The sequence below is a fragment of the Equus caballus genome, chromosome 8, assembly GCF_041296265.1.
Source record: "Equus caballus isolate H_3958 breed thoroughbred chromosome 8, TB-T2T, whole genome shotgun sequence".
Classification (NCBI taxonomy): Eukaryota; Metazoa; Chordata; class Mammalia; order Perissodactyla; family Equidae; genus Equus; species Equus caballus.
Genome location: NC_091691.1, coordinates 53,466,380 through 53,538,468, shown reverse-complemented (window position 1 = coordinate 53,538,468; position 72,089 = coordinate 53,466,380). Strand labels below are relative to the sequence as shown.

Genomic DNA, 72,089 nt, shown 5'->3' with positions numbered 1-72,089 from the left:
GGTACATAGTTGTATATTCTTTGTTGTGGGTCCTTCTAGTTGTGGCATGTGGGACGCTGCCTCAGCACAGTTTGATGAGCAGTGCCATGTGCACGCCCAGGATTCGAACCAACGAAACACTGGGCCGCCTGCAGCGGAGTGTGTGAACTTAACCACTCGGCCACGGGGCCAGCCCCTTGACTACAGGAATTTTTAAAGTGAGCTAGATATTTGTAGTATATATAATGATAAGCCAATATTGAATCTATAAAACAATAGTAATATCTAATTTTAGGGAAGAATAGCTAGAATTAAAATATTAGACACTAATAATGTATGCAATGAGAGGACTGGGATCAGAGTTAAAGCAGTTTAAGGACATGTTACTGTTGGTGAGAGGATGAAAATACTAATTTTGATTACCTTTAGATATGGCTAAGAGTTATTTTTTAAAGATATGGTAATATTGTGATTATGTTTAAATCCTTAATTTTCAGAGATACATACTGGAATAATTTCAAATGAAATGATATGTCTGAGATAGGCTTCAAAATATCTGGAGGTAGGAGGATTGGGGGTATGGGTGCGGGTGTAGATGAAATGAAATTTGCTGTAAGTTAATATATATTGACACTAGGTGAGGGGTACATGGAGGGGGTGGAATTTGTTATATTATCCTTTCTACTTCTGAATATATTTGACATTTTCCATAATAAAATTGTTCTAAATATGTACATACATATGCATATATAATTTCTAATAGTATATATACACACATGCATGCACACACACAAATATATATAAATATAACCAAAGATGTGTGTGGCAGAGACAATGCTAGTATTCAACAAGCCCTGTTTTATTTATACAAGCTCTTTTTAAAATCAAACTAGTTCATTGCATTTATTCAAACATTTATTTAATAAACATTAAAAAATATGTATAGTTTCTACTGTGTGCTAAGAAAATGCTGGGCATTGGATTGAAGGGTGAGTAAGACAGAGGAAACCTTCTGTTGAGGAACTCATAGTTAGTAAGGGAAACAAGCAGATCATTATAATCCAGTGCAGTACGAACAATGACAGAGGTAAACATAGGGATTCTTGGGAGATGGGGGAGGGCACCTAATTCTGTGTGGATCATGGAAAACTTCCAGGAGAGGGGCTGGGTCTTCCTGAAATTGGTCAAGTGAAGAGAGATGTGAGTAGGTCATTCTGGGAAGGAGGAAGAACATGGTTCGAGATATCAGGCTAGGAACATCAGGGAACAACATTTTGTGCAGGGAACTAGATACAGTTCAGTGTTGCAGAATCATGATATGCAAGGCAGGTAGTGGTGAGATACAAAGGTAGACAGTAGGCAGAGGCCAGATCAAACTCATAGGCCATATTTATAACATTGGAACTTTTATCTTATAGGCAATGTGGCATTATCAAAAGTTTTATTTTTTTCTTTGGACAGGAGTGACATAGTTACATGGTTAGTGTTGCATTCTCTACAGATAACTCTGGTAACTATGTGGGAAATCAGTGATTAATCTGGCCCACTACTTGTTTTTGTAAATAAAGTTTTATTGGAACACAGCCATGCCCGCTCATTTACTCACTGTCTATGACTACTTTCACATTCTGAAGGCAGAGCTGAGAAAGAGATGAATATAAATAAGCAAATGAAAATGAAAACATGAGACCAGGAGACCAGTTACAATGCTATTGCAATAGTCCAGGTGAGAGATAATGAAGGTTTGATTAGGGCAGGGATGATAGGAATGGAAGCTAGCTGGTAAATTTAAGAAATATTTAGACAGGAAAAGTCAGCAAGTTAAGGGTCGCTTGTGGACTTCTCATGTAGATGAAAGATGCTGTCACCAATTGAGAGAGAGTGAGAATACAGGAGAATGTTGACATGGGAGGAAAGATGACGAATAAAGCTTTGAATAAAGTGAATCTAAGATCCCCTACCTCAGCCCACCTGTTACCTCATTCATGAGCCTCAGGATCAGGAAGGTCTGAGGTTAGGGATTGGGATAAGGGTGGCTGTTGCAGTGTGGTAATTAAAAAAAAAATCCAATGGTTTGTTTTTTAAGTTATGCCAAAATTTCCCTGATTCAAATATAGCCCCCTCTCATCCTCATCCCATGTAAGTCTCTCCCCGTTAAGACCCCAGGTGACATCTGAAACCTCTAGTCTGTCATTAACAAACTGCTCTACATCTTTGGACTGAATAGTTAGTTCCCCCATCCAAGAAGTAGAAACTGTTTTTGGCCCACGTTCTAGTGTCCTGGCCTTTGGGTGCGTTCCTTGGTCATTGTCCTCCTAGTACCACAGGGATGGTGAGACCCAGGCCATTGCCTTCTGTGTTTGTAAAAAGAGCAAGTGGTATGCAGGAGATCAGGGGGCAAGCTCTGCAGCCAGTCATACTTGGTTTAACCTTTTCACCTTCTTACTTGAGTTTAAATTCTGGCTTTACCATTTACTGGCTGTGTGACCTTTGCAAAACTAGCTAATCTCTCTTTGCCTCATTTTTCTGGTCTTTAGGATGAGAACAATAACTGCATCTACTCAGCATTAAATAAGATAAATTCAGGCAAAGAATTAGCATAGAGCTTGGCATACTCATTCAATGTGCGTTTATTAAATGGCTGCGGTATAGCTAAGACCATGCTGGGCACTGTGAATACTGTGGTAATAAAAGAGGCACAGTTTCTGCCCTTGTGGAGCCAACAGGGTAGCACTAAATAGATAATTAAACAGATATTCAACAGGTAATCACACAAATAACTATGAAATAACAAAGTGAGGAAAGTGATTTAGAGGAAATGAATCTAGGACCCTGATGGAGAATCACTGGTGTGTGTGTGTTGTGGGGTATGTGGCAGTTTGGACTGACTTAGGTAAGATAGACAGGAAAAACCTCTCCAGGGAGTAATATGTAAACTTAGGCTTGGATGAGAGAGAGGCAGCTGTGTGGAAAGGAAGGAATAGCATCTCAGGGGCCAGAACTGCTAGTGAATGCACAAAAAAAGCACTCAAAAGTGTAGTGAGGGTGGTAGAAATTCACAGCCCACACTCTCAGATGGGAAAAGAAGGATTTTTTAAATAGCTAATACTAATTTTTTTTGTTGTCTTGTTGGATAGCAGAAAACTTAATCTAGTAATTTCTGGGCAAATTCAATCAAAATGATTGATAACTTAGTCATTTCAGTAAACTCTGAGTAAAATTCACGATTTTAAATAGCTAATATAGGATTTCTACTTTGTACCTTTCCCATAAGGTTGTGTGTAAACTGAAGGCGGTAGGGTTTCCAATTTGCGAATACCAGTTGTTCTCTGGCAGTTGTCTGTTCTTTACTTGTGGGACTTGATCCTTGATCCATCATCTTAGATGACCATGTCTCGCCATGGCCTCTGGTCCCCCTGGAGCCTTCCTCATTCTAACCTCAAGACCCCTACTGGCTATGTCTATCGATGAATAAGAGGTATAAACTGCAAGAGAGGCAAAAAGTTTATTTTGGGTCTCAAGAATTGCAATTTGGGGAGCAAAGATTCAAGTAGAAACCCAAATAGTGTCCTGCTAGGGAGTAAAAGTCAGGGGCTTTCAGAGGCAAAGAAGGGAGGTTGTATTACAAAGAATTTTAATTGGAGTTGGAGGCAGAGAGCTAGTCTTGGCTTAACATTGATTGACTATTGATTCTATCTTCAAAAAATCCATAGTCCTCAGTCTTTGTGATCAGGATGTCCATTCCCCTGCTGACTTCAACAACTGATTGTAAAACAATTGCTGTTTTGGCTGTTGGGGTGGGGGAAAATCCACTTTCTTCCCTTCTTGTGTTCTTATGGCTTGGATTAATAATAGAATGACACAAGACCAGATTAACAGGGGAAAACCCCTGTTTAATATGTACAGATTAGAGATCATAAAGAAATGATGCTCCGAGAGTGAACAAAGCAGGCAGTATATATATCTTTTACACAAAGAAACATAAATTTGGGAGGAATGACAGGACAAAGAAACTTAGATTTGAGGTACATAGTTAGTGAGGAATTCAAGCAGAGTTTAGGCTTGAGGTAGTAAATTAGCAAGGTTGGTTTATGCAGGTTTCATGGCCCTGAATTGCCTACCTCGGGTGATAAGGATGCAGGGAGAGCACCTTCCACATGGGAGATATTTTTCCTGCTTTCAGGCAGAACAGAGACAGGTAGGTCAGAATTCCCTTTTTGCCTCTCAAGTAAATTTAATTCAAAACAACCAATATGCTACCGTGGGATATTTTGGGGTGGCCTGCCCTAGGCCTCAACATGGCCCAGTCCAAAAGTTTGGCCCAGTCCAAGGTTCAAGACAGCAAGGCAGTTTCCCTGGAAAGGTAGCTCCAACTCCATTTTAAAATTGCTCCACTAAAGTCAATTTTGACATGTTGAAGCTCTCCCAGTGTTAAAAGATAAACTGAGGCATATTAAAAATTTTAAGAGTTTGTTAGAGCAAAAATTGATTTGAATCGGGCGGCAGCCAATCTAGCAGACAGAAAGGAGCTCTGAGGAGCTGTACAAAATGAAAGACTTTTATAGGCAGAAGGGAGCAGGAACAAGGAAGTTATACTAGGCAAAAAATCAGATTGGTTATTACAAGGTTACTTTCCTTTAGAGGACCGCAGGGGTCCATCAGGCAGATTACCTAAATAATGCTGATCAGGCGATTCCTGATTGACTGGTTTAAGATTCCATTTCTGGGAAAGCCTGAAACTGTAATTAAGTCTTGGTTTGGTGATGGGGAACTTATCACAAGCAACTCCATTTTGGGCCTGTTGCCTTGTTCTTAACGCATGTATATGAGAATTCTCTGGGGTTAGGAAGGACCTGGGAGGTGGCCCTCAAGTTCATCTGCCCAGACAACTCACTCCATTATTGGTATTTTATCCCTCCAGCATGAGCCCGGAATTCTTCAAGGGGCTAGAGGCTTTCTGAGATATATATACCCTTGGAAGTCAGGAGAAGCGATACTGGCTAAACACAAGATTGACCTAATGAAAGCCATATTGTAGAAAAGAGACCATATTGTAACTTTGAATGAACTCTGATTAACTAACCCAGCTGGATATGCACCCTCCAGGAGATATACATGCCCTGTAGGTTTCATGGCCCCTCCTAGCAGCAATAAGACAATAACTTTGTTCTTTTGAGTTCCCTAGGAATGTGATGGCCCCTGGACAGAGATTCTATGCTGATATCCATGACAACTGAAAGATCTGGTGTGGCAACTCCCAGGTTGTAACACCAGAGGGTCAACATTCCTAGCCCCTCCCCTATAACCTGCTGGCCTATGTAACTTCTTCAAGATTCTGTGCCCCGCTTGACATGTTTCCTTACAACACTAGTCCACCATCTTCCAATTTGCTAGCTTATCACTTAATAAATGCCCTTTCTCTGCCACCATCTTGCCTCTTGATGATTGACTTTTGTCTTGCAGCAAATAGATTGTGCCCTTTTCATGGTAACAGAAGGTCTTAGGATTTCTCCAAAGTCATCTGGGCTCTCAGTCATTTCCCCTTTGAGACCCCACCTCGCCATGGACTGACAGGGTTGGGAGGCAGTCAAGGTGCACAGTCTCCTTTTTTGGAGGTCCTGCTAAATCTATAGTTTCTTACCTATTTTTGTAAAAAGGAAATCTTGCTCCTGAGCCCAGAGTGAGTTTTCAAACAAAATAAAACAAAGGCAAAATATTTCCTCTGGGGTAGAAAAACTGGCTATGCTTATTCCAGCTTTTCTCACCCCAAATCTGTTTGTCTTCTAAACTTTATCATTTGAGTGCTTGCGGCTGGGACTCAAAAAAACATTTTCCCCTCTGCTCTAGCAATGAATTGAAAGCCTTGGCTTTCAAAACTTTAGTCTCTGCTTTGATTTAATTTTCTTTTTTTTTGAGGGAGATTAGCCACAAGCTAACATCTGCTGCCAATCCTCCTCTTTTTGCTGAGGAAGACTGGCCCTGAGCTAACATCTGTGCCCATCTTCCTCTACTTTACATGTGGGATGCCTACCACAGCATGGCTTGCCAAGCAGTGCCATGTCTGTACCCGGGATCTGAACTGGTGAACCCTGGGCCACCGAAGGGAAAGCGTTTATTTTAAAAGTCAAATGCCAAGAATTTGATTGTTTATTTTCTGAACTCGGTTCAGTATCTTTCTATAGCAATAAGATTCAGCCTAAATGTCTACCATTGTTATGTAAAGTGGTGTAAAAAGGAATTTCTGATTAAGAAAACCATTAATTTTAATTTCCAAATGTTATCATGCTACTTAAGCATTATTAACTTATTCAAAGACCTTTTAACTTGTTTTCTCCTTACATTTATCAGGCAATATCTCAGTATTTTTAACTGTCTCCCCCCTCCCCTGCCCGCCCAGACTCTCCCTTCACTTATAGAAGCCAAGCTGTGTGATTCACAATCTTCTGGCCTCTGTGTCCACCTACCACTCAGGATGACTTCACCAGGGTTCTTTCACTTCCTCCCTGCTGATCGTTCAGCAGTCACTCCAGGGCCACCCTCAAGACCTTGTTGTCATCCATAACGGCTTCACAGCTGAAATCTTAAACTCAGAAATCCTGCCTCCAGTCCTGCCAGCTTTCTTACTTCTTTGCTCTAGTCCTTGCTATTCTTTCAACCTCACGACTCCTAGTCTAGAATGACCTCATATTTTCCTCTTCCCTTAAAGAGTTCCTCATGGCTTAATTTCTTTCCTTCCCCAGCTTGGATCCAATTGGTTTAGTGGCATTTCTTATCTGTTAAAGGAAAAATCCAACAATCATAAATTTTGAAGAGATCTGATTGGCTCTATTCAGCAATTCATAAATTGGTAGCCTTCAATGTACCAGACTGAAAGGAGCTCTGAAGAGCTACAGAAGGCAAGAGATTTTTATAGAACAAAGTGATCAGAAACAAGGAAATTATATTGGGTGACTGCTTAAAGCAGGGTTACTTTGCTTTCCGTATGGAGCAAAGGGAAGTCTTGAAGCCAGGTCAGGTAACTTGGCTGATTGGTTGACCTAGGCCTTTCTTTTCTGGGAGAGCTGAGCACAGAAATGTAGTTAAGTTTTGGTCTGCTGATGTGGGGCTTAGCATGACTGACTCCATCTTGGGCCTAGTTTAGATACTTTAACACATCTGTACCCTGATTTCGTGTGACCTCGCCACCAGACACCTCTACAGATAAATATTTACAGGCCTCAGCTGAGTCTCAGTGTTCTTCTCTCCCTCTTCCTCTTCTCTACACCTCTTCCCTGTGTTTTTTTTTCCCAACTGGACTCTAAAGTACTTGAGAGCATACCTATAGCTTATGCATCTGAATCTCAGTCTCTAACATTGTTCTTAGTTATAATAGGGGATCAATACATGCTTGTTGAATAAACAAATGAAGAAGAGTAAAGCTTATTTTTAAAATAAGCTACAACATTTTATATCTTTTTACTCATTCTTCAATCATTCATATTGGCCAAATACGGTCATTCAAAAGTGTTGAATACAAAATGGGAAGTTATTTTAGACAAAAAATTTTTAAAAATTATGTAAAATTGAGTTAGCATACTTTATAGTTAATTTTAGTTTTCAAAATATTCCATTTTTAGGATATCCTCATCCATATTTCTATTTATTAGAAATATTAGATTATTATAAACTGATTTTTAGATCAACTTTATAGCAGTGTGACTTACATAAAGTAAAATGCACCCATTATAAGTTTTCGATGAGTTTTGATACATGTATACAGTCATTTAACCAGCATTTCAACAAAGATAAAGACATTTACATCATCCCAAAAAGTTCCTTTACGTTCCTCTTTAGTCAACGTCAATCCACCTCCCCAGATCCCCAAGCCCTAGGCAACCACTGATCTGCTTTCTGTCACTATAGGTTCTTTAGCCTTTTCTAGAATTTCATATCAATTGAATCATACAGTATGTACTTTATTGTGTCTGTCTTATTTTGCTCAGCACGTTTTTGAGATTTATTCATGTGTTGCATCTAAATGAAAGAATTTTTGTAGCCATATAGCATTGACTGACTTTAAGATCCTTTTCTCTCTCTGGCTATGATGAATAAAGCTACTGTCAGTTTCATGCCTAAGTTTTTGTGTGGACACAGTTTTCCTTTCTCTTGGGTAACCACCTAGGAGTGGCTTGGATGGTCTTAGAGTAAGTGTATATTTAATGTTATAAGAAACTATCAAACTGTTTTCCAAACTGGTTGTAATATTTTACATTCCCACCAGCAATAAGTGAGAGTTCTAGTTGCTCCATATCTCAACACTTGGCATTGTCAGTCCTTTTAATTTTCCCCATTTTACTGGGTATGTAATGATACCTCACTGTAGCTTAAATTTGTATTTCTCTGAAGACTAATTGTATTGAGAAGGCTTCATGTGCTTACAGGTCATGAGTATTACATTCCTCTTGGGAAGGTTTTGTTTAAACATTTTGGCAAGTTTTAGTTGGGTTGTTGTCTTATTCAGATACAAGAGTTATGAATATGTTTGTCATATATACATATTGTGAATATTTTCTCTAAGTTCATAGGTTATATTTTCATTTTCTTAGTGTTTTTCAGATAGTATAAAAATTTAATTTTGGGGCCTGCCCAGTGACACAGTGGTTAAGTACGCATGTTCTGCTTGGGTGGCCTGGGGTTCACCAGTTCGGATCCTGGCTGCGGACATGGCACTGCATGGCAAGCCATGTTGTGGCAGGCGTCCCACATATAAAGTAGAGGAAGTTGGGCATGGATGTTAGCTCAGGGCCAATCTTCCTCAGAAAAAAGAGGAGGATTGGCAGACTAATCTTCCTCGGGGAAAAACAAATTTAATTTTGATGAAGTCCAATTTATCCATTACTTTCTTTTATGATTCATGCTTTTTGTGTCTTATCTAGGAAATTTTTGCCTATTCTAAGATTGAAGAGAATTTCTCTTATGTTAGAAACTGATTTTTAAAATAGGTTAAAAAGTAACCAATGAGTGAGTATTGCTATGATCTTAGGTACCATTTTCTAAAGAATATTTCTTCTCTGATAAGGAAATCCCTGTGTTGTGTGCCATGAGTCCCAATTCTAAACTGAGCCCTTGAATAGAGATGAAGAGCTTTGAACAACTATTTGAAAAATTAACAAGTATTTCCAAAGGTAGTGATTAAATTTATTCTCAAACATACAGCCCAAATGAGCAGGATATGAGAAGAGCACTCAATTTCTCGATTTGAACTCTATTAAGGCTCTCTTCTTTGTCATTACATTTAAAAAAAAAAAAAAGGTTGTCATTCTTTTTTTCTTTCTCCTTTTGTTTTAAAAAAATCTTTTTTCTTTTTTGGTCTCTCAATTTGCCGCTCTTTATGTCTTTTGTGTCTCTCTCCCTTTATATATACTCTTCTTAGAGAGCTCTCTTTCTATTTCCTGCCTCTTTTCTTTCCCTTCCCATATTCCTTTCCTATCTCCTTTTGCTTCACTCTTCACCTCTTCTCTTTTCTGTCTTTTTTTCCTCATTGATTTTTCTCTTCTGAGGTTGATTTAATGTGGCTCCCATATAAACAGATAGATAGATTTATGCATCGGAATTTACCAAGTAAAATCTTATAGTGTCTATTTACATTTTTGAAGATGTGTTGAATGTTAAGTGAGTTGAATGCTTAATGCTTCTCATTAAAAACTAACCAAGTTGGTTTTAATTTGAATGTTGTCCTCAACTTATGCTCTCTCTTCTGTCATCTAGTAGAATCAACAATTTCTTGGTGTGATTTAGGAGAACATTTTGTACAAAAATGAACATGGATACCTAGTTCTTTGGTAGGAAAAAAAGGTCCTCAAACAAAGTTAGATTTTGTTCAGGAAAATATTCCTTTTGCATAAACATACTACAAAATGTTAACTGTTCTAGTGTTCTTTTTCTTTTTTTTCTTTTTTTTTTTAAAGATTTTATTTTTTCCTTTTTCTCCCCAAAGCCCCCCGGTACATAGTTGTATATTCTTTGTTGTGGGTCCTTCTAGTTGTGGCATGTGGGACACTGCCTCAGCGTGGTTTGATGAGCAGTGTCATGTCCGCGCCCAGGATTCGAACCAACGAAACACTGGGCCGCCTGCAGCGGAGCGCGTGAACCCAACCGCTCGGCCACGGGGCCAGCCCCAAGTGTTCTTTTTCTAATAAGGAAGTTTTGCTGATGTTTCCTTTCAGAAAAGATGGCTATTTCTTATTTCCTTTTAAAGCATCTCGTAGAACTCATAAACTGCTTCATAAAATGCAAAGCTACAGAGACATTGTCCAGTACTCTTTAAGCCTGCAAAATTGTTTAATATTTCTCATTTCTTTTCTTAATGTAGTACAGTCATTATTTTATTTTCCTTCCCTTTATTTCATCTTCTATCTTCATTTTTTTTTTCAATTTATGCCATTTCCTTGTCTATATGTATTTTTACTTCACTCTCTTTAAGTCTTTACCGATTGGATAGCACAAAGATTAGTTTTTCAGTGTCTTCTTCTTCATGCAGTTTTCCTATTTTCATGTCCCTTTATACTACATTTTCTTATTCTTTTTCTTATTTCCACTTTGTTTCACTTCTGTGCCCTTCCTTAGGCCCAATTCAACAACTCCTAGCAACTCTTAGGGGAAGAAGAGTTCTTATCCAACATTTCATTTCTGTAATCATTTGAAACCTATAAGCTAAGACATTTTGGAAACAATTATGGTTTAATGCATCATAATGAAAACCCTTCTTTTCAATCTATTTCAACTGTTCTCAGAGAGGCTAAAATTCTTTTAAATTTTAGTTGGTTTAATAATGCATTTAAAATGAATATGGAGTGGGATGAATCAGGATGTGGCTGGAGCCAAGGTGAGCTGCAAATAATGGAAATGGTGGGAAGATTTTTAGAAAGGGTTTTCAAACTTTTCTATTTGTTAAAGCTCTAAAGACAGAGTAGAATAAATAACTGTTAGAGGGAATGGGTAGGGAATTGGGGAAGTCTGAGCGTTATAGCTCTAATCTGCCTATGGTAATTTCTTTGGAGTCTCCAATTTATTATTTACATGTCACATGAATCACTACCTCATAGTGTATTCATGCTCATTTTTGTATAAAATATTCTCCAAGTCCCCAAGGAAAATAGTTGGCTCTATTAAGTGACCGTTTTTTTTTTCTTTTCTGTGCCTGCCAGCTCATCCAGCATCTTGTTCAAGTATCTGAAGGGGTAGGAGTGCCTAGTTTGATAAGTTGGCTAATTTGATAACCAGAGAAAGAGAGTTGGGGCATCTAGTTCAATTTGTTTACTCTCTTTCTTCCTATCACTGTTCCCATCATTAACTGGAAATGAGGGTGATAGAATGAGGTAGATGGTGGCTATAGATGGCTATCTCAAAGTGCAATTGATTGTTTGAGTAGAGAGTGAGTGGCCCTGAGTGGGGGTGTTTAAACAGAGACAGAGTGAGACTATATTGGGAACTTAAGCCTTGGTTGTAGGGTAAGATTGGACAAATCATCTATCAAAGAGTCTGGCTCTTACAATAGAATAAAAGGGAATGTTTATTTTCCTATGAGGCATTATATTATTAAATTGATGACTTAAATTAAAATATAAAAAATCTAGTAGCATTATAAAAGTTTTTAAATTAAACCAACAGAATAATAACTCCAGTAGTAGTAAAAATTGAAGATAATATTGTTTAATATAAAATTTACTGAGGAAATAAAAAAGTTTATTAAACTGCCTTGGTTTTATTGGGAATAAAATTAATTGCTCTTACTAAAACATAAATAAGCAAAAACTGTAGTAGGAGTATATTGTCCTCTGGCTAGGTAGCAGTGACGTGCTGGGTAGAGAAAGTGAAGAGATGACGGGAGGAAGAAAGACAGAGAAGAGCTGAAGATGGGGCCAAGAAGAGAGTTTTTATTCTGTCCTTGACCTGTTGCTTTGGTTTTTACTGGACCACATTGCCTCTTATTGCCAAAGCAGGCTAATGAAAGGAGCGCTGGGGCCACTTTTAGGCATTCTTTCTCTCTACTATCATCTTGGTCTCTGTCTAGCTTGGAATCTAAGCTTTCCTCCTTATTTAACATTTACAAAGTTGCTCTCTGAGGTTGGAGGAGATACAAGTAATTTCCCTTTTTTTTTAATGTTGATACATCTAATACCTTGCTACTCAAAATACAATCTACAGACTAGCAGCACCTGTAGCATGGACATCACATGGGAGCTTATTAGAAATTCAAGTCTCAGACCCCACCCTGATCTACTGAATCATAATCTGCATTTTAACAAGATCTCCATGGGATTCATATGCACATTAATGTTTGAGAAGTACTTATCTAACATATTTAGTTTGCATTCCTATGGGGTGTCATCTACTCCCAGAGTGTCAGTAATTTCTTGGAATGGGTTTAATTGGGGCTGTGCTCTCTCTTAATTAATCCATTAATCCATCATCACATGTAATCCTCACAAGAAACCTTTGAGATACCTTAATCCTTATATTGCAGGTAAGACAGTTAAGTAACTTATCAAAAGTTACACAGCTAGTAAATGGTGAAGGTGTTCTACTTGGGTCACAAGTCCTTTTTCTTTTTCTACACTATATTGCTTTTTCTTGAACTTAATCATGAGTAATTGTTTATGCATTAAGAGAATAAAACCCATTTTATAAAAAAGGTTGTAGAAGAGAGCACTTTTGAGTGTGCTAAAAGAAAGAGATCTTTCAATCATTCAAAGATTATTTTAAATAGTATTTCACGTTTCTCCTGGTGATAGAGCAAAGAAGAAGGAGTGAAGCATCATTGGTCCCTGGCTTTTGGTGTAACTTGGGGATGTGAGAGGACTGCATCCTGTCATATACACCCTTCATCCTGCTCACCAGCTGACTTGCCTCTTGTTGCTCATGAGGCAGGCCCCATCTGTTTAGGCCTGTGTTGAGCCAGGTGCTGAGAGCAGTACTGATTGTGTTATGTTGAGCCTGCCCATATGCTTCCAAGCAAACTGTAGTTCAAGAGCTGTAAAACTATTTGCATTTTCAATCTATCAGAGGGCTTTGAAGAAAACCAGTGCCAATAAGGTTCTTTGAATGTTTTATATTTGCCAAAAGAGTGTAGAACTTATGGCTACCAACCAAATTATTAGGAAATACTGTATTTTCAGAATAGCTGTATTTTCTAGGGAGAGGTGCAAGTGAAGAAACCCCAGAAAACACTGGAGATGACCCTCATCACCCTTTGTTCTTGGAAAACTCCATTTAGCTGCAAAAATAGAGGATAAAACCCAAAGCAACTGTCATCTGCTTTGAGGCTGGAGGAACCTGTGTCACTTTAGCTCTGGGGTTGAAACCCAGATGGACTTCTTTCAAGCTGGGTAACATCTAGCGTGGGCTGTCCATGTTGCACAAACATATCTTGGGGAAACTAGATAATGCTTTAAAATGAGCAGTGGCTTAGAAGCATGAAGTGAGCATGGGGCATCCTAGTATGTTTAGAGTAGAACTGGGTGTACGTGGGGGCAGTTTTTGGTTGGGTGAAGGCAGGGGAAGCACCAATGTTTCTTGATCCGTCTCAAGGCTGTTCTCACACTCGAAGTGGACTCTGTTGGTTCAACCTTTTATAGAGTGTGAGAGCTTATCGGTGGAGGAGACCTGCCTCACCAAGGTCTCTCTTCTCTGCCCTGGTCAGCCTAAAGTGATGACCTTGAGGGCCTACAAGTTTGGGAGCTTTCAGAGCGGGATGGGCCGCCTGGGAGCAAGCCTGATGGCGGCGCCCTCCTCACGCACTCTGTAGTCACCCTGTCCTTCCCTCTCCCTCGTTTTCTGACGTTAGCAGACGACTGGGACTCCGGAGGAGAGAGGACTCATGGATCCCAAGGACCGATTAACTTGGAGGCCCCACCCTTCTCTTCAGAGCCAGCAAGCCCAACTCGGAGAACTCAGAGCCAGCCTCGAGAGTAAAGCTCTTTGAGTTATTATTATTATTACTATTATTTTAAAGGGCAAACCCATCCTAAATGTCAGTCCAATATCCACGGGGGAGAGCAACAGCAGGTAATTAGAAGCAATTAGCTGTCCCCCTGCGGGGAAGCCGGGCAATTACCTTTTTCTCTCTTCCTCTTCTATCCTTCCTTCTCCCGTGGAAGCGGTTGAAGTGTTTTGCTCCCTAAGCAGTAACGTACGCTGAGCTGGCACAGGAACGAGGGATGAACTGAGCAGGGATTCGGTCTCCTCCTCCCGCCGGCGCGGTGGCCGCCGGCAGAGCAGTGCATTGTGGAGGCTGAGAGCGCCGCGGCGGCTGGAGCTGCGGCCCCAGGAGCCTGAGGTGGGGAGCTGTCCGAGGTGCTGACCGCCCCGACCCGTAGTCGGTCTGCGCCCTGCGCGCCCACCTGCGCCGGACCTCTCCGAGTCCTGGCTTTCCTCCCAGCCTCCGTCTGTCTGTCTGTCTCTCCTTACCTAGGGCGTAGCTGCTGGAGGAAATCATGGTGTTCGCTCCAGGTACACTTGCACCTTGCTTTTTCACCAAGTGTTCAGGCGGGGAGCCGGGAAGAGAAGGGAGACGATAGCGAGAAAAGGCCTTTACCTCACGACCCATCTGCGCGTTTTGGAGTTTAACTGTTTGTGAGCAAGGAGCGGGAGAGGGTCTCTGTGCGGGGTCTTCGCTCCTTTCCCCAGACCCGTCGTCCTATCTGTCCTCTAACAATCTCCAGCCATCGTCCCGTCGCTGTTCTTCTCGCCTGGCTCCTCCATATCCCATCGGAGCTCAAGCACCTTGAGAACTGGGACCTTCGCCAGCAGCACAGGCGCTTAGAGGGCAGGAGGGTGGAGAGATGGGGCAAAGAGTAGTGGGGTTAGGGTTACTTCGGTAGGAATCCTTTTCACTGCCACATCCCCCTCCGTAGAAGTGGCAAAGTGACCCACTTCTTCTCAACCTCCTGAGGGGAGAAGTGAGTGAAGCCCAGGGAGTGGGACGAAGGGCAGAGGAGCGATGCTTCTTAAGGAATTAGATCTGAAACTCTAGTCGGAGGCTGCAGCACAGAGGCTGCTACTGCGGTGCCGCTGGCGTTTGCAGTGTGTTTTTGGAGCTACCAGTGAAGGACTTTGATCTTTTTCTTGCTATCTATGGCTGCAAGTTAGCGAAGAGTCAGATTTGTCTGCGGTTGTCCGGCTTACCAAAGGGTACACGAGTGCGTGTTTCAGGTGAGGTCAGGCGGAGTTAGGGAAAGTGTGGTCATTGTTAAAGCACAAAGCTGTCTCTAGGGGTAGAAACAAAGCCGTTTTTTTTTTCTTTTAAATTCTAGTCTCTGCTTTCACTACATACTGCTGTGGGAAAAAGGGAGTAAGGAAAAGAGTAGAGGGGGCTAGAACTCTATAATTGTGTTGTGGTTCTTTAACTTGAGAGGTTGTTTGTATTTGCTGTGGCCATAAACCTCAAATAGCTGAGGAAGAAAGGTATAATGCATTTTTAAAAGGGAAGAATTGAGTCTGGGCTTCAAAGAATTCAATTAGCAAAACTTGAAAAGAGGAAGTTTCCTGCCCCCCCCCCCCATCAGGATGCTAGCTGGGGAGGCAGGAGTGAGTTTCTGTCAGCTCTAACAGTCACCACAAGCAGTGACTCAGAGGAATGCCTTAGAGGAAAGCCTAGGAACCCTTCTGCTGCCCACCCCAAATAACTCAGTGGGAGAAATTGTTCTGTACAGTGAAGGACATTCAGTCAACACAGGATCTGTGAAGTTGGAAAACAACAGTTCTTTGTTGCATATATTAACTGCTTAACACTTCATAAAGTGCTTTCATGCCGTTACATCATTTGATCCTCAAACTACCCTCTGAGATAAGCAATGTCATCCCTATTTTACACACCCAGGGAAGCTGATTCCAGACAGTCTTGCTATCCTCAGCTGGAGTTTTCTGACCTCAGATTCTGCCTCTTTTTCCTGTACCTCAGAGCTTATCTTCCTGACAAAATGCCTCACCAGTTTCAGGGATGGAGGCTTTTTGGTTCAAGGTCAGATGTAGCCAAGGGGAAGTGTCCTTCCATTTTTGAGGTGGAGGATGGGCTGATGTTGTACTGAGTTAGAGTTGTTGGGTAATGTTAACTCGACATTTTCTAAAACATGATGTGGGTGAAGGATTGTGTAATGAACAGTGGGGAATTTCTGGAGTGGACTGATTTGGCTTAGGCAGCCCACTATTTGTACAGGGCTTTACTTTCCATTTTTTCTTCCAAGTTTTGTGTTAGTTTTTGTTTTTTCCTGTGGGGAAAGTAAGAGTTGTTCATAACTGTCAGAGATGGCATGGACTGACCTGGATAGGATATGTACAGAAACCTGTGGGATAACACTTTTTGGATGATTTCTTCAGTTTTGAGTTTCTTTTGAAAAATCATAAGCATTTTGGGGCAATAAGAACAAAGTGCTAAAAATATGTCAGCTTAGCTTCTCATCTCTGATCATATGTCTTCTAACTCATGTAGTGATATTATTCTAAAAGAAAATCAGGGTGGTGAATTGTTTTTGAACTTTGCCAGATTTTCAGAATTACAACCTCATTTCTAGGGCTGTTGTTCTTCTAAATCTCTATAATCTGGGGATCCAGATGTTTTGTACTAGTCAAGGGAAATACTCCCCCATCCCTTTCTCCAAGCCTACCTAACACTCAGCAAGGGAAGGAACAGGAGAATGTGCTATGATCACTCCAAAATTAATAAAAGTGTTAGACAATCCAAGATGAATATAACAATAAATTAACAGTGAGCTGTTTATAAAATTGGGTCAGTGGGTCTGTGCCCTTCAAAAGTCATTATAGCTTTTTGAATTTTAGCAAAGGGAAACAAGAATCCTGAGGTCTAGTTCTAGTCTTGCCTCTGTGTATCTTTGAATGGTTCACTGCCTTCTTGCTTACCTTAAAGGCAAAGGTGAAACAGAGATTCATGAAGCAAGGTTTCAGAACAGAAGTTCTGAATGAGGGAGTGAGGGAGAAATGGAATGGGACTTTATATATCCCTAATTAGGATTCACTCTTATCATATGGTATAAAATATTCTCGAATTCTCTTGTTTCAGTTAGTCTGCATTGTAAGGAGCAGGACTTAAGTTGGGCGGGGCTTTGGGTGGTTTCTTGGTTTACATAGGGCAGACAAATTCAATTCTATACTTTTCCTCTTTTTTATACCGTTCATAGACTTTGTAATTTAGGAGTGTTTTAATTTTGTGCATATCAATTTTTAAAGCTCTTAAAGGCAAGGGGCCATGACTAGTAATTATTTAAGGATTCAGTTACCCAAAGCCTGTCACTCATTTGCTCTTCCCTCCAAAGAAATTATACAAAATTAATAACAGTAAAATAAGGAATAACATATAAATATATTAATTTCTCTCTAAGTACCATATATCCCTAAATACAAGTTAAACTAAGCTAGGGCACATGGCCGAGGCTAAAGACCAAAATGAGGCCCCTTGCTTCCTTTTCCTAAATCTCTTATCTATTTTCCTCCTTCCTTCTCCTGAACTTGAAGTTGGAATCTTTCTTTCTAGAGCAATGTGAGAAGATTTAGAAGCAGACCACCAGGGCCAAAGGAAAGAGGGTGACATAATCAATATACACAAAAATATTTTGACTCCTGTGCATAATACTAAGCTGACCCAGGTTACTTAGTCTGTGGTTATAGCAAAAGCTTCCATTTGGGAGGCAAAAAAAATGTTCTGGGAGGAGATATGCTCCCAGCGAGAAAGAGAGTATGTTCATAAGTTCAAATGTCTTTTCAATGCCATGGTTTCACTCAAAGAATTCCAGACTCTGAACAATCAGATTAGCAACTTCTCTCTTGAGGAAGAGCTAATAGGGAATGCAGTGTGAGGTGGAAAGTGTGGACAGAAGTTTCCTTATCTCCACTTCCCCCAATGATTAGTATATACTTAAGGGATTAATGCACCTCTCTGTGAATAGAACTAATACATATTTGGCTTGTTTCAATTGCCTTCATGGAAAATTTATTGTCAACAAAAAGATCTTTCTTCTCTTGCACATGAATTAGGCAAGGTATGATAACAAGGATTTCATGGGGGAATAAAAATCATATCATTGTAAGAAATGAAACAGCCAGCTCCTTGACTTCGAAGATTAGTTTGAAAAACATTTAGCAACAATATTTATAGAGAGAGCTATCAAAAATATTTAAGAAAATATTTATTGCAACATAGTTATAGCTTTTATTTATTTATGTAGCCTCTTACCAATTCCTGAGAGGTCAGTGAATAAATAAATTATATAGCAGACTGTCTTAACTGCAAGGTTTACAATCTGCCAACCCAAGTAAATCCTCTTATGTTGACTTAGAGATTTTAAAAATTTTATTAATTTAAAAAATTGCATTCAATTACATTCACTTTTTTGGTGTACAGTTCTATGAGTTTTAACATGTCTAGTTGAGTGCATTGAGTTGTGCAATGACCGCAGAACAGTTTCATTGTACCAAAAAATCTTCTCCTGCTATCCCTTTGTAGTCAAACTCTTTGCCCCACCCTTAGCCTCTGGTGACCACTGATCTGTTTTCCATCCCTATAGATTTATCTTTTCCAGAATGTCGTATAAATGGAAGCATGCGGTATGAAACCATTTGAGACTGGCTTCTTTCATTCAGTGTAATGCCATTAAGATTCATCTGTGTTGTTGCTTGTATCAATAACTCATCCCTTTTCATTGTTGAGTAGTATTACACTGTATGGATGTACCCAATGTTGTTTAGCCCTTTCCTCATTGAAAGATATTTAGATTGCTTTTAGTTTTTGGTAATTATGAATAAAGCTCTGAGAAACATTTCTGTACATGTATGTGTGAACATAAATTTTCATTTGTCTAGGGTAAGTACCTAGGATTGTGGATACTGGCTCTTTTACTAAGTATATGCTTCACTGTTCTCCAGAAAGGTTGTACCATTTTGTGTTACCGATAGCAATGTATGAGAATTCCAGTTGTTCTGTATCCTTGTCCTTCTGATAGATGTATAATGGTATTCATTGTCATTTTAATTTGCATTTCCCTAATGATTTTGATAATTATTTTCAGGAGTTTATTTGCCGTATGTGTATCTTCTTTGGTGAAGTGTGTTAAAATCTTTTTCCCATTTTTGGGGGGGGATGTTTTCTTTTTGTTGAGTTTTGACAGCTCTTTATATATTGTAGGTACAAATCTGTTGTCAGACATGTGATTTGCAAATATTTTCTTCCAATTTGTGGCTTGACTTTTCATTCTTTTAACACTACTTTTTTCAGAGAAAAGTTTTTAATTTTGATGCAGTCTAATTTATCTATTTTTCTTCTGTAGATTTTGCTTTTGATGTCATATCAAAGAACTTTTGCATAATCCAACGTCAGTAAGATTTTCTCTCACATTTCCTTTTAAAAGTTTTATAATTATACATTTAGGTCCAATCATGGCATTGGATATACACCCTCATGATTTCATCTAAATCTAAAGGCTCCATATCCTAATACCACCACATGGGAGGTTAGAACTTCAACACATGAATTTTGGAGGGATGCAAACTGTCAGTCCATAGCAAGTTGATTTTTGGATATGGTTTGAGTTATAGGTCAAGATTCTTTTTTGCCTATGAATGTGCAATTGTTCTAATAGCATTTGTTGGAAAGCTAATATTTCCCCATTGAATTACCTTAGCAACTTATTAAAAATTGGCTATATTTGTGTGGGCCTATTTTTCAACTCCTTATTCTGTTTCACTCATGTGTATGTCTATCCTTCCACTAACAACGATATCTTGATTACTGTAGCTTTAGAGTAAGTCTCAAAATCAAATAGTGGGAATTCTTCAACTTTGTTCTCTTTCAAAATTGTTTTGGCCATTGTAGTTCCTTTGCCTTTCTATGTAAATTTTAGAATCAGCTTGCCTTTATCTACACAAAACCCTGCCAAGATTTTGATTGGAATTCCGTGAAATCTATAGGTCAGTTTGTGGAGAATTAAAGTTCACTATGTTGAGTCTTCAATCTATGAACATGATATGTCTCTTCACTTATTTAGCTCTTAAGTGATTTATTTCATCAGTATTTTGTAGTTTTCAACATACAGATCTTGCATACGTTTTGATAGATTTATACCTAAGTATATCTTTTGAGAGGAGCTACTGTAAATGGCATTTAAAAACAATTAAATTTCCAAACATTCATTGCTAGTATAGAAATATGATTGATTTTTGTATGTTGACCTTGTTTCCTATGATCTTGGTTAACTCTCTTATTTGTTGTAGGAGCTGTTTTGTAGATTTATTAGGAGTTTTTACATAGTCAATCATGTTGTCTGCAAATAGGGACCATTTTGTTTCTTTTCCAGTTTTATGCCTTTTTGCATTGGCTATGGCTTCTAGTACAATACTAAACAGAAGTAGAGAGAGTAGACATTCTTGCCTTGTTTCCAGTCTTAGGGGAAAGCATGCAGTCTTTCCCCATTAGGTATGACATTAGCTGTAGAATATTTTGTAGATGCTCTTTATTAGGCTGAGAGAATTTCTTTCTATTCCTAGTTTGCTGTGAGCTTTTATCATCAATAGATGTTGAATGTTGTCAAGTAGTTTTCTGCTTGTAATTATGTTATCATATGGATTTTCTTCTTTAGACTGTTAATTTGGTGGATTTAGTTATTAGTGCTGTTGAGTTGATTCAAACTCCTAGCAACTCTGTGTACAGCAGAGAGGGACCTTGCCTAGTCTTTTTGTGCCATCTTCTCACCTTCTGGCACTATATCAGATAATGGTATGCTGCTGGTCACAGGATTTTCATGGCCAATTTTTTGGAAATGGGTGACCATATCCTTCTTCCTAGTCTCTCTTAGCCTGGAAGCTCTGCTGAAACCTGTCCACCAGGGTGACCCTGTTGGTATTTGAAATACTGGTGGCATAGCTTTGAGCATCACAACAACATACACAGCCACAATAGTATGACAACCAACAGATGGGTGGTGTGGTTCCCTGACTAGGGAATGAACCCAGGCTGTGGTGGTGAGAGCACCAAATCTTAACCACTAAATCATCAGGGCTAATATGGTGGGTTACACTGATTGATTTTTAAGTGCTGATCCAAACGTACCTTCCTGAGATAACACTCATTTGATCACGATGTATTATTCATTTCATATATGGAAGGATTCAATTTGTTAATATTTTGTTGAAGTTTTTTTGGTCAATGTTCATGAGAGATATTTCTCTGTAGTTTGCTTTTCAAGCTGTCCCTCATGATGAGATGGGAAGTGGTCCCTCTTCTTTTATTTTCTGGAAAAGATGATGTGGCATGGTATAATTTCTTTCTTAAATGTTTAGTAGAATTCATCAGTGAAACCATTTGGGCCTAGAATTTTCTTAGTAAGAAGTTCTTTAGGGGTTGGCCCTGTGGCCGAGTGGTTGGGTTCGCGCGTTCCGCTGCAGGCGGCCCAGTGTTTCGTTGGTTCGGGTCCTGGGCGAGGACATGGCACTGCTCATCGAGCCACGCTGAGGCAGCGTCCCGCGTGCCACAACTGGAGGGACCCACAACGAAGAGTGTGCAACTATGTACAGGGGGGCTTTGGGGAGAAAAGGGAAAAAAATAAAATCTTTAAAAAAAAAAAAAAAAGAAGTTCTTTAAACATGAATTCAATTTGTTTAAGAGATGTAGGACCATTCTGTTTATCTTGGGTAAATTTTGGTAGTTTTTAAAGGAACTGGTACATTTCATCTAACTTATTGAATTTATGTGAACAAATTTGTTTGTAAGATTCTTTTATTATCTGTTTAATATGTATAGGGTCTACAGTGGTATCTCCCTTTTGTTCCTGATAATGGTAATTTGTGTTTTTTATTTATTTTTCGTTGTCAGTTTGGCTACAGGTTTGTTCAAATTTTTGTCTTTTCAAAGAAACATCTTTTTGGTTTCATTGATTTTCTCTATTTTTTTTCCTTTTTTCAATGTCATTGATTTCTGTTCTTTATAATTTCCTTCTTTCTACTTGCTTTAACTTTATTTTGTCCTTCTTTTTCTAGACTTAAGATTAAACTTAGATTGTTTGAGGTCTTTATTTTTCCTAATATGAACATTTAATGCTATGAATTTCCTTCTAAGCATTGCTTTAGTATATCTTACAAAATTTAATGTTGTATTTTCATTTTCGTTCTGTTCAAAATATTTTCCAATTTCACTTGATACCTCCTCTTTTTCCCATGGATTGTTTAGAAGTGTGTTGTTTAGTTTCCAATTATTTGGGAATTGCCTACTTATCTTTCTCTTGTTGATTTCTATTTTACTTCCATTATGGTCAGAGAGGAAACTTTTTATGATTTCAATTGTTTTTAATTTGGCAAGATATGTTTATGAGAAAGAATATGGTCTATCTTGGTAAATGTTTCATGTACACTAAGAAGAATGTGTATTCTGCCTTTTTGGGTGGAGTGCTCTATAAATGTCCTTTGGATGCAGTTTGTTGAGCATGTTGTTCACTTCTTCTCTCTCCTAGCTCATATTTAGCCTACTTGACCTATTGATTACTAGGAGAGGACCGCTGAAGCCTCTAGCAAAACTTGTGGATTTTTCCATTTGGTTTATCACTTTTTCCTTCATGTATTTTGCAGCGCTCTCATTAGGTGCATATCCATTTAAGAGTGTTATGTGTTGATGAATAGACTTTTTATCATTAAGTGGTGTCCCTCTTTATCTCTGGTAATTTTTCCTGCTCTGAAGTCTATTTTGACTGATTATAGCATAGCCACTCCAGCTTTCTTTTATTAGTGTTTGCCTGGTACAGTTGATCATCATTATTAATGGATTCCACATTTGCAAATTTACCTACTCACTAAAATATATTTTAAAATAGATCAATCAAAATCAATACTTGCAACAGTTTCTCTGTCATTCAAGGATGTTCACAGAATGGCAAAATATTTGAGTTGCCTGACATGCATATTCTCAGTTGAGGTTGAACAAGGCAACACTTTGCCTTCTTGTTTCAGCTCTTATACTGTAAACAAGTGTGTGTTTAGTGGTCCATTTAGTTTTTCATACATTTGTGCTTTTTGTTGGTGTTTTCACTGTTTAACATGGCCCTCAAGTATAGTGCTGAGGTGTTGTCTAGTGTTCCTAAACACAAGAAGGTTGTGATGTGCCTTATGGAGGAAATTGTTAGATAAGCTCCATTCGGGTATGAGTTATAGTGCTGTTGGCTATAAGGTCAATGTTAGTGAGTCAATAACGTATATTAAATAAAGCATCTTTAAACAGAAACACACGTAAAACAAGGTTATGTATTGGTCATTTGACAAAAACGTTGTGACCAGAGGCTCGCAGTAACCTAACCTTGTATTTCCTTTAGGAACAATGGTTCCATGTTAGTCAGTTCAGTGTTTGTAGCTACTTTATAGAACAAAACTACTGTGAATAATGAGAATAGGCTACATATCCTTTCCCAACCTTTTACTTTTAAATTAACTTTATCATTATATTCAATGTGGGTTTCTTATAGACAGTATATTGTTGGGTCTTGCTTTTTAATCAAATGCATATAGTTTTAAAGGTGGTTTAAGTTAGCTACTGACTGCCTAGATGTCTTTCTTCTATAGTTACTGTTACTCCATTTTCTAATCCTCCATTATAATTTGTTTATTCATTCATTTATTTACTTTTTTAAAGATTGGCACCTGGGCTAACATCTGTTGCCAATCTCTTTTTCTTCTTATTCTCCTTATTCTCCTCCTCCTCCTCTTTCTTCTTCCTCTTCTCCTCCTTCTCCTTCTCCTTCTTCCCAAAGCCCCTCCAGTATATAGTTGTATATTCTAGTTGAAAGCCCTTCTAGTTGTGCTCTGTTTGACACCACCTCAGCATGGCCTGATAATCAATGCTAGGTCTGCTCCCAGGATCTGAACCCCTGAAACCCTGAGCCACTGAAGTGGTGTGCACAAACTTAACCACTCAGCCATGGGGCTGGCCCTGCCATTATCATTTAAAATTAAATAACATTTCATCATTTGAAATTTTTGTTGTTATAGTTTTAGAAATTTTAGTAAGCATAGATAATCAAAAAGAAAATAAAAATCACAATATTACCCAACAGTAGCCACTGTTAATATTTTATATCTAACTTCTCAGACCTTATCTCTATGAATATATCTCCCACTTTTTTAAAGAAAAGTGTTTCCCTGACACGCATATTACTTTTTGACATGATCGTTTACACAATGTACTGTTGTCATCTTTTCATGCCATTCAGTTGTCTTCTACATATTATTAAAAAAAAAAGACATAGAATAAAAGAAGTCATTATCACCATTTTTGTAGATGATAAAAGTAAGACTCAAGGGGCCGGGCTGGTGCCATAGTGATTAAGTTTGTGTGCTCCACTTTGTGGGCCTGGGGTTTGCAGGTTCAGATTCCAGGCACGGACCTATATACCACTAGTCAAGCCATGCTGTGAAGCCATCCCATATACAAAATAGAGGAAGATTGGCACAGATGTTAGCTCAGTGACAATCTTCCTTACCAAAAAGGAAACAAAAGTAAGGTTGTGCAATTTTAGGTTGCAGAACCAAGATTTGACATTGGATTCATTTATTTTCTATACACAACATAGTTTTTAAATAAACAGCCAACAACACACAATTTGCACACTAGAATTAGCAACAAAGAAAAAGAGACAAAACTGTTCTCTTTTGGAGGAAATCTTCTTAATATTGAGCACCTCTTCTTCCAGGTTAGAGTATACAGGGTGTTCTTCTCTCAACTACACAGAAAAGGGCTCTGTCCTTTCACACTTCCTGGATTCTTCATCTTCTGCAGGCTGCTGGTCTTAGTGATAGAGAGTGAAAGAATGGACAGCCAGGATTGCCAAAAGTTGACCAGGAGAATAAGAAGATCCAACAAATTTACACAGTGCTTTATAATTTTCAAAGCATTTATATTAACTAAGCCCCATATGCAAGACATTCCTTGAGTTGAGAATAAATGGGTTTGAACTAAGTATAGTCTCTCCGTCTCTGTGGAATATTTCTGTTACTTCACAGCAGTTCAAATATGAGACAGAGTTGGTTGCTGCAGAAGATTGGGTTTGGGACAAAAAGGTCTGGGTTCAAACAGCTCACCTCTGCCAAGTCCACACTTAGTGGCACTGGGTAAGTTGTCCAATCTTACTGATTTGCTCCTATAATGAAGATTATAATACCTGTTTTCCAGGGTGGTAATGAAGATACAGATGAAGTGCAGTAGGCTAAATGGTAGCTATACTGATGTTATTGTTTTAAAAGGGAATGACTAATAATGTGTTTTTATATACATAGGCACATGTATGATTTTCAGGTTGGATCATCAGTCTCGAGGAGCTATACAGTTGACTCCTCCTGTGGAAGAAGACTGACTTACTGGCTCACGATGTTACCTGGGTAGAGATTACGAAACTTTAAAGCAAAATGCTATGACAAGCTGAATTGATGCTAAAGCAGATGTCTGAGTGCATCCTGGGATGAATAAGTTATGAATCACGGAAAGTTGCTGTTTAAAGGCTAGCAGCTGCATGCTTGAAAGCAGATGGCCATCTTGCTGATCTGAATAATTCTGATCTTGTCTAAACTTAAAAACTGAATGATGATTTTCTGGTGAGGATATAATGCATTATGTTTTTAATATTTAACTATTTAGTTAGGGTAAATCTGTGGTTTGGGATTTGAGATATTGTTTCAGATTTTCTATGCCATTTTTTTAGAGACCTAAGTTTCCATTTTGTGGTCTTATGTCGTAGCTCCACACATATTCTTAGATGCTATTCTTTGAACAATATCTTTTGCCCTGCATGAATACTCTTGGGCAGAAAACATTTTTTTTCCTTCTTATAAAGAAACTTTGCTGGTGCAACAACCACACGGTCACTAACTGGAGATTGGGAGAGGGATGGGAGTTTTCCTGACTTGCTATGTGACTTTGAGTTAGTTATTCTGCTTCCTGTACCTCTTTCTCAATCGTTTTTTAAATAGTCATCCTCAGCATTTTACTGGTTTAGCATCTCAGTTCTCAGCACAGAGGTTTATTGGGCAGAGGAGATAAATTGAGATAAATGTAAGAAAAGGCTAGGGAGCTACATTTGTAGAAGACCTACTGTGTGCTGGGCATGTCACATGCATTTTTTTTTTAAAGCAAGGAACACCTTTATAAAGTAAATGCAAAATGGGAACTGTTTTTCTTTAACTTGTGGCTAAAATGCTGTTTCATGTTCCAAATAGTCACAGATGATCTATTTGCTGAAGGCAGTAGATAAACACGAAATGTCTTCTCCCATTCCTTTAAAGAATTGTTTTTATTTTTCTTTAAAATGAGAGAAATAGTGTTTATTGTACTCAAGAAATATACTCAAATTATGAATGTAATATCTCTGTTCTTGACACCTCTCATAAGCCACACATGATGGGTCTGTTTGGTATTTAGACCAGAGGCCTCCATGGAATCCACATCTTGTGTTGTCTGACACAAGTTATTAATTTTTATTGCCATGGAATTTATTTCTAACATTCTTGTGTGCTCATTTCTGCCTTCCCACTTTAATTTTACATTTTTGCGGATATAAAAAATAACATTATATGTTTATTGCAGTACCATAGATGAGATTGGATCACCCCTAACCAGGGAATTTAGAATGAAGTTCCCTATAGCCTTAATTGCAATCTCACTCATGCTTCAGAATAGCTTACTTCACCGCATCATCAGGCCATGCTGTACAAGTCAATAAATAAGAGTTATTTTGCTCTTAAAATAATGTCAAGGAGAACAATATTTAAAGCTCCATTTATCTTGCCATTTTTTCTTGTGCCTTCAGGGCAATGCTAGTTGGGTGGAGCTGTTGGCCATTAGACTGGAATTTAGCAAAAAAGAATCAGTATGATCACTCCTCCACCCAAAACCTTAGACCAGAGCAGGTCTCTTAGTGAAGGTCATGTGCAGCCTGGCCTGGGAAAGGGATGATGGTAGCCTTGGTGGTGATGGAGCTGAGGATGTCAGGGAAGGCCATAAGAAGGTTAGTGTGGATAGGGTATTAACACTTTAGATATTTTCATTCGTTCATTCAACAAACATTTACTGCCTGTCTTTTCTAAGCTAGGTGCTCTGCTAGGTGGTGGACACTAGGACTTTAATATAAAGAAGAATGCTAAAGTGTTAGACTTCCGTGACTGAAGGGCAGAGAGTAAAGGGGGATGAAGAGGAGAGATGGGGCAAGTCTGGTGGGGAAGAAGTGGCTGTCTTGCCTGCATCTGACTCTTCCTGGGGCAGCCTGCCCTGGGGAATGGTTAAAGCCTTACTCCAGTAGAGAAACCCACTTCTATGGACCGTTCTTTAGGGCCTCTGGGCCATGCATAAGGGCCCTGTCTGTGAGTGCTGGAGTGTGGGATGGGGAGGCGGTGAACACCAAGGGAGAAAGAGAGAGTTCCTTTTGTCTTGTGCTTTTAGGTATGTAAATGCACCTTATAAAGAAATGGTCTCTATTACCTTTAAGTGACAATAAAGATACCCTTAAGGCAAGAGCACTGGAACACCTGAAAGGAGTCTCTCTAAGAGGAGCAGATGTATTTGACCTGGGCCTGACCGTTCCCTGAAGTTTATCTTCTGCTTGATCATCTCTCATTAATGGCCACTGCCACCACCAGGATGGGATGAGGGTGTGCTATGCTCTCTTTAAAGAGTTGTCTCCAGCATGGGTAGATGTGTCTTTTCCTGTTTCCCCCATCATAGCTAAGGTGGACTTTCATTAAACACTAAGGGAGTACCCAAAGAAAATTAGCATACAAATACATTAAGAGGGTCAGGATTTTGATCTGGTTATAGATATTTTACTTCTTGGTCCCTGTTCCAGCTCACCCCACTGCTATCTGTGCTGCAGCTCAGGGGTTCTCAGTGCCGGCTGCACATTAAAATCATCTGGGAAGCTTTTAAAACATATCAATGCTCTGGATCCAACTCAGGCTGGTAAAATAAAAATCTCTAGTGGTGTGTCCAAAGCATAAGTGTTTGTTGAAAGCTCTCCAGGTGGCTGATTGTGCATTGGGCTGAGAACCACTGATCTAACTTCAAAGGGAAAGCACACCAGGCAAACAGCGTGCCTGATTCTTTACCCTCCTGTTGCTCATGTGTCTTCTTTTCTCAGAACAGGGCACATACAAGTGTTTGGGACATGTTGAATAACTGAATGAATGAACAAACAAATGGTCATCTTTCTTTTCACGTCGCAGTCATCCTATTAAAGTAAAAACCAAGAGAAAACTCTAACTCTGGAGCCCATATGAGTCCTTTCCATCTGGGCCCTGCCCCAGTTTGAGGAAGATACCTCTTCTTGTCATTGGCAGGACTGTAGAATTATCACTCTTTAGAAACTGGGAGTGGTCTTGTCCCAGTTGTTCATAGTGAGATTTCAATCATTCAATGACGATAGCAGTCATACAACCAGGATTATACACATCAATTAACAGGAGGGTCTGTATATCCGTAGGCAGGAGAGTCCTACTGTGGCTATGCCAGTGGCCAGAAATGAGTTAGCACAGTCTTCCAATGCAGGGCAGAAGGTGGAAGCATGTGGTCCCCAGAGGGACATCAACCAGGGATTTGCACTGAGGACCCTGGGGGTAATATCCCTCTTGCCTGGTGGTTTGCAGCAGGCATGACTCTTAGACGGGTATGGAGTCACAGTTGAGGAGGAGCAAGGCAGAACTCGTGACATATGTGTCAGGGATTCCTTCTGGCACTCTATCCTCTCAATGATGTTCTAAGTAGCTTTTCATGTTTCTACAATAATCTGTCAAATGGAGAAATAGAGACAGTTTCTTGGTCCCACGTTTTAGAAGAGCATATTACCACAAATTTCAAGCACAGAAGAAAAGAATCAAGGAAAGTTTATTTTCAAATCAGACTTGTATTTTTGTTACATAATTTAATTTTGGTTTAAGATTTATATTTTTGTTACATAATTTAACTTAGAAGCAATTTATATACGGTAAAGTAAGAATAGTATATTTAATATTTATGGAGTGTTGCATACAATGCATGAGCCTGAAAATAAATATTTAATGTTATTTAATATGCTAAGTGTCCCTCTTTGTTTTGGGAATTCTGGAATTGAATTGCCTAAATGTTTTGTTATACTGCCATAAAAGACAATCGTATATATTTAGTCTTTAAAATGATTCATTAGTCTTCAAATCTTAAAAAATAAATAATTCAGAGTTAATATACGAGTTATACAGGTGGCATGGCACTGGAAAACACTACTTGGCTTGGAATCAGAAAGCTATTTAGTCTTTCTGAACCTCAGTTTACCTAATTATAGAATAGTAATAATAATCTTTCTTATCATATAGGGTTGTGAGCATGATTTATAGAGAAATTACTGTAAAATGGTTGTGAGATTATATACCACATAAAAATTTGAGTTATAATTTGTATTTAATTTTTTTAACCTTACTTAGAGGCTCATGTTGCATGCTCCATGATAGCCTTAAGTGTTTTGTACCTTTTTATGAGCCCATTGCTGCCACTGAGCTAACTGAGGGCCTGACTCCATTTGGTGCTGGCCTTTGAGAATTGCTGTATTTTGCTGCATCCCCAAGACCAACACATCCTGAAGCCACAGCTGGTCTCTGAGTGGAACTATACGTACTCTTGAAAGCATGTGAAGACTTTCCAAGGGCTACAGGGAGACTTTTCAGGGAATCAGTTTCTTTGTCGTTATTTTAAATATATGTTCTCAAAATTGATTTGCTTGAGAAACCACCTGTAGTCTGCAGTTTCTACTATCTCGCCACCACTTTTATAATTGCCCTTTTCTCTTTATACAAAAGAAAGAGATCTGTCTCGCCATCCCCTAATCTTACAACGTCCTGTAACAGAAAAACCTGGGAGGCACCAAACATTCAGGAAAGGATCTTAAATTTTAGCATCTTATCACAGCACTTGGATCTTACAGAGTCTGCAGAATTTAAAACACTGCACTTTCATACGGCCAGTCTTTACTAAACACGCACTGTCTAGGCAGTGGTTCTCAATCAGGGTATTTTGTCCCTCTACCCCTTCTCCAGGGGGACATTTCGCAAGGTATGGAGACATTTTTACTTGTTGTGACTGAGGGGTACTGCTGGCAGGGCCAGCTACATAATTTGCAGTGCTCAGTGCAAAATGAAAATGTGGGGCCCCTTTTTTAAAAAGCAGGATGAAATGTTATTAAAAGTGATAAAATATAAAGGTTTTCCTTTTTGCTTTGGTCTCCCTGTCCCTGTCCCTTTCTCTTTCAACTTGTCATACTGTTTTTAATTTGCTACGAAATGTTTTCCTAAGTCAAGGAAAACTAAAATTTTAGGTTATTAGCATGAACTTCATCATTCACCTTAAAACCATGCAATACTAGTTTTAAATTAAATATGACTCATATGCCGAATGATGAAATTGCACAATTCGAATTTCGTCGCTTGTGCGTGCAAACATATGTCTGCATAAAACTTATTGAACTATTTTTATTTCACTTTTTGAAATTCACGTGTTCTACCAACATGCTCTACCTTTGGCTTACCAATGAGTCAGGGAGGACGTAAAGTAAAGCAACTATCTTTGTCTTTCCTTCTGTCATTATTTTCAGCATAGGTGGCTGGCTAATACAGGGAAATAACAAGACCAAGAAAGAATATGACAGGGTCCCTTGGCTGTTCATCCTCAGAATGCCATTTCCTATTTTTTGTCTTCTAAGTAAGTTGTGGTTCTAACAGCAAGTGTGGTCTCCCTCCGACCCCTCACTCGGTCGTAGACGTAACACAGTTAGTTTGTACTTGCTTTGAGCCTCACCACATTCATATACATCATGATCTACTGGAATTTTGTGCTCATGGGGCATTGCTAAAGTGACATGTAAGTGCAAAAGGTGTGGCAAGGAATGACATACTGCATGCATCTCCGCTGTGCAGGTGTATGTTCCATTGTTCCATCGAACTTCACTTGCAAAATGCAACTTCAAAGATAAAATTATTAAGAATTCCAAGATAGCAACAGCAGAGCATTAAACCAAGTACAGAATCCTTCTGAATGTGGGGCTGTGTGTGACTGCACCAGTCACATGTCCGTGAAGCTGGCCCTGGCTACTGGCATCTAGTCCCTCCGGGCTAGGGAGGCTGCTAACATCCCTCAGGACCCAGCACAGCCCCCCACATCAAAGGCACTGCTGGAAAGGTAGGTATTCTGTCTCGGAATAGTATCTGAGGCCTGCATGCAGGCTAGTTCTCTCCTTTTCAGTGGAGTTGTCCTTATGGTACGGCCTGCTCTGTGTTTTACAATGTCATGGTCACTCCGCCTGAGACGACCACTTTCTGCCCTTTGAGGGACTGTTTACTCTGCAAAGGTTAAGCCTTCAGTGCTTCATCTGAGTGGTCAGTTTTGCTTACTGTTGTTTGCTGTCGAGGTGCTGAGGAGGGCCAGACAAGGTGAGACTTGACCTCTCCTGGATGTGGCACGTGGACCTCAGTGTCCCTATAGGCAGTGCCCCCTTGAAAGAGAATCCTCATGAACACTGCCTCTCCCATGGGGCAGGACACTGGGAGAGGTGGCCCTCAAAGCTTAGACCTCCTTATATGATGGTTCCCAGGGTTGTGTAAGCAGGCCGAATCATCTCCAACACCAGAGTTTACAGCACAATTGCAACTTCCCTGCAAGTCTAAGACTTAAAAAAAAGAAGTTGTTCCTGGGAGACAAGCTGGTTTAGGCAGCCAGGAAACCTAGGGCAGGGAGCAAAGAGCAGATGTAGAATGAATGTGGAGGGAGGGCTCTGGGCAAGTGCTCAGAGCATCTTTCTTGGATTTTCTTCATGTGCCAGGAAGAATGCTGGGAGTGCGTGAGCAAAGATCCAAGACAGCCCAGAATTAATCCCCCATCCCATTTTTCTTCCTATAATTCTATTTCTTGATCTCTAACCAAGCACAGGTGATGGCAGAGGGGAGATCGTCCCAAAGAAGGCCCAATGGGACAGGGGCTTTAATAGCCCTTGCTGCTGCTGCTTCACTGTCATCAAGCGTTTAATGATTGCCAACCCCACTACTCTTCTGTACTCCTAGGGGTCAAGACTTTTCTTTGAACCTTATCTCTGAATTCCCAGCATCTGTAACAGAGCTTGGTTCATGTTAGTTAATTATTTATTAGGCAAACGTTATGTCCCAGACCTGGGCTAGTGCCAAACAGACGCGACCCCTGCTCTCAGGAGGCTTAGGATGTTTAGGCACAGAGACTAGAGGAACAATACCTGTCAGTTGTCTTGATCATGTTTTTCTCCTTCAAAGGAAAGTACGTAATTTCATTCCAAGTAGGGTATAACAAAAGTCAACCCTTCATTTCTGTTCTGGCTCACAATAGAGTCGCCAGCTGCTTTTGTTATCCTTTCATGTCACTGATGGCTGTTTCTTTTTTGGACACGGGGAAAATGTCAGTATTTTGAATCAAGGATTTGGAAAACAAAAAAATACAGAAATTGAGAAAGCTGCAAAATATAATACAACATACATAAAAACAAGTACAGCATATTATAATTTGATATTTTAAAATTTTTGTTTATTTCTACAGAAGGGTTTTAGCAATTGTGTTCATTTAGTCCTGAGGAAATTCTCATGCATTATGCAGCAGTGTTATGGCCAGTAAAAGCAAGTTGTCTCCTGGGAAAGGATCTGTGCACTTTCATGGTTAGTAGTAATTAGAGTGGTTTATTACACTATTTTGCAAATTACAACATCAACTTAGAGGATTTTAATGATTAAAGAATTTTTAACCAGTTGTGAAAAGAAACATTTTTCACACGTTATAACTCAGACAATGTTTAAATAAGATTTTCACCAAGTCATTTACCTTGCTTCAAAATATCCATCTATGCTATAAACTTTAAATCAAAAAGTGTATAATTTAGATACCACCCTATTTTCTTCTATCACAACTCCTTCATTGGAAGGACCCTGATCTTTATAGGCTTAATACTTTCCTCAGAGGGCATTTGATAGATATGGTAAAAATGAATTGTCAGTCTCCTGCAAAATTGCTTCTCCAAGCAGTAAAATTTCAATTTCTTATATTTTGGGGAAGTATAAATAGAAGAGAACAAGAAATACTCTTTTCTGATATAGAGTTTTTTTTCCCCTAAAATATTATTATCAATTATCTTAGCCTTTGGTGACATAATTTTTTGGGGAAAATACATACAATTGTATAAAAATTATGTAAAATATATAATATATTAAATAATTTGGTTAGATAAGGTGCGCTGTGAAATAGCACATGGAATAATTAGGGCTATGAATCCATGACTAATCATTCTTCAATAATTACCTATTAACTGGAAGTGTAACATAGTGTCTAGGAGCCCAGCTTGTGGAATCAGACTGCACGGGTTCAAATTCCACTTACAAAATTCATGACCTTGGGCAATTTACATAGACTCTCTTTGCCTCAGTTTCCTCATCTATATCATGTGTATAAAACACTTGTTCTAGTCTTCTATTACTGCTTAATGAACCACCACAAAACTTAGTGGCTTGACAACATGACACCATTCGTTTCGGTCGTGAATCTTCAATTTGGGATAGGAGGTGGGAGGGACAGCTTGTCTGTGCTCCACTTGGCATCAGCAAGGATGACTTGAATTCTGGGGGCTGGAAACATTTGAAGGCACCTTCACTTCCATGACTGATGGTTGATGCTGGCTGTCAGCTAAGATCTTGGCTGGGTGCTGTTGGTTAGAACACTTATACATGGCCTGGGTCTCCTCACAGCATGGTGGTTCCAAGATGAGCGTTCCAAGGGAGAAAAAGCTAGGTGGAAGCTATATCACCTATCCTTGGAAGTCGTGCCACGTCCCTTCTACCATATTCTATTAATTGAGGCAGTCATAAATGCTCACACGAGTGTAAGGGGAAGGGAATTAGACTCCATCTCTTGATGACTGATGGCAAGGTTCTGAAGAACATGGGGGACCAGAGATATTGCTGTGATCAATTTTGGAAAACACAACGTGCTTCTGACTTAATATGGTTTTCATTATGATTAAATGAGTCAATTCATACATAAAATGTTTAGCACATATTAAGTAGTAAATATAAGGGTGTGGTGTTATTATGGAGCATGTAAAATGTGTGAGGGGAGTGTCTAAATTCTTTAGTTTGCAGAGACTCAAAATTCTAGAGTTGCCAGTTTAACCCCTAATTTGCACATAAGGAAATCAAAGCCCAGGGATTAAGTTGCTCAGCCATGCAGTGAAAGAACTGGGGTCATGAGACTAAAGTTGTGAGTACTTATTACTTAAGGTCAGACTATGGAGTGTGGAAACTGACAGAGCTGGCAATCATGGAAGTAGACGTTTAAATAGTTAAAGTCAACTAATGTGTGATCTGTCTCCAGAGATCCTTGGAGTCAAAGATAGACTTGATACAAAAGGAATAGTCCTTCTCTTTAAATTGTGATATATTTGTGCTCAATGGCAAAGTTGGTTTTTTTGCCTTTATTTTGTGATTGATAGGATCAGATAATTTCTGCCCAAATCTGTACCATATATTTTGCCACATAATGCATAATAGGCAGTATTTTTGTTAAAAATCAGAATATTTTTGAATATCCCAAATATGTAAACTAGTAATACAGAAAGTATGCCCATCTTATATACAAATATAATTGTACCCAATGTAGAATTTCCAATGGTTGCGGTTATTAAAACTTTAGTCCAGTACGGGACTGAAAGGTCGCAGGTGAAAAGTAACTATAATTGCTGGGCATTGACTATAATTGTAAATAGTTAATATGAACAGGTTTTAATATGAGTATGCTCATTTCTTTCCTAAAGAAGTATGTGGATAGTTTATTATAAATCTTTATCGTTTTGTTAAGAAATATGCTAACTGAGAAAAAGTGCTTTTCTCACTTTTAGTTTATCTGGATTTTCTAAATCTGTCCATCGGACCCTCTAGGGACCTCATAGGAGACTGGAGCTGCCAAGTTAGTTGGTGGGCACGTTGAACATGATCCATGGTCATGGTGCTGGTATAGGGAAGGATGCTACCAATATTATCTCATAGGCCATGGATGGCTAGTAGATTCCATTTAATATTCCAACTCAGCCTGGCTTCCTGGAGCTGAGCTGTGTCGAACTCACTGGGGAAGAGGGCCTTGGCTGACGAATGGTGTCTGTCATGGTCTCAGGCAGAGGTGGTGGCTGTGCTGACATGCTCTGTATTTTCTGTCCTCACTGTGATTTTCGCTCAACCCTCCTGTGATGGTTAATTCTGTGTGTCAACCTGGCTGGGCAATGGTACCCAGATTTTGGTCAAACACCAGTCTTGATGTTGCTGGGAAGGTAGTTTTTAGATGTGAATAACATTTAAATCAGGAGATTTTAAGTATAGCCAATGACCCTCTATAATCTGAGTGGGCCTCATCCAATCAGAGGAAGGCTTAAGAGAAAAGGCTGAGGTTCCCTGAGAAAGGAGAAATTCTTCCTTCAGATTGTCCTTGAGCTCAAGACTGCAACATCAGCTCTTCCTCCTGTCTCCAGCCTGCTGGCCTGTCCTGCAGATTTTGGACTTGCCAGCTCCCACAGTTGTGTTAGCCAACTCCTTAAAACCTCTACCCTACTTCTACCTCGATCTCTACCTCTCTCTCTCTCTCTCTACCCTATTAGTTCTGTTTCTCTGGAGAACCCTGACTAATACACCTCCTTTAGGTTTCTTTTGTAGTCCCTCCACTTTCATTAAGAATTGCCTCATGTAGAGAGATGAGCACCTGTTTATTATCCATGTCATCCAAACGCCACATTTCTAGGGAGTCTAGATTTGGAGGCAGGAACCATAAGGAAGGGTCCACACTTTACACACCATGTTTGGATAAAGATACAAAAAGTTGATAATAGGTTTCAAGATAAAGTAGCATTTTAGACAAAATAAGATACGGAAACATGAAGACAGTGTGATCCTGAGGAGGAAGGGGCATGAATTTTGGAATCAGGCAGCTTGGATTTGAATTGTGATCTGCAACTTACTGGCTGTGTTACCTTCGAAAAGGTACTTAGCCTTTCCAAGCTCCCATTTCCCTTATCTATAAAACAGGGGAAACGATACCCCCCTTTTGTGATTAGTAGATAACGTAGGTGCTTAATCAATGGCGGGTGCTTTGGCTGTTTTGGTTATTAAGAAAGCCTGTCGATGGCAGAATATGGAAATGGGTTATGTTTTTATTTATTGCTTCCTTCTGGTCTGCCAAATACAAATTTTTCGTTACTGTCCTCTCTTTACTTCACCCAACCCTGTTTGTAGACTCTTCATTCACATCAAGACGTACGTGATAAATAAGAGCACACATTGTTACCCCTTTTTGGGTAATAGAGCTTAAGAATAAGTGAAAGTGACAAAATTCTGGCAGCAACCACAATGCAGGGGAAATTGTGTTCAGACTGACTTGGGGGCAGGGAGAGAAAACAGTAGAATTCTCTGCAGTCAGCTCCAGCCTATGCTCGTGGTCCTATCTTTCCGCCCGTGTGTAGGAAAGCAGCGCTACTTCCTAGCGGTGTTTAGAGGAATAAGTGAGATAATTCACGAAACGTGCTTAACTGTGCTGGGGACGTAGCAAGTTGTTCAGTAAAGGTTAGCTAGAAACAGTAGCAGCCGCAGCAGCAGTAATTTTGTTACAAAGATTGCCATAGAGCACTTCTGTGGGGTCAAAGCATGAACGAAGGCTACTTGGGGAAATAAAAGTGGTGTGTTTTCTGGTGCCAGTCAGACTGTAGGAAAAAGCTTGTACTGGGGATTAGTGAAAAATAAAATATTTAAGGTAGAGCCAGACAGTGTCATAAAACTCAAACCACTGTTATATGTTTATCCTTACCCCTGTTTGGCAATGGTTTATAAGAAGCTGTCCTATAAAACATTACTTCTGTTGTAAATGCAATGATGTTGCGTAGTGTTTCTGCAAAGTTAACAACACTGATGTGGCAAGCATTGATGCTTGCCTAAACAATAGCAACTCCTCTTTCATGAGTATGAAAGTCTTCATTTTGTCCTACTTTTCACCCATGTGACTCAGGTAAATGCTGACTAATCTAGGCTATAACGATGGTTCCATGTCTATTGCCAGTGATTGGTTCAGAGGTGGCCGTTTGACCAAAGAATAAGAAAGGAAGCCTGCTGGTTGAGATGTGTGTGGAAGGGGATGGAAAGTGTAGAAGACATCTTGTAAAAAAATTTCCTAGCTCTTAGAAATAGTCATAAAGAAGAAGGAGTCCACTATCTGCCTCTGGATGTTGTTTTATAAGGATGTGTTACCTGGATCTATTGCAGCCATCTTGTGGACATGAGGGAGACAATAGCCATCATTTTATTTTTATTATTGGTTTACTTTCGCCAGGGGAGAAATGCATATTGTAATATTTTTATTCTGGATGAAGACAGGGCTGAAGAAGGAGGATGAATACATGTTGCTGTTGTTTTTCGACGTTCTGCCTGTGTTGAATCCTGCTGCCTACTTCTATCTCCACAATACTGTGGATTTTGATTCCAGGGTTTCTCTGTTCTCTTAGGCTGACTGAGTTCCACTTTCTTGGCAATTCTCTTAGGGTACATTCCAGGCTGTGGCTTTTCTTGACTGTTTCTTATGTCTACTCAATCCCATATGCTTTCCTTCTTCCAGAAATTTGTAGAGATCTCTATTCATTGGTGCCCTCTGTTTGACTCTCCCTTCTTTTTGTGGTTGTGGGTTTATTCCTTTTTGTATTTTTATACATTGGAAGGTGCAGAGGCTAATGCTTGTACCTTATTGATCATTATCACTATTTCTTTTGTAAATTATCCATTACAATTAACTCATATTTCTACTGGGATTGTTACCAATTTTCAAGATCTATTTTCGTATAAAGATATCAATGCCTTTTCACACATATAGCAAATAGTTTTCCTAGTTTATTCCCTTTTAAAAATTATTTGTGTTTTTCTTGACAGACTTATTTTACTTTTCTTGAATATTTTATTGTAGTATAGTATAATTTATCCATCTTCCTCTTTGTGTTTATTCTTAGAAGCACTTTTTCACCCCAAGATCAGATATATGCTCACTACGTATTTTTGATCCTCTCTTCCTCCTTTTCTTTTTTTTTTCTTACTTTTTGATCCCAAATGTGCTGAATTTGATCACATTTCTCAGTTCATGGTCCACCATCATCATTGATCCATGCAGAGTCTCTACTTTTTATTTTATTGTTTTTTGCTCTTTCATCCTCCAGCCTCCATGCCATTCCTCTCCATTTCATTTCTGCAATCATATACATCTACTCTAGTGTCTATAGGAGATGTTTTTCAGTTTTTTTTTTTTAAAGTCACTATTTTTTCCTCCATTGGGAGTTAGAGATTTTAAAAACATTTATCCAATTTTCTCAGTACCTGTTTCTGCTCATTTGAACTGCCATCTTTACCAAATTCCAGGTACCCAGGCTTTCTAACCTGATCCATTTATCCATCTGTCTGTTTTGGTGCCAGGATCACAGGGATTAATTATTATATAATTTTTAAAACATGTTAGTATGTAGGAATGAAAATCACATGTAATGTCCTTCATATATCATTTAATTCCCTTTTCTCTTTTTTAATATGGTAGAGAAGGGAGACCATTCTTTAATAATTAGCATGTTTGCATGTTGGCATAGCAAATGGCTACTCACTGTCACCTAACCTGATCACTTGCTGCGTTTTGCAGATGGTGAAAAACATTGTGGAAGATTTGACTTTAGGAGCAGAAACGTATTTAAAAGAAGTGCCTATCACTGATTTGAAAGGAAACAGATGCTCACTTGTTTGTGTGAACTCTGATTGAGAGTTACTCGAGATGCTTACCGTGATTAACATTCTTGCAACCTTAAATCATGCTCTGTCAACTTTTAAGAAAAGAATTTCAAGTGTCATTTTGAGTTTTGGGGAAAGAGGAACCAAGAATGAAATCAAGTTTTGTCTTTTTTTGTCCATGTTGGGCAGACTTTTCTATCTGGAGTTGATTTTTATCAACAACTTTTGTCTTTTCTGCATGTTTATCATCGAGATATGGTTCAAATATGGTTTTTGTTCCATGAAGTATGTGGAAATATCATGGTGGCCCTCAGAATCAGATAGTCTGCTCTTGAATACAAAATGGTGCCTTGTTCTGGGAAGCAGCACTGGACAATGGTTCTATGTGCCTGATGTCAGGGAGGAAAGAAATGGAAAAGTGCATAGCAAAGATGTTTTCTATGCCTCCAAGGACAAAACGAGAGGGAAAAAGTTGGCAACTCACTAGCGCCTGAGGAGTCAAATTTATTGATTCAGAAAAATTAAAACTCTAGCATTTCATTGTGGCAAAACAGCAAAAAACAAATTCATTGCTGTAAGACTTGAGCATTTTAATTCCTACCAATAATCAGTAATATTATAATGACTTGGAGGGGGGCTTATACACAGATGACAACATGATACTTTAGGTAATTTGTTATTTAGGTCAGGGAACTTTCTTACTAATAGATGCTTATAATCATTCTGGATACTGTCTACATTTTAATTAATTTGCTAAAAATCAGATAGTTTAAAAGTGATGAAACTAATAGCTTATCACAATAATTGCATAACACATTTTAAAATGTGGAATATTAGGGTAATTTTTCTTTTCAGAAAAGGAAGCTTGAAGCCAGACAGGTCGAATGAATTGTTGAAGTGACTCAGTAGGTGAGTGGTGAAGCCGGCTGCAAGTCCAGACCTTTGCTTTCCGCCCAGTGCCGGTTCCATCATGGAGGAAATGCAACTGCTTTCTACGAGGATCCACTGGCAAGGGCCGTGTGGAGCACTGTGTGAAGGTTTCTGAGGCTACAGCCATGAAGGGTTGGCAGTGCCTGCCTTAGCGGAGTGGGAGCCCTGAGGCTTCTATCCACTCTTCCTATGTTACAGCTTTCTTTTACTTCGAGAAACCCCTTTATAGATATTCTTAGCTTATCTGTGAAGGGGTCCACTTAGGCCATAGTGGATATGTGGGTAGAGCCCCTTTTACCTGATTTGAGGACAGGGCATGGAGGTAGAACAAGGGCTCAGATAGAACCCCTTATCATCCTGTCTTCGAAAACTCTCATCTCTCCTTTATTCAAAAACTAGGTGAGGCCCCAGAGTCTCGTTGTTCTAACTAACACTGATTTTAGGAGTTTAAGCTCATATTGTAATTGCAGAGAGGAGATGGAGCAGAAGGGAGTGAAGTGCTTCGTCATTGCTGCTCTTCTTTCTTGCACCTTACTCATCTTTTCCTGCCACCCTTGGGGTGTTGACAGGTATCTGCTAGGCAAGCCTTGCCACTCTCCAGTTACAAGCCAAACATGGGATAGAGCCAGTAACTGATGACCCATTTTAGCTTCTTTTATTAGGCACTGATTAAAGTCTGGGATGACATCTCCTCTTGATTAGCAGAACCACAGGTTAAAACATATCAATAGAATATCTGGCTGGGTTCGTCTTTCTCTTTTAATGGGCATTTGTACTGATCCATATTTCCTCAGTTAGTTTTTATACTCTACAAGCTATTTGACTGGCAGGTCGGAGTAAGCATAAGAGAGACACCAGTTGCAAACAACAGGAAATGAAATGATGACTTGAAAATTAATAGGCTAGAAAGGTGGAAATTAATTCAAATAATTGAAGACAATGTTACTTATAAATTTTGTTGATTTGAGATATGATGGATAAAAATTAATGGTTTTTACTCCAACTATTACTCCAACTCTTTAATATCCATGCAAAAAGACCAATGATGTTGCAATTTCCCTTAGCCATCCGACTGGGAATGCATTATTCCACCAATTTATTTTTATGTTGTATGGATGATATAAAGGTTATGAGCTGCCCTTTGTATAAAGAATGACAGTAATGTATTATGTATTACTTGTAAGGCAGGTGCTTGTAAATGTTTTCAAATGTTGTGATGAAGTGTTTTTTTATTATTATTTTATTGAGGTCATATTGGCTTACAACTTTGTGTAAATTTCAGGTGTACATTATTATATTTCAGTTTCTGTATAGGCTGCATCATGTTCACCACCAATAGTCTAGTTTTTATCTGTCACCATACATATGTGCCACTTTATCCCTTTAGTCCTTCTCCCACCACCTTCTCCTCTGTTAACCACTAATCTGTTCTCATTATCCATGTGTTTGTTTATCTTCCGCATATGAGTGAAATCATATGATATTTGTCTTTCTCTGTCTGACTTATTTCGCTCAGCATAATACCCTCAAGGTCCATCCATGTGGTTGTGAATGCCACAATTTTGTCTTTTTTTAGCTGAGTAGTATTCCATTGTATATATATATACACCACATCTTCTTTATCCATTCATATAATGAAGTTTTGTTGAGCTATTCAGTTTCCCCCTTAACCCCTTCCCCCATGGCCACTGGCAGATATACTGAAGAAAGCTTACAAGACTGAAAGACGCTATCTGTATTCCTGGAAGAGACTGAGGACTCCTGGTTCATTCCAGACTATAGGTATGACCTTGACCTTCTTACATCTATGCAAAACAGTTGAGTTCATTGGATTAGAGATAATACAGTAGAAGTTAGGAACAGATATTTTACTTCCTTTTCCAGAGGTAACTTTTTTTTTCAATGACTGAAAAATATATTTGATAAAATAAATACAAAATTGTAATATACCTGCAATCCACCAGTGGCTCTAAATTGTGTTAGCCCTACCCCAGATCATAAACAGTGAATTGCTTACTCCTCTGCTTCACTGAATTCTAGCCTGTTAAGGCAAATGAACTTTGCAATGATAGCAGGCACTAATAGAGTATATTTTTCATCCTTTAGCATCTTGCTATGAATGAATTTATCCCTCACACTGAGGTAACATGATTTTATATAAAATCATTTCCACGTGCATTTAAATTCAAATATGAGCTTTTTTTTTTTTTTCACTGTCCTTTTTTGATCTTGGTCTAGATTTTCTACACATGGTAAGAGAATATTTTCCAAAAACAGGTGCAATATCTACCTATGATATCTATTCAGATGTGTAATGATCTTTCCTGCTCATCTGATAGAATTACAGCCCTCCTTTCCACCCCAACCCCCTAGTTTTCTAAAAAGACATAGTTGTTGTACTATTGGATTTCTAAAATAAATTGTCCTGTACGTTACATGACTCACAGAAGTACACCAGATGGATCCCCAAGATACTGAGTCATATTGTTCAGCCTTTTGAACACACATATTGATAACATTATCTGCTGGCATTTCTTTTTTATCATTTGTGAATGTTCTACATTGATTCACCTGTTAATGCTTCACGAGATTTGGAAGTGTGTCTTTTAATTTTCTTACTTCTCGGAACCCATTTTAGTTCATACCTATTAATGCCAATCAGGTATTGAAATCAATAGCTTGAAGGTTGCCAAGAAGACAATATAACTTTAGTTTAACATACAAACAATTTAAAGCATATCTATAAAAGGAAATTTTTCCATAGATAAGAGCGTCTAATTTGAGGCTGTTTCTGGCCACTGATGGCTTTGGCCTCACAACAAAGTAGAAATTGAATATTTTCCACTTAATTTGCTTCCATCTCTCAACGATGCAAAAATTATCATAGAAGCAGTTCCGTTTCCCCTCAACAAAAGGTTGTTTCTTGTCAGGAATCTGAGTGCTTTGACAATTTTAACTATAATGAAAGAGGAAAACCCTGGAAATGATGCTAATCTCCATAACCCCAACTTGAGAAGTGGAGAGGCAGTAGATAAAGTTAACAGTCCAAATTTTGAAATTAAGGGTTAAAACCTTGTTGAAGATTAATGGCTGATTTGTTTCCCAAAGTACAGTACAGATTTGGTAGTTAGCTAATTCAATAAATGGAAAAGCCCTGCCTAGCAGTTCCGGGCTTGACTCATCGGCTTGGTTGTTCCCATTAATTAAATAAACTGTGAAATGGTCAATGCACTGCATTTCCTCATGCTCTGTGGGTATAGACCAAAGATGAGCCTTAGATAACAGGGTGGCCCATCAGAAACCTGCGTCAGAATTACCTGAGGTCACGGCTAGATACGTAAATTCCTGAGCCACATCACATACAATCTTCTCTGTAATCAGCAATCCTAGGTGGTTTGTAGGACGCTGAATTTTGAGAACCACAAACCAACCAGAAGCTCGATGACTTGCTTGAGGCCTGTCACTTAGATCTGACCTTTTCTGTAACAGACCATCCTCTTGGTCACTTTTCCTTTTGTCCTCTGCTATCTCCTGTGCCATGACAGGGCAAGCCCTTTCTTCTTTACATCCCTAGTAGTGCTGATTTTAGGTCATTCTAAAGAGAAATCTGCAAAATGAGAATTTTGAACTCAAGGAAGAATTTGAAAGAAGCAGCCCATCAGCATATATATATGATGATGTGATATATATATACACATACATATATGTATCTGTCTCACATTCAACTCTTCATATATATATATATACACATACATATATATGTCTGTCTCACATTCAACTCTTCATAGCATTTAAATATTTATTATAATTTTTGTCCTCATATTTACGCTATGAAATATACCTGGGAAAGCATTTCTATTGTGATTTTAAAGATAAGTTACACTAGGCTAGGAAGTTAAGAGGCTTGTTCATAGGACCAGATTATATCCTGTGTCTTCTGTGAACATCTTGAGGACCAGAAAAATGTGAATTATCTCAATATCCTCAATGCCTAGGACATTTCCTGGACATAGTATATGCTCAATAAATGTTTGAATGCCTCCATGTGTCATTTCTCTCCTCTGGCAGGCCCAGCCCCCCAGGGCAAGAGCAGAGAGCGAGCAGAGCAGAGGGTTAGCTAGATTGCTCTGAATCCTTACACAGGGACCAGGAGATGAGAACCACTTGTCCCAGCTCTGGGTTCCTGATTTCTGGGGTTTCTTTCTAAGAGAAGATGCTAGTAATAGACCAGGCTAGACAATGTGGCCATGAAACTATATTATTTGTTATTTTCACTGACTTCAACTTGAGTTCCTAGAATCTCTTTAGAGTGTATCAACTCAGGTTAGCTCTTTTATACATAAATCCTTTTCTTCCGTTATAACATAATTTTCTTCGTTTGTGGTACAAACCCCTCCCAGACCTCCCTAGACCCTGGAGAGCTCCGTGTCATTACTATTTCCTTCATTTGCATGTGACTCTCCTCATTATAAGGTGGTTACTATAAACTGGGTCCTGTGCCAAGGCAGACATCCGTGGTGGCAGGGCAGTCTGCTGTGGATGCTCTGGTCTACTTTGTAGGATTCCTTTTGGGTTTCTGGTTACCATCACTTTTCTGGTTAAAATAATATCAACCAATCCACAGTTCTCTCTGCTTTCTCACCTTGTTTTTCTGCCACAAACTCTGGCTCACTTTTTAAGGTGCAGCTGAACTGCACAGTTTCCCCAGAGTTCACTTCTGATGCCTATCCTTTATTCTATGTTCTAGAACCCTGCTCTGATAAGTACATCCTGCTCAACGGCAACAAAAAAATGAAATGTTAGTGCTGTCTTTTCTCTAATGCAATAAGAAACACTTACATTTTAGAAAAAGTCTGACTTCTCAGTCATGTTCTACTTCAGGAAGATAACTTTGTCCTCTCTGCCAAAAATCATACTCATCTTATCCCTGAAATCCTCAAATGCTCAGATTTTACTCTGAAGGAAAGGGTACTGACCTGAGAATGAGATATGAGCTCTTGACACAGCACAGCATGTTACCTTGTAAAATGAGGACTTGGATTAAATGCTCTCTACAGTATTTTTGCCCTTCATTTCCAAGACTCTTATGTTTCCCTCATCTCAACAAACTGAAAGAAGATAGAGGCAGAGTGTTCCGAATTCTGCTAACTCCATGCCTAGGCAAAATTGCCCTTACTCGGGGCTGGCCCCGTGACCAAGTGGTTAAGTTTGCATGCTCTGCTGCAGGAGGCCCACTGTTTCGTTGGTTCGAGTCCTGGGCGCGGACATGGCACTGCTCATCAAACCACGCTGAGGCAGCGTCCCACATACCACAACTAGAAGGACCCACAATGAAGAATATACAACTATGTACCAGGGGGGCTTTGGGGAGAAAAAGGAAAAAAAAAAATCTTAAAAAAAAATTGCCCTTACTTATTATAGGAAGATTAAATTTCAATTAAAATGTGTCAACTTTTTACTATGTATTAGGCACTGTTAGAACATTTTATATATTAATATATATGTGCATTTATTTTTAATTTAAGTCTTACAGTGACTTCATGAATTAGGTTCAATAGTTGATAGATCCCTTCTAGCCATGAAGAATGTATTTCCAAAACTCCTTATGGGTAATTAGAACAAGTAGACTTGTAATAATCAGTAAGAACTCAGAATATTGAAAACACGATGTAGGGATTTAACCAAGTAGACTTCAATAAGGCAATGTCCTTAAAACTGCAGAATACAAATTCTTTACAAGCACACGTGGAACATTGACAAAGACTGATCACATAGTCCATTAAAAAATTTCAAGGCATTAAAATCAAGCATATCTCTTCTGTGATGAAAATAAAAGTAGAAATTAAAATAAAAGATAAACTGCAAAACCACTATATACTAAAAATTAAGAAGTACACTTCTAAGTAACCTAACCTATGGGTCAAAGATGAATAATAATATAATATTATATAATCTTAACTATAATCAATATATTTAATAATGTAATATAACAATAATATTTGATATATAAAAAAATTATATATCAAAACTGAAGGAGTGTAGCTAAAATAGTACTTAAAGGAAAGTGTACAGCCTTAAATGTTTGTATTGGAAGAGAAGAAACACTGAAGATTCATGAGATCAGCATCCATCTTCATATGTTAGGGAAAAAAAGAGAAAAATTAATCCAAAGAAAGCATGAAGAAGGAAACAATAAAGTTAAAGCAGAACTTAGTGAAATAGAAAACAAACATAATACAGGGCATCAACAAAGGCGGAAATTGGACTTTTGGATAGAATAATAAAGTTGGTATAAGAAAAAAGAGAGAAAGCCTATAATATTACAAATAAAAAGTTGCTTAACTATAAATGCTTCATCAATTAAAAAATACATAAGAAAAGAACACCAAATAACCTCATGGCAAAAATTTTGAAAATCTAGATCAAATGGACAAATTCATAGACAACTTGTTAAATAGACAGCTTGCCACAAATGACTTAAGAACCAAATCCAAACAACATAAAACAAAAACTCCACACTAAGTGCTTTCACCAAGCAAGTTCTCCTAAATATTTAAGGGACAAGTAAAATCAATTTTTTACTACTTCCTACAGAAAAATCAAAAGAAAGGAAGCATTCAGCAGCTCATTTAATGAGGCTGCCAAAATCTTCCAAGGATTGTCTGAGAAAAAAATTACAGGCCACGCTCCATCAGATACATAGGTGCAAAAACTTTAAATGAAATATCAGCAAATTCAGCAATGTGTTAAAAGAATAATATATCACAACTGATTGGGTTTATCCAAAGAATGTAAGATTTGGTAACATTAGAAAATTGGCTAGGGCCAGCTGTGACATCCTAGTGGTTAAGTTTGGCACATCCCACTTTGGTAGCCTGGTTTAGTTCCCAGGCACAAATCTACACCCCTCCTCTGTCAGTAGCCCTGCTCTGGTAGCAGCTCACATACAAAAAGAGGAAGATTGGCAGTGGATGTTAGCTTAAGGCAAATCATCCTCAGCAAAAAGAAAGAAAGACAATTGGCCAATGTAACTTGGAAGATTAACAGATTCAATCAGATTAAATCACGTTTATCTCAATGGATGCAGGGAAATATTTGAGAAAATTTGACAGCCATTCTTGGTAAAAGTTCCTAGCCAGCTTGAAATAAAAGGAAAATTCTTTACATTGATAAATGGTACCTACAAAAAACTCTAGCAAATATCACACTTAATGTTGGGATGGTAAAACTTTTTCTTTGAAATTAGGAACAATACAGGAATTACTACTTTTATTCAGTCTTTTACTGGAGGTTCCAACCAGTGTAGAAAGGTCAATAAGTAAGTATATAAATAAATAGAAGGCAGAAGGATTTGAAAGGGAGACAGAAGCTTGTCATTGTTGGGCAATGATATCATTGGGCATGGAGGATTCAACGGAACAATGATTAGAATTAATAGGAGAACACGGTGAGTTCTCTGAATTTAAAATCAATAATTAACATAAAAAGATCTATTTCATTTCTATATGTCAGCAACACTTAGAACATACATTTTAAGAAAAAAATTCCATTGACTGTGGTATGAAGTTCCTTGGAATAAATTTAACAAAAGGTGTACAATACCTTTATGGAAAAAACTTACAAAACTCAAAAAAGTGAAGGAGACCTAAATAAATGGAGAGAGACACTATGGGCATGGAACAGAAGACTGAAATACACAACTCTCCTCAAGTGGGCCTATGGAGTCAGAGCAATCCCAATCAAAATCACAATGGGCTTTTTTGTTTAGATGTTTCTGACATCTTGATCCCCAAATTCACATAAGAACTCAAAGGATCAAAATTAGTTAAGACATTATTTAATAAGAAGGATAAGATGGAGAAACTTACTTTTCTAGATATTAAAGTTTATAAAGCAAAAGTATTTAAGGCAGAGAAATTGGTGCAAGTCAAATAGTCTGTTGGGACAGAATAAATTATTGAACAGTAGACCCCCACACAGGCGGGCACTTGATAAATGTACCATGGCAGGTCAGTAGGGAAAGGACAGAATTTTCAAAACTAATTCTGTGGCAATTCAGCATCCCATGTGGAAATGCATGAAATCACAGCCCTATCTGACACCATGCACAAGAATTGATTCCAAATGGATTAAAATCCTAAATGTAAAAGAAAAATTGTAAGGTTTTGAGAAAATAATAGAGGAGAGTAACTTCATGAGCTCAGGAATGAGAGCTCATGACCACAAAAAAATCACTGACCAGAAAAGAAAAAATTGATAGATTTGGCTACATTAAAATAAACAACTTCTGTTCATTAAGAGAGCCACAGAGTTAAGAGGGGAAAAAAAAGCCACAAAGAGGGAGAAGATATTTGCTGCACATATAACTGATGAAGGGGTACATTCAGAATATATACAAAACTATAAAGAAAAGGAAAACAACTCAATAAAAAAGGGCAAATAACAAACAGGTGCTTCACAAAAGGGGAATTCATAATAATCCTAAAAAGATGCTAAACTTCTTTAGTTATCTGGGAAATGCGAATTAAATCCATGAGATGTAATTACATGATTACCAGGTTGGAAATTTAAAAGATCTGACACATACTAGGTATTGACTAGGATTTTGAACAGTGGGAATAGGACTTGCTGTTGGGAGTGTAAGTTTGTACAACTCCATTGGATAACAAGTTGGCAATACTTAGCGAATTTGAGCATGCTTATTCTCTACCACCCAGAAGTCTACTCCTACAAGATCCTGGAAACTCTTACACGTGTGCCTTAATAGGCAAAGTCAAGAATGCAAACATTCATACTGAGTAAAATTTGAATCATCATTCATACTGGGTAAAAGTTGGAATCAAGCCAAATTCTATTAGTAGTAGAATGAATTACATATTTGATATATTCATTAAATAGGATGCTATATAGCAGTGAAAATGATCAAACTAGAGCTACAGCCAACAATATAAATATATAGCAAAATATTAAAGAACAGCAAGGAATGATTATGAGGAAATTCAGGAGATCGCTTACCCTTAGCAGGAAGGAGAGGGTGTGACTGGGTGGGGGGCACTCAGGTGGCTTCTAAGATCCTGCCAATCAAGGTCTGGTTCTTATATGGAGTGATGGTTAAACAAACTAAAAAATTATAGGGAGAAGAATTTGTGCCTGAGGAACTCGAGGTTTCATGAAAAAAATAAGATGAAAGGAGCTGTAGGCTATAAATCTCTCTGTGCAAACCCATGCAAATATATTATTTTCACTAAATGAAGCAAAAAGACAGAACTTTCAAGAGTATATCCATGTAAACCCTTGCATCTTAAACTAATTACAATGTGTCTTGTATAATTCATATCTATTTACCATAGTTTGCTTGCTACAAACTTTTTAAAGTACTGTCTACAATTTCAATTAGATGCAAGTAACTTAGTTTTATTTTGGGGTAGCTAATTTGCATCCTCAGAGATATTGTTTCTCTTTTCCTCTCTGCCTCCATCTCTCCTTCCCTTCCTTCCTTCTTTTTTCCGTGTCTGGTTCTTAGACCAAATGCTTAATATGTTTGCTGTGCTGTGACCTGGAGTTTTGGATGCCGGCAGCAAAAGCTCCCAATGCACAGGGTGAGACATGAGATTAGCCCCCGGTCACACAGCTCTAACAAACACTGCTGAAGTCTGGGTTTATTTTCCTTCAGCCTCTTTTCCCTTCTGAAATATCACAGAAAAAAAAAGATAAAACTTCTGATCTTCTTCTTCCCTTCCTTTTCTATTTCCAGCCACCTGCTCTCTTTTTCTAATTAACCCCAACACAGTAAAGACAGCCAAGATTCTCATGGTTATATAAAAAAGGAAAAATAAAAGAAAATAGAAAAGCCAGATATACTAGAATTTTGCCCAAGGAAAGTCATGGTTGAAGGAGTTTTGTATTTCTTTGTCCAATTAGCAGATAAAGCAATGGTGACTTGTCGTCTCATTCCTCTGCTTTAAAAAACGAATCACATGTTTCCACGGATATTCATGTGATTAATGATGACAAAGTGGAGGCTTGTTCAGGGGAGCTCTGAAAGGCCCAGAGATGGGAGTCACACTCTATGCCTCTAGGACAGGGGCCTGCTCAGGACAGGCCGAGGGCTACAGATTCATTATATACTGATGTGTGCAGGGTTCAGCGTTTATAAACCTGTGGAGAGTGTTTTCACAGCAAATGGGTAGCCAATAGGAACAAAATCACCTGAGAACATCAATGGGCCCAGCTTCAGGGAGCTTGTTTTCACACTGCCTTATTCTGAAAAGCATTTGAAACCAAACGGAGGGAGTTGAGAACCAACCCTCAGCTTATCAGGATGCAAAAGGAGGAGGGAATGGAGAAAACCAGGAAGACAGCAAATGAGAGATATGAACTTGTAAAATTTCAAAAATGGTAATTGGCCTAGTTCTATGCAGCCTGGAAATTGGAGCAGCCTTTCCAATAGTCTTACTCCAGTGTTATTTCTGCACTGTTTTTCGCGTGGAGGGTCTGAGCTGGTGCCCAAAGAGCATCTCTTCAGCTGTTTCCTCCTGTGCTTGAACTCTAATTGCATTGAAGCAGCAAAATGTTGCAAAGGAGGCCGAGAGCAGGAAATTAATGGGAGAGAGAAAGAGGCAAAGGAAGAACAGATTGGAAAACGGAAACCAGGAAACCAGTGCAATGATCATTCATTGAACAAATACTGAGTGTCTTCTGGGAGCCAGTGCTGTGCTAGGTCCTGGGGACCGAGTGGTGAGCAAGACAGACCAGAGTTGTGCCCTCTGAGGAAAGATGGATGCACACAGTCCACGCTGCGATTAGCAGATGGGCCGTGTTAGGTTCATTTCTGACAGCTGCATGTTCATTCCCTCTTGACGAGAGACTTTCAGAGCAGTGTTGCACATACAAGGCTTTTCTTCTCAGTACTGATGTCAGAAAGGTAAGTGCAATATTGCTACAAGGGGTCGAACGCCCGTATAAAGGTTTTAAATTTTAGACAAAGACCACTTGGAATCTGTGTAGACCCAAACTCTTTTTACTTGTGTTATTTTAATTTATTTAACAGACACTTAGATACTGCTCACTTTAAGTCACAGTTCTGAGTACTTTACAAATATTCACTTATTCAGTCAACCTTACTCTTAACATCCCTTATGACAACCTGATGAGGTAGGTGTTATTATTGTGTTCATTTTATAAGTAGGAAATTGGCTTGGGCAAGGTCCCACCATGTTAGGGACTGAATGCTTGTGTCCTCCCAAAATTCATACATTGAAATCCTAACCCCCAAGGTAACGATATTAGGAGGTGGGGCTTTTGGAAGGTGATTAGGTCATGTAGGTAGAGCCCTCATGAATGAGATTAGTGCCTTATAAGAGCCCCAGAGAGCTCTCTCGACTCTTCCATCTTGTGAAGAGCAATGAGAAGACAGTCACCTACGAGCCAGGAATTGGTCCCTTGTCAAACACAGACTCTTTTGGCACCTTGGTCTTGGACTTCCAACCTCCAGAACCGTGAGAAATAAATGTTTAATATTTAAGCCGCTTAGTCTTTGATGTTTATGTTATAGCAGCCTGAACAGACTAAGACACACAGTGAGTGCCAACAGGCTATTCTTACATTCAAAACTGGATCTTATCTCTGACGAATTGGATACAAAGCCAAGTGAGAGGAGGAAGGAGGGTGTGAGGTCGGACAAGAGGCAGGTGCCTGGTCAGCAGGGCCCTGAAGGCCGTGGTGAGAGGTTGAGCTTTCATTCCAACTGCAATGGGAAGCCAAGGAAGGTTTTGAGCAGTTGAATGACATATTGGATTTCCATTTAAAAAGGTTACTCTGGCTGCAGTCAGGGGAGCAAGTAGAAGGACAAACAGAAGGTGTAATCACAAGGCAATGATTTGGAAAAAAACAATGAGGAAGTGATGAGGTCATTTGTGGACATGTTTTCCAGTTTGTGCAGAGAAGGAAATCGTCTTCGGCTCTATTACTCTTTGCCTTCCTGAAGACCAGGCAGCCGCAGGAAGGTCATGGAAAGGACTCCAGAGCATGCACTTCTAATCCCAGCTCTGGACTCACAAGATGGGATCCCAAGTGAGTGACTCTATACAATATCTGGCCCTCCATTTTCCCACTTAAAACACTCAAAAAATTGATTCTTTATGTCTGCTAATCTTTTTAAGTCTTTAAATATTTTATGGTACTTAAAAACTGTGAGAAATCTTACATATCACATCCTTTCTGAAGGTGAAAACTTGGCCTGTCTTGTGCAAACCTGGCACATTTAGACATTTAATAAATGTTTCATGAGTGACTATTTAGGAGAGGGTAGATTTGAGAAAAGCCGGTGGAAGGTTTCTAGTTCCACCCCACTCTCTGGCCCCTATCTGGCATTCCATCATCGGGAATTAGTTTATAAGATCTGTCTGCTTTTTTATTGCTTCTAACATCTTCAGCCTGGGGTGGGAGCAAGAATGACCCTGGGGCCATGGAGCTTTTTCAAGTGACAGGGATGCCACGTTTGCACCACACACTTTTTGGGTAGGAATACACAGTCTCACATAACTCCTGCGACTTTTCAAACGTATTTGGAGGCTGTTGTGATTAACAACATTCAAATTCATCTAAAAGCATTACTGAACTCGTAGCCTCTTTTTGTCATGGTGTCATGAAAGGAAATATGAAATATTTTGACACTACACAGGAATCTTCTTCAAAAGGTTGGGAGCTACTCCTTCAAGGAGAGAAGAAAAGATTTCACTTTCTGTCAGAGCGTAATCTTCCTCTGGGTAGTCTCCTGAGCTTCTTGCTATGTACTCACATCCTCCAGGGATGAATAATTACTTTTGAGAAATTATTTAGTTAAATTCTAGACTTGCACTGTCTTGCATGTGATGACTTGTCACAGTTGGGAATTTGATTCCTTCTTTAGCAGAAAAATGGCGATTGTGAGGATAATGCTGTTTGTTAAGGAGGACAGTATGAGAGGGTTTTTTGGTTTCGTTTTTTTTTTTTTTAAAGATTTTATTTTTTCCTTTTTCTCCCCAAAGCCCCCCGGTACATAGTTGTGTATTCTTCGTTGTGGGTCCTTCTAGTTGTGGCATGTGGGACGCTGCCTCAGCGTGGTTTGATGAGCAGTGCCATGTCCGCACCCAGGATTCAAACTAAGGAAACACTGGGCCGCCTGCAGCGGAGCGCGAGAACTTAACCGCTCGGCCATGGGGCCAGCCCCTGGTTTCATTTTTTAAAGATTCCTTTAAAATCACTCAGAGAGCTAATATCAGTTCCTTCTTCCTTCCTTTCCTTCCTTCCTCCTTCCCTTCCTTCTTTCCTCTCTCCCTCCCTCCCTCCCTTTCTGTGATGGATAGAAGGGAGAGCATGTGGCTGGTTTTGCCTAGGAACTTGAAATCTTTTGTTAAATATTTAAGAGATCTGGTAATTTGATCAAGTAATTTTCATCTGAATGAGGACAGGAAACCTCTGGACTATATTTCCAGCCACTCTAGAACTCTTGGGTGGATGAATCTATAAATGGCCTTGCGAGAGTTTTTGTGGTCAGAAAGTACCTTGAATGTGCTAGTTAATCTAAGCGTGTGTGATAAAATAGAACAATACTCTTGTCTCATGAGTCAAGGATTTCCCCTACCAACACTGGCACACTCATTTACACACTGACACATCCACACATTCACACATCCAACACACACCCCCACCGTCCGTCCCCCGCCCCCCCCACACACACAAGCTGTCCAGGAACCAGGGCAGACCTCCTTCCTTGGGTCTGTGGCAACCATAGGAGTCACCACCAAGGGGCAGCAGAGGCTGCAGAACAGAACGGGCGGTGGCCCAGCTGGGGAGGTGGTGGACTGGGAGCTGAGTCTGTGAGGGTGGAGATATGCGTTTGGGGGCAAAGCCCTAGCTCTGAGGATGGGTAGCAAGCACATTGTCCCCAGGGTTCCAAGTTTTGTTCAGCTTTCTATTCAGGTCTAGTGTGGTTGCTTTCTTTAATGCACAGGTTCACATGGTGCCTACTTGTTCTGTCCCCTAAGTATGTGACTCCCCTATTTCCAGAGAGCAGTCTGAGCTGTGCTGCCCGCACCTACTTTCCCTTCCTGGCATGCCCCTGGGGCAGGAATGAAGGAGCTGACAGTTTGGGCCAGCTGGGTTTGTTTAGCGGCTCTGGGAGGGGGAATGGACATTGGGCGACACGGCCACTCTGGAGAAGTGAGCTAGTTAGAGAAGGTGAGAAGATGGGCAATGGCCATCACAAGGGGTGGGGGGCCCCGTCTCCTCCCTCCCACCCCCTGTTCTCTGGTACGGAAAATGGACATTTTATCAGTTCTGTGGAGACTCATGCACTCTGGCTTCAGGACAAATTTTCGCTTTCTGCCTTCCTTTGGATTGCCATTCATAAATCCTTCCTTCGTAGAAATTCTAGAACTGCTGCTGACTGCAAGAAACTAGGATCTGGGAGGAGTTTGATTTCCTGAGTCTTCTGGGGTGAAAAGAGGGGAACCTGTAGCTAAATTTTGCAGAAATCCATGGGGTGGGCGAAACAGCCTTTTGGGTCTCTCTGAACTCACAGCACAGTCTTGGTTGAGTTGTTATCCAAGTGTTTAGAAAATTAAATACTTAAAGCTTTTCCAAGATGGCATTTTCACAAGCATTTCTCCCTTCTCAACTTTCTCAAGTGAAAAGCTTTGTCCATGTGTGTGTTTCCATGACAAAAACCACTTAGTGTAATGTAGCTTGATTTGTCAGTTTTTTCTTTATGGTTGCTGCTTTTTTGTCTCCTGTTTAAGAAATCTTTGCCTACTCTTGGGTCATAAAGATATTCTTCAAATTTTTCTTCTAAAAGACAAAAGACTATTACTTCAGAGCAGTACGAGGTTCAAAGCAAAATTGAGTGGAAGTTACAGAGATTTCCCATACACCCCCTGCTTCTCCCCCAAACAGACTCCCTCTTATCAACTCCCCTATCAGCGTGGTGCATGTGTTACAAATGATGAACCTACATTGATGCATCATTGTCACTAGAGTCCATAGTCTGCATTACAGTTCACTCTGGATGTTGTACATTTTATGAGTTTGGACAAAAGTATAATGATATATATCTATCATTATAATATCACGTAGAATATTTTCACTGACCTAAAAATCCTCTGTACTCTGGGTTGTTTTGCTCTTCAAATATAGATGTGAAATCCACCTGGAACTTATTTTTTACGTATAGTGTAAGGTAGCCAACGTTCTTTATTTTTCTGTATGAGCAAATACTTGGTCCAACCCCATTGCTTGAAAATACTGTCCTTTCCCCACTATACTACAGTGTCACATTTTTTTGTAAGTCAGGTGGCCACATATGTGTAGAGCTGTTTCTGGATTCTTTATTCTATTTCATTGGTCAATTTTTCTATCCCTGTATCAGTATTATACTTTCTTAATTACTATAGCTTTATAAACTGGTATTGACAGCTTGTAAATTGGGTCCTTCCTATTTGTTATTCTTTTGCAAAATTACCTTTGCTGTTATTGGCCAAGATACTCAAATTTGATTTCTTGATTAAAACTGTCTTTTCCTTTTCAAATTTTATGGCACTATTCCTTATGCATTTCCTAAAAGTAACATTGCAGGCCAGTAATATTGTATAAGTTGTGTTCTAATGTAGTACAATAGCTCTACAAGGTGAAAGCTTTCTAGGACACTGTGAGTCAGTGAGTCACATGTCTGTCCTTTCCTCCAAGGCTAGGGAAAGAATTACCCTTCTTTTCCCATTGGCCTTTCCAAATTCCATCTGTCTTTCAAGGCCTGCCCCAAATCCTGTGTGTTTCCACCTCCATTATATAACTCTCCTCCGACTCCCCCAGCTGCCCTGCGTGGCACAGATTTGATGATACACTGCAGCTTTACTCCCAGCAAAAGACCCAACGCCTCCCAGCCTCCCAGGACCTGTGCGTCTGGGCTGGCCTACTTTCCACAGTGTCATCTCCAGCCTTCCCCTCCCACAGTGGGCGCCCAGCTGCTCAGGCTGCCTTCAGTTCCCCGCAGGATCCTGGTCCTACACATGTTGGGGTTGGATCTTCCTGCCTGACATGTTCTTCTCTTCCTGCTCCCACCACCTTCCTTTTATTGGTTAGTGCCTCATTAACCCTTAAGTCCCCTGTCCAGGCATCCTTCCCTGACCCCTGGTCTAGATCATTTCCTCTTGGAATGTACTCCCTGTACCTCCTTCATGGCATGTGTCACAGCTCAAAATGATAAACTTGTTTGATTATTTGATTAACACTTGATTCTTTCACTAGATCGTAAGCTCTAATAAGGCCAGATCCACAACTGTTTTGCTCAACATTTTAATTTCTAATTTCTAGCCTAGTGTTTGTCCTGTAGTAAGTGCTCTGCAGTTCATTTATGAATGAATGCATGAATGAATGAAACACTTTGGCTTGGTGGCCTATGTTACTCTCCATAGTACCATACGTATAGATGCTCAATACATATCATTCTAATTCATCTCACCTTGTTTGATAAGAACTTTTAATAAAGAGCTCCATATAATTATGAGAGTAGCTTGCCACATTATGAAATGACGTGCCTGGCCATTCCCAGGCAGAGTAACGGGTGATTCTTAATTACCCATACCCAATTTGATGGGGTAGTGGTGATAATAATGGGACATAACTGAAATATGACTTGGAAGTGTCCTACATCTGCAAATACCTGGCTTGCCTTCTGTGTCTCAAGTTTACCTTTTGGAAATCTTAAAAAGCTACTTCTGATGTGGTTGTAGCACATGGGTACACAGCATTTGGTTATGGGTTGGTGGGGTTGGGAGGAAGCTGGAATCTCGGAGGCTGTGACTTTCTGTCCCTGGGAAGTCACACAACTTGAGCTTATTCAGGGGCAAAGGAGGGCAGCCAGGATGGCTTCATCAGCAATTGGCATAGATGAATGAGTTCTAACATCTGGTCTTTCATGGAAAATTCCTGTAGTTACGGAGCTGGAAAGTAGACTATCATTCCATTAATAAAGGGCCCAGAATTAGTTCTTGTTCTCTGTGTTTCATGTGCTAGTCATTGATGAATGATAATACTGTCATTATGGTCTTAAGCAATCACAGGAGAAGATAAAAAGTATGTTGCATGGTCACCCTCAGCAGAACTATGCGTTGGAGAGTTGGACAGGCAGTGGGGGCACAGCCCTATCCTGCTCTGATAAGGACGTCTGTGTCTGTAATTTGCTTATTTGGTGACCCAGTCTGGAGAGACGAGAGATAGAGTGCTGCTTATGATACAGCCTCTGCTACATTCTGTGCAAGTGAAGAAAAATCACTAACTGGGTTCTGCCTCAAAGTGGGAAACACCGACCTTTTCTAAAACCCACCTCACTGGAATGAAGTAAGGTTAATGTAATAAAGGCAAATGGCACTTAGGTTCTTAGGGGGAAAGAAACAAGGTAAATTTTTATCAGGAGGATCTTCCTATGGTCATTAGAAGCATGACTTTAATGGATATAAATAAGGAATTCAGACCAATTATCAAGCATATTGCAACTGAGTTCCTCAGGTATCTTCCAGTGGGGCAGGTGAGAATGGCATGTGGAACAGCAAGCTCTGAGGGGAGTGAGGAGAACTGCAGAGCTCAGGGCACCTGTGGAAGGCTGGCCCCCATGGGTGGGCTGGGTGGTCACAGGAAAACATGCCCACAGGATGGCTGAGTGTGTATGTGTGTGTGTGTGTGTGTGTGTGGAGGGGTGTGGGTAATGATCGAAGGTGGAAAGACACCGAAGACAAATTTAATTACACCACATTCTTGCTTTCAATGTGTTTATATTGGGCATTTAGAGTTTAAAGCTAATTAAATCAATTCATCATATTTTGTGAAATACAAAAGTGGTTTTGTAAATTCTAATTAGGCTGAGGACATTTGCATTATTTAAAACTAGGCAATTGGCCACCTACAGCATATAGATGATTCATTAATTTCAAGTAAATGTAACACATGTGAGTAAATGGCAAGACCCTGAGGATTTCTGTGGTTGGCTCTGCCTTCTGTCAGGCTATCATGCACCTCTGTACACTGTACTTATATTAACGGTCTCCACCAGGATGTTCTCAAATACCTTGTCCTTTCAAGTGAATGCCATAGGAGCACCAGTTGGTTATTATACTGGATGAAGCCAATCCTGTGAATGGCTGCTCTGCCCACAGTGTCTTGCCAAGTCATGGGACCTAGGTGGTTCCCTCCTCCTAAGTGAACGTGTTCATACATCTTGATCCAACCTTTCGGGCCACTGCTGATTAGATCAGAATGAGCCATGGGCATTCAATCTATGGCTGGCCTAAGAGGTGGCCTGGCATGAAAATGATGTTTTTCAGGGATAATGGTGGTATACTGAGTCTTTCAGGTTCTCTCTCAGGAATTTTAACTGAAGATGTGGCAAGAGTCAGTCAGTTGCAAGCAGAACCTTAGCTGAAATGCCCTCAGAGAGAAGGCAGTACATAAAATCATGAAGTAGTACAAGTCATAAATAAACAGAAACAAAAGTAAGTAAATACCATGAAGTTGGGGAGACTCTGGAAGAAAGGGAGAGCTGTTAGCTGGTAGTAGCAGATGGGGAGTTGAGACTCTAATGGCCGAGGATAATCTAGATAATCCCTTTACTGGAGCTATATTGGATTCTTCCAATTTCTGAATTGCAATGTGAGGCTCAACTAAATATTTCCATGATTCCTGGCTATGACACGTGTATCCCCATAGTAACTGCTGCCCCTATCACCACCATAACTTTGAGTAACAGAAGAGAGTATCTTTCCTTGCACGCCAAAGTGCCTAACACACAAGTATGCACAGCCATGTGTCACTTAATGACAAGGATGTGTTCTGAGAAATGCATCATTAGGTGATTTTGTTGTTGTGTGAACATCAAAGTGTACTTACACAAACCTAGATGGTATAGCCTACTACACACCTAAATTATATGGTACTAATCTTATGGGACCACCATCGTATATTTAGTCCATCGTTGACCAAAACATCCTTTTGCAGAGCGTGATTGTAGATGGTTTGCATAATTTTTTTTTTAATTTTTATTGTCTTTTAGGTGTTCTGGGTGGCTTTCTCCCTTATCTTCATTCCTCACTTTCTCTGCTCCAGTCAGTTGCCACTTTCTATGTCCTACATCCTCCACTACAGATAGATAGATATTCATGACCCAGAGCAAAGTGGTAATGAGGGCAGTGAGGGTTAAACCAACCTTGCCAGTCACCAAAGCGTCCTCCAGACACAACTTGGCACAGACTGCCTTTTACTTTTTAATCAATTTATCTTCATACTGGATGATGAGGACATGACAATTTAGCTCAGATATTAGCTTGAAGCTAAATTTAGAGTAGATTTTCTCTTCTCTCTCTGCCTATTATTAAGGAATCAGCTTACTCTTATCCCTAGATTCCTCCATTCAAAGAAAGAAAAATACCTGCACAGCAGGGACATTTTAGAGTTAACACACATCTGGTTTGGCTAAGATACTCTCTCCAGGAGCAAGCCTGAAGCTTTTGAACTTTTTTTTTGTTTGTCTACACATGGATACTGTACAGTGGTAGCAGACAGAGCTCCCTGAGTATCAGCTTTGACCTGCTGCAGGTATATGCTCTCCTTTTTCAATTGAGCCTTGGTCCTTGCATGGAAATAATTTTTTAAAATCCTTAACTGCTTCTTTGTTTTAGCATTAGAACCTCGCTGAGTTTTAGTAGGGCATATGACTGCCCAGTTTGCAATTATATTTCCTAGCCTTCTTTGTAACTAGGTGTGGCTGTGTGACTCAGTTTCCCCCAACAGAATATGAGCAGAGTGATGATATGACAATTCTTTAAAAGGAAATTGCTTGCCCTCCATTTTTTTCTTTTGCTACTTTCCAGCCCCAGATGGGATTTTGGTTCACCAGCTTCACTCATACAGTTAAGGGTAATATAATAGGAAATAGCAGAGCCATAAGATGGAAGGAAGTAGAGTCCCCAGATAACCTGGTGGAGCCAAGCCATGTACCAACTGGGTACCTCTAGGCTGTTACATGAACGAATAACAAATATCTCTTCCTTGTGTGAGCTGTTCTATGTTTGAGTTCCTCTATCACGATAGCTTCATCTATACTGTAACCAATACACAATGGTGGACACCTACTGCGTGCTTACTTTGTGTCAGGAACCACACTAAGAACCGAATAGGTGTTATGTCACTTAACTATCTAGCAATCATCCTAAGTTACTACTTTCTCATTTTACAGATGTGCAAACAGGCTTAGAGAGGCGAGGTAACTTGCCCAAGATGGCATGACTATAAGTGGAAGAAAGGACTTGAACTCAGCTCTGAAGTACTTCAAAACACATATTCTTAATTGCTACACCCTCACTTCTCTTAACATTACTGTTTACCCTTTTTCTACAGAGAATATGCAAAGTATTCTTCTCTGCCACTTTGAAGTTTCAGTCTGTTACATGTTGTAGCTCTGGACTCCTTTTCTGCTCAGTTTGGTATAGATTTCTCATTTTATCTTAATTTTGGGGGTACAGGCACGAATATTCTTTAGTTTTGAATATATTCATCTTGCCTTGTTTTTTAGATTGTAAATCCATCAGGAGATGGTGCTGGTGACAAGAATGCTGAATAAATGACAATTATACGTCTAGAGATCAGAATTGTCTGCTGTTCAGAACGACTCAATATTCTCTTATGTGATGTTGTTCTCATGAGTGTATGAATTCTATTAATGAATCAATCCCGGTGAAAACTAGCCCCCCCCCCCCCCCGCCCTTTAAAATACATTTTCATGGTGGCAGGGACTTTGAGTAGAGGAAACATCTGAAAAGATGATTTTGAATAGGGAATGATGCCCATTCCATTTATCGCTATACATATAAGCTGGCAGAATTTAAAATTTTCATGATTGCACTTTATTCAAATGTTAAATTCATGATCATTCTGCCATATATGAATTAGTAATAAGTTTTCTGCATAATAAAAGAAAATCCAAAGTAACAGTGCCTTAAATAAGATATATTATATTTTCTAACAGGAAAGAGGACTAAAATTGGGCAGCCAAGGACTGATACGGTGGCTTTTTGATCATTGGGATCCCAGGCTCCTTCTAACTTTTTCCTCCCCTATCCCTGAAAATGGTTTCTACTCTAAAGGTTCCCTCATGGTTAGCAAGAGCTCGTGTGATGACAATCATTGTGTCAGAACTGCAGGCAGTAGGATGTGGAGAGGGCAAAGAGCCTGTATCTACCTATTCCCTTTTAAAAACCTTTTACAGGATTTTTACTAAATGAATTTCTACCTCATTGGTCAGAACTTAACTATACCTAGTTACTTAGCAGTCCAAATAAAATCAAGGTTTTGTCTTGTTTTTAACTAAGGAAGAATCAATGTTGGGTAGACTGCCTTGCCTTCCAACTAGAAAATTCTCACCTTTCCACATCAGGGTTTGACAAACTATGGCCCATAGGCCAAATGTGGCCTGTACCCTATTTTTTGTAAATAAAGAGTTATTGGAACAAAGCTGTATGCATTCATTTATGTATTGTCTACAGCTGATTTCATGCGACAGCAGCATATTTGAGTAGTTGTTACAGAGACTGCATGGCCCACAAGCCTAAAATATTTCCTGTCTCATCCTCTATAGAAAAAGTTTGCCCTCTCCTGTTCTAGATCAAGGAGGACAGATTCTGATGAATGGATGGCTTTATTCCTTGAGATGCTACTGTAACAGCAGAGTTAGCTTAACGTGGATTCAGTAATAATCTATTCTTCTCCAGCCCCAGTGAGGTTATATCTTTAGGTATATGTTTGGTTGCAAGTAACATAAAACCTGACTAATAGAGGGTTAAACAAAAAGGAGTTTGTTTATCTCACATGCAAGTCTACAGGTGCAGAGTCCAGGGCTGTGCAGATGCTCAATGATGCCTTCAAAACTGGACTATTGTCTTCTTCCCTGGTCATGCCGAGAATGTTGGCTTTCATCTCCATGCTTATTGTGAGATGGCTGCAGTACCTAAAGGCATTATGTCTGCATCCCATGTAGGAGGAAGGAGAAGGTGCCAAAGGCCAAAGGGGGCATGAGTCTGTCCCTTTCCAAAAACTTTCCCAGAGGTCCTTATTGGCCAAGACTGTGTCTCATGACCACCACTAGCAGCAGAGGATTCTGAGGTGATGAGAATGTAAGTTGGGCACATTACTGGGGCAAACAAATGGAGAATCTGTTGGAAACAGAGAATAGGAGACAATGGTGGTATCTGCTACAGAGGGCTCCTCACAATTAACTGGGCCACTCTAGTATGTTCTTATAGCCTCACCTTCCCTTCTACCTTTCCTACCTGCCCTCCCTGTCACAGTTCCCAAAATTAATTTTGTTCTTTTCCCCTCCCTCTTGTATTTTGGCTAGGTGAGAAACCTGGAAATGAGCCTGAAGAGGTGAAGCTGCAGAATGCCAGCAAACAGATTGTGCAGAATGCCATCCTGCAAGCTGTGCAGCAAGTCTCCCAGGAGAGTCAGCAGAGGGAAGAGAAAGGCAGTGGCAACCGGGGCAGCTTCCAGCTGGGTGTAGGGGAATTAACCAAGAAGCATGAAAAGAAGTAACGCAGTGGATTCGGCTATTGTCATATGCTTGGTTTCCAGCCTTCCTCTTAGTATAGGATGCGTCGCCAAAATGTTGCCAGTAAAGCAAACCAAAGTGTCATTGGCACCTAGCAGTAGAATGAAGTCGCACTAGCCCTTGGCTGAGAAGCACTGTTGTGAAAAAGTGCATTAGATGATTCTGTTTATCTTAATGCAGTGCCTCTGAAACATAGTGGGGCCAAACATGACACTGTAATTGCAAAAGTAGTTTTGCAGCACCATTTATTTTTAAAGTTCTTTTTTAAAAAATGATCCTGTCTTGTTTATTTACTTCTGCCTTTTATGCATTCTTTCTGTGAATTTAACCAGCAGTCCTTTTTGCTGAAATACTGAATGCAGTACTGTGCTCTTTATAATATTTTAAAAATATGTGCTGGAAAGGTGAAGGAATGGAGTTTCACCACCTTCAAATATAGAATTGGGGGCTTTTATAAAGTAGGTCCGGGTCCAAGGTCAAATTTAGCAAAGGCAAATTCTAAGACCGAGTCCCTCAGGATCTTCCCTGTATTTATATTTATTTATTTAAGGCATGTATTTATATTACTTTTACGAGAGGAGGGGTTCAGGTTTTTAAGAACTCAGTCTGTTAGTCTCAATTCTCTCAGTTGTTAAATAGTTGGTGTTTCCTCCCTGTGCAGAAATCCTTTGGAAATATTATGGATTTCTTTTTCCATCTCAAGATTAAAACAAGACAAGTGAATCTATATGCACAAGTTGCCAATGACTCAGGTCATAGCAGCTCCGTGAAGAGCAACTAGAATTGTAGATTCCATCCTGGAGATTCACTAGGGTCTGATTATGGGATGCAGTGTCCTTGGAAGGAGCTCTGGAGCCTTCTAAATTTTATGTTGCCATCAGGCTATGCAATGCACTAGTACCATGCTAACAGAAACTTTTCTTTTCCCATCCAAAAATTAGAATTTTTTTTAGACTTTAAAAATCATATATATCAGAAAGGAATAACACTTAAAATGGGAAAATCACTATCTCAACTCTTTGAAACATGAAAATACAGTAGGCACAATAAAGTAACAGTGTTCTGAATGCAGTCATGGAAATATATGTGTGCGTATGAATAAAGCCATATCTGTTGCAACAGTATGACTTCTTCTCCGCTCCCATGTGGATAATGTACATCTTTCTGGGTCCTTAGAGTCCCACTTCACAAAAGTTATTGCGTTGGTGCTACTGAGAACAGAGAAAGAATTTGAACTTTTTTTGTTAAAAACCTTTTGGCTTCAGAATATCTATGTCTAAATGTGATAGTTTTTTAAAAAGTAGAGTATTGGCATATAAAGTGTGGCTGATATTAAGATATACTTCTAAAATTCCAATACGTTATGCTTTACAGAATGGATACTATTGATAAATGAAGAAAAACAGTTTCTTATCAGCTCTTTTAGACTATCTCATACACGCACAGATGGAATAAATTCATAGGGAAAATGGTGGCAGGAGGGAGCAGATGGGTTAAAATTTAAATATGGTTTATTCATAAATTTTTTTTAGCAAACTCATGAAAGTTGAAGAATGAGTTTAAGTCAACCAGAAGTCATATAATTGGTGTGATATAATTGCACAGTGTAGACAGTTGGAATGAAGGTATTAAGGGAAATTATCCAGGAGTATCCACAAATAAAAAGAATAAACCCAAAACTTGTAGTTTGCAAGTGATCTGATACTATGTGTACTAAGATGTCTGGATATAACCAGCCTTGGATCTTGCTGTCATATGGCAGAAACACTTAAATGTGCTGTCTTTCCTCTCTGAAGTGTCTGTGCTAATACAATGGGAGCCTTTGAGAACATCTGATTAACCTCTGTATTTAAATGTTATTTATAAAAATAAAAGATATCCAGCTTTGAAATATGTTCATTTTCAACAAAATTTTCTATGCCCTACCATTTGGCTCATTTTCTATGTGGACCTCACATTCATATGGCACCACGAGGCATCCCAAGTCTGTTTTCCAAACCTCTAGAAATCAGGACCCTGAAAGTGCTTCTTCACTGTAACTGTCTGAGGAAAGCTGTGGGATGGTGGCTCCTGAGGCTTGATGGGAAAAAGACAGGTGCTAAGAAGTGACCTTTGTTCTCAGGAAGTAAAAGTAATTGGGTCGGGAAAGTTGAGTGTGATCTTTGCGATCGTGTGATCTCACGATCTTTCTGAGACAGAAAGTCTGCAGCAAGGAACAGAGATGTTGAGAAGTTGTTGGAAGAAGAAAAGAGTTAATCAACCCTTGTTCTCCATAGGTAGGTGCCATATTGGCAGAATCCTATGAAAGCTCAGCCATAAAACTGCATGCATCTGTTAAGCTCTTACTTAGGTCTCTCCTAGTATAAATTTATTGGCTTTAAAGGGGCTCATGGAACTTCCTTTGGTATAGGATGAAGGTGGCCTCCACTTGGTTATTACCACAAAACAGCACACAGCTTTCAGTTTTAGGAATTAGTGGGAACACTTACGTAACGTCCTTTATCTTCTCGACTACTACACGGTAAAATGTGTGTGGGCCTCCCGGCTCTGTGGGTTCAGCTGTTCATCTTTTGCTTTGCCTGTCTCTGGGGTAGAACTAGAGAAAGAAATCCTTTTATGATACTTTGCTTTTCTGTAATCATCTATCCAGTGTGAATAGTATTATAAACAGATACAAAACAACTTGCCGCTTCCTGGGCTTCCTCGTTTTTTCTGTTTTAGCTGCTAGTCTTCCCTCATGGTGCGGTTTCAGGTTACAAATAAATCAATCAACCACTCAAAAATAATCATTAAATTTATGCTGTTCAGGTTATTTTCAAGGTTTTAAGGTCTCCATAAAAAAATACAAAAAGCAGGCATTCTAATTGTATCCACTGTAATAGCTATTCTAGTAAAATACAGTGGAGAATGAAATCTCTGAAAAGTCTGCTACTAGTTTAGCAACGATAGTGCCCAAACAGATGTAAAACCTAAATACTTCAGTTTATGTAATTCCTCAGTTTATGTAAGGAGAACGTGGAAACTGCAACAATATTATCATCTCTCTCAAGTGTGAGAAAGTTTTCTGAAGTATATTACTACCCATTAACTCATTTATCTCATTGTCTCAGCCTCACACTAAGGTGTAGCCAGCAAGATCTTACTCTCCTTTTGCAGATAAAGTCACACTGAGTCTCAGAGAGGATAAGCCTATGCTGGTTGGAGAAAAGGGAGTACTGTTGGGTGTAAGAATGCATAAATCACTGATCTCGAACTTTGTGAGCCTATGAATTAGCTAGGGAGCTTATGAATATCAATTCTAGGGATATGTAATGTTAAGAAGGAAGAATAAAACTGCCTTACAGAAAGGCTTTCTGAATAAGAAATGTAACAAAAATAACAAAAGGCCAGCAAAAGTCATCATCAATAGAAAAACCTCAATGCCATCACCCTCAAAGAGTGAGAGCTGAGGAGAGAAACAGCAAACTCCAGAGGGAGCAAAACAGAAAATCACAAGAGAGCACGGCACACGGAATTCCATTTCCTCTGTTCCTCAGAAGCCCACGGAATCCTGGCCAGGGATGGAGAAGGACGAATGAAAGGGGAGACTTTATTGTTTGTCTTCTGCTACAGTGTGGTGGAAACGACTGTTGGGAAGAAATAGGTGAAATAGGAGAAGGGACTCCTCTCAGACAGAAGTGACAACGTCATCTTATAGAAATGAAAAAAAGAAAACAAAGAGAGAAAATTCATATTAAAAAATCCCCTCATCATATTTTAGGAAAACGGGTACAAATGCTCAACAGCCGTATTTCCAGAATAAAAGAAAAATTCTTGAAAATTCTAGGCTGAGAGAGTCATTGACAAAGCTAATACTTCTGGCTGGCATCAGAAGACTTCATAGCAACATTCAATACCCTGACCGAAGGGAGAAAAGGCTGCAGAGTAGCAATGAAGGAAGCAGAGTGTGAAGTGAGGGTATTATTTCCAGCTAAGATGTCACCCAAGACTAAAGGCAAACAAAGCAGCAAAAATCTTAAGCGTTACCAGTACTCAAGGGCCCTTCTTTAAAAAACTGCTTGACTGTGAACTTTGGCAACAAGTATAAATCAAAATAAAGAATCTAGAGGTTGGGAAGCTGCAGTAAAAGGACTGGTGAGGAGCAGTGCCTTCATTTAAATATCAAGTGAATATGACATAATTGGGAAAATTAGGCTAAAGTAAAGAATGTAAATTGTTATATCTTGACAGTATAAAATTATACTGACAAAAAGCAGGAGTCAGGGCAAGGGAAATGACATCATGCTAATGACTTCATCTATTGGAGAAAGAAGGAATTTATATGATCTTAAGTTGCATGATTTAGTTAAAAACTCCCAAGGATACCAACCTCTTAACAGATTTCATAATTCCTTTTCTTAACCTTAGAGGAATGTATTAGAAAATAATATCTTATGGTAAAGATTTGTTTAAAATTTAACAATTCCTTTAGTTTCCATTTAGTTTCTTTTTCTTTCATTAAATTGAAAATAAATTAAGTGATATATCTATAAAATCCCTTGATACCATGCGTGACCACTATTCACTCATTCTTCCACTGAAGTTGACCAGGAAGACCTGCAGCCCGCGAAGACCCAGGGTGATCTTCCCATTGAGAAAAGTAATTCCTTTGGTTATTAGACAGGCTACAGATGGTCTAAGTAATAGCAGAAGAAAAGAATAGCTTTATTCGCATAGTACTTTTCAATTTTAAAGCAAGTCGCTATTTCGTAATAGATCCTCTGTTAGCTGATTTCTAATTAACTGGTGCTTTTTCCACATGCCTGATACTTGTGTCTAAGACTCGACTCTCTTGCACGCCCTTGCACTAAGGCTCCACTAATTGAGTTACAGGTATAGCTGACACTGTTGGTGGCCATTCATATTCCCTCAGCATTTTCCATTTTCCTGTGCACAGATGGCTTCTCATTGCAAATAGCTTTCACTTTTTGCCTGTGGGCTTTTTCTAGTTGAAGCTGTGTGCTCAGCCCACACAAGGGGTAGCTGGAAGCACCAGGGAGCTAAGTCCCCAGGAGTAGCCTCAAATGCTGATGGATGGGAGCTGGAACATAAGTACCCCAGCCTCCTGGCCCCTCAGGTGGGCCAACTCTGAGGCACGGTCCACAGTCTCCTAGAGGCTGCCAATCTGATGAGCCCCAGGTGTGCACAGCTTTGCCCTTCTCTCTCTCTCACTTTGCTGTCTTCTCACCAGAGCTTCCTAGGTGAGCTCCCAAATGAACTACTTTCACTCAAATCAGGGAATACTTCTCAGGGAACCAAACCTGAGATGGTGGTATTATGGTTGTTTCTTATCAAAGCAAACTGAGGTTACTAATGACTTGTGTTTTGTTGCAGGAAAATTGGACCAGGCTTTCTGCAGAGGCAATCTGCCCCAGCCGGATATTGAGCAGTAGCTGGCATCTTTCAAAACAAATCCCCAAATTAATAGACTCTGAGTTGGTTAAGAAATCAGATGTGTTGTGTATTTTAATTTTATTACAGCTATCTTGGTTGTCTTAAGATAGATTTTTCTCAGTTCTGTTTTCTAAGTTGGCTAATTTATAACCATTGGATCCACGTAAATATCAAGTAAACAGGCGTGGGAGGCTGCTCTGCTAAGGGAAAGTGGTTGAGAGACCACGGCCAGGCATACACCTTATGAATCTAAAGAACTTGGTTTTAACAAACACGGAACAAATTTCAAATCCAATAATTTTAGGAATGCCTTCCCTGCTGAAATTGAGTCCTTTTTGGCAAGTCTTGGGAGAGAGTCATCCTTTTAAATTTATTTATTCTTTTGCTTATGCTAAATTTAGAATTAAATGTTGCCCTTTGAAGTCAGGAGAAATAGATTCATGTAGATCTGTAATTTGCTCCTGGTTTTTAAAAAGTTCAAAGTTGATGGTAAAAGACAGTGTTGCTGGAGTCAAGATAGCACTACTCTGTTAGCCAGGTGAGCTGGGCTCCTGCCTGGGTGCTATTGCTGAAAACATGTTGTGTTGGTTGGTCCTTCACAACATTTATCATAACCCGCAATTACATATTTATTTCTTAGGTTATTTGTTTAATTTCTGTTTCTACAGCTAAACTGTAGGCTTCATGAAAGCTGGTAATGTGTCTGTCTGGTTTAACCTGTATCCTAATACGGTCTCAGCAAAGAGTAAGTGTCTAGTAATTACTTGTTGAAAAAAAATGAATAAATTACCTGTGTGACATTAACAAGCTTCTTAATTTTTCTGAGCCTTGGTTTCCTCATCTGTAAAATAGAAGTTGGCCAAGGTGGCCACTGAGCTTCTTTCTAGTTCTAAAATTAAATTAGTCTGTGTTTTTTCTATTTTTTATTGAGGTTTCATGTAAGTGTACAGCTTGATGAATTTTTATGTATTTTTAGCCAAGTAAGTGCCACCAGATTGATATAGAACATTTCCACCGCCCCAGCACATTTTCTTAGGCATCCGCCATTTGATACCTCCCCAAAGCTTACCATTCTGACCTACAAAATCAGATTAGTTTTGCTCATTTTTGAACTTCATGTAGATGGAATTATGCAGTATACATTAATTTTTCTCCTTTTTTCCTCAACATTTTATCTGTGAGATTCACTCATGTTGATGCAAATAATAGTAATTTATTCTTTGTATTTGCTGTGTTTTCTATTATTTAAATATACCACCACTTATTTATTGATTCTATTAGGGTTTCCCCTCAATTTTGGCTATTACAAATAAGGCTGCTACAGATATGCTTGTACGTATCTTTGGGTAGGTATATGTCATCTCCTTTGGGTAAATACCTAGGAGTTGTACTCCTGGGTCATAGTGCATATGTATTTACTAGCTTCTGCCACAGAGGTTTCTCATGTGGTACACTAATTTATCCTCCTACTAGTAATGTGTCAGAGTTCTATTGCTCATATGTTTGAGGCAGGGTTCATCCTGCTAAAGGGACTTTGTTTCCTGAGCATCATGAGATTATGGGAAATTTCACTCTGCCTTTCAAAGCTGTTGGTCCTCCAGATTCCTACTTGCAATGCCAGAATTCAGCAAGAGTCCTCTGGGGGAAAATTGGCCTCATTTTGGATACTTCAAGTTTCCATTCAGTCCATCTGACTGCCAAAAACCTTGCTGATTTCATGTTCCTCCAGTTCTCACCCAGAATCCGCCAAGATGTCCCTCCTCTCCCCCTGGTGATATCAGCTCACCCTGGAAAGATTTCCCCTAATCTGGATTTCCAGTTCATCGAGTTCCCATTGCCTCCACACCACACTGCTTTATTTAAAGTCTGCTTGTTTTAATTTATCCACTCTTTTTTCTAGTTGCTACAGTGAGAGCATGGGGCTTACATCTTTCCCAGAAGCAGAAATCCTCTGATTCTATGACTTTATGAATCCATACATGTCAGTACCAGTGTTATTGTACCATTTACAGATCACGTGTATGATATTGGATCAAATATGAGGACGAAAATCCAGTTTTCACTCTCATTTGTTTGAGAATCACAACATTGGAGGCAACCTTGAGTAACAATTTACTCTACCGATGTGCTTTCTGATATACAGTTCTTTGCAGGGAGGAAATTTTGATAGGATTATAGTGGATTAACATTATGCTTGAGGTAGGTCATAAAGGAATCCATCACTATTAGAAAACAACTCTTCTTCATTTCTTGTGTTTTTTGTTGATCTTTCTGCAAACCCTGTTGTACTCCTCTACAATAATCTCTTTCCTACCTCCACCAAGCTTCTGCCTCATCACCATCCCTTAATAATTTTGAATTCACTATGAAAGCAGAAGAGGTGAAAGAGAGAAAAGAGGGAAAGAAGGCTAAAGTGAATCAGGAAAGTAGTAAGTTTTATGCTCAGTGTAGAAATGTGCATGTATGTGCATGTCTACATGCATACACATGTATGTTTGTGTGTGTTAGGGTGTATTTATGTCCTAAGTCTGAACATGCACATTTAAGATGAAATTAAGTAAATTTTTTTGTCTTGGTTATAAATGAAAAGTAGGGCTATTTTGTAACAATTCACAGAAGTATTAAACAGAAACAATTTCATAAAAAGTAATTACTTAGACTTTTATTCTTGTCAGAGACTGCAGCTCTGTGGCATTAGGACAATTAAATATAGTCCCCTTCAAACATAGGACCTCTTGATTTCCTGGAAAGTTGCCAGCCAAACTTCCAAAGAGAATTCTTTCATTCAAATTGAGTGATGAACTCAGAGCCTTCCTATTGTTTTAGAAAAAATGGAACAGAACAAAACGAAATATACACAACAAAAATGCCATCCATCATCCTTGTAAAATAGTTTTCCTTTTGAAATAGCTTAATATCCTAATTTGTCTCAAGTAACTTATTTTTATTAAATTAAAAGTTTATTGAAAATCCGAGTTCATGTTGAAATAATATAATTATTAAGCTATTGTAAACCACTCTGCTGCTGCTATTTATTCAAAACTAATTGGATTTGTGACCTTAAGCAAATGAGTTTGTCTTTCTAGTGTTTGTTTTCATTATTTTAGAAAAAGAGGATCATAATAGCAGTTCCACTTGTTATTGGTTATGTTAGTATGTGATCAGTGTCTGAATGTTGGTGGCATTAAATTCAGTCCTGGGGGGCAAGGTCCCAAGAACTAAACCAATGGAGAGCTCTTGAGGCAAATGCATCCTTAATACTAGCTAGACATCAGTGCCAAGACCACTATGTGGTTTCTTAACTTGGTTAAACAAGCAGGATAAACTCTTTACCTAGACTAGTAGAAGGCTTCGGTATCCTCCTGTACGCTTGCTTTGTGGTTTGTTCTTAAGTCTGCCTTCATTCTTTCTGGGCTCCAAGGATAGGGGAAATCCTTGACAAGGTCTTTTCATCCCATGTGTCTCAGAGTGTGAGAACCATCAAAAGGTTGGTCCCATGCAGAAAAGAGTTCCAAGAAAACATGTTTTTCTCCAATCCATTTCTGCTTATATTACACATAAAAGCTACATCCAATCTCTTAAAAGCTGTATTCCCTGCTTGATGACCTAGTTATAGATCTATGAGGATTTCCTTTTGTCCTTAAACCTACAAAAAAAGAACTCTTTTGAGGTGGAGTGAAAGGAAGTGCCTCGCACTCCCTCTAGAGGGAGAGGTGTGCTATTAACATTACATTAGAGGATTAGTTCAAGAATTTGTGTCAACGAATACGCTTAGTTAGAAAGGTTCAAAGTACCACACAAGTTCATTCAATTCAGAACCTATGATACTAGGTACTGTGTGAAAATCCTAATTTGCAACTTGTTTTTAAGTTGGAGGAAAGGGAAGGGAGGTAAAATATTATTTATGCAAATACATATAATATAAAGTAGAAACTAATAGGTTTATTAAGATAGATACAAAATGATGAAGAAGAGCAGAAAAGGTTCCATGGAGGAAAGGATATTTCAGGGGAAATTCTTTATGAACTAGAGAAATGGAAGAAAAGGAAAGAAAAGTCATTGTTTTAAATAAACTTTCTAAATTAAAATTTTTAATTTTTTTGGATTTCAAAAATATGTTTTTCATGTCGAAAATACTCTGTAAATTGTAGCCTTCTCTACCTGTTCAGCTTCCTCTCCTGCCATTTTCTACCTTTATGCTCTAGTCATTCTAAAATACTTGTAGTCTCTCTTTGATTTCGCACTTTAGTGTCTGTGATCATGTAGTCTCCTCTGCCTAGAACATTTTCCC

The 72,089-nt window shown here is 39.1% G+C and overlaps 1 protein-coding gene across 4 annotated transcripts; it reads left to right on the top strand.

Moving 5' to 3' along the window:
• Window positions 1–13,761: 13,761 nt before the first annotated feature.
• On the top strand, window positions 13,762–64,258 carry AKAIN1 (A-kinase anchor inhibitor 1). Of its 4 annotated transcripts, XM_070220832.1 has the most exons (3): window positions 50,107–50,662; window positions 51,671–51,810; window positions 62,156–64,258. In XM_070220832.1, the coding sequence occupies exons 2-3, from the start codon at window positions 51,747–51,749 to the stop codon at window positions 62,347–62,349; spliced, it is 258 nt and encodes an 85-aa protein (XP_070076933.1). In that variant the 5' UTR covers window positions 50,107–50,662; window positions 51,671–51,746; the 3' UTR covers window positions 62,350–64,258. The 4 variants fall into 4 exon arrangements, with proteins under 4 accessions (XP_070076932.1, XP_070076934.1, XP_070076935.1 ...); XM_070220831.1 differs by lacking the exons at window positions 50,107–50,662; window positions 51,671–51,810 and adding an exon at window positions 13,762–13,928; XM_070220833.1 differs by lacking the exons at window positions 50,107–50,662; window positions 51,671–51,810 and adding an exon at window positions 13,839–14,025.
• The last annotated feature ends 7,831 nt before the right edge of the window (window positions 64,259–72,089 follow it).

Bases quoted from the DNA above. Each gene is read 5' to 3' on its own strand.
- AKAIN1 (XM_070220831.1), top strand. From the start codon at position 13,838: ATGGATCCCAAGGACCGATTAACTTGGAGGCCCCACCCTTCTCTTCAG. The intron at 13,929-62,155 runs GTAAAGCTCTTT...TATTTTGGCTAG, and splicing joins ACTCAGAGCCAGCCTCGAGA to GTGAGAAACCTGGAAATGAG.